Source organism: Mus musculus, chromosome 6 (assembly GCF_000001635.26).
Source record: "Mus musculus strain C57BL/6J chromosome 6, GRCm38.p6 C57BL/6J".
Lineage (NCBI taxonomy): Eukaryota > Metazoa > Chordata > Mammalia > Rodentia > Muridae > Mus > Mus musculus.
In genome coordinates, this window is record NC_000072.6 from 42,542,971 (window position 1) to 42,602,133 (window position 59,163).

The 59,163-nt window shown below is 40.1% G+C and overlaps 1 protein-coding gene and 1 long non-coding RNA gene across 2 annotated transcripts; both read right to left on the reverse strand.

The window, feature by feature from the left end:
• Positions 1–35,308: 35,308 nt before the first annotated feature.
• Positions 35,309–38,757, reverse strand: Gm38798. Its single transcript, XR_869010.3, has 3 exons — positions 38,620–38,757; positions 35,818–35,933; positions 35,309–35,549 (listed from the first exon to the last, which is right to left on the reverse strand). It is a non-coding gene; the product is annotated as a predicted gene, 38798 (long non-coding RNA).
• Positions 38,758–44,242: 5,485 nt separating this feature from the next.
• On the reverse strand, positions 44,243–54,402 carry Tcaf3 (TRPM8 channel-associated factor 3). The gene is made up of 7 exons (NM_203396.1): positions 53,684–54,402; positions 50,259–51,223; positions 49,882–49,979; positions 48,842–49,055; positions 48,311–48,550; positions 46,706–47,043; positions 44,243–44,778 (listed from the first exon to the last, which is right to left on the reverse strand). Exons 1-7 carry the CDS (start codon positions 54,304–54,306, stop codon positions 44,512–44,514), a joined length of 2,745 nt encoding a protein of 914 aa, NP_981933.1. The 5' UTR covers positions 54,307–54,402; the 3' UTR covers positions 44,243–44,511.
• Positions 54,403–59,163: the final 4,761 nt, after the last annotated feature.

The following is a 59,163-nucleotide window of genomic DNA, read 5'->3' on the forward strand; positions in this document are numbered from 1 at the left end:
TCAAAGCACTGCTAAACACAGTTGTACAATGGATAGAAGAGGAGATATGAGAGACAGACAGGTCAGACTTCTGCAGCTTTTGAGAGTTCCATACATGCTAAGCTAGAGATTTAGGGTCAAATGGTCATGGTAGACTCAACACCATAGTAAACCCATGTAAGACTCAGAGAGGGAGCTACCCAGTCTAGAGCTGCAATAATGTCTGTGGGCTGGTGTGTGTGTGTGTTTGTGTGTGTGTGTGTGTTTGTGTGTGTGTGTGTGTGTGTGTGTGTGTGTGTCTAAAATAATTGCCTTACAGTTTAGACTGAAGCTCACTGGCTCACTGGTCTAGCTTTTTTTTTTTTTTTTTTGTAAGCTAGCATCATAATTTACAAAAGTACCAATAAGAAAGGCCACAGCAAAAGTCATTGTCCTAAAACAAATCAAGTTTCAAAAGTTATGAATTAGCCGGGTGTGGTGGCACACGCCTTTAATCCCAGCACTTGGGAGGCAGAGGCAGGCTGATTTCTGAGTTCAAGGCCAGCCTGGTCTACAAAATGAGTTCCAGGACAGCCAGGGCTACACAGAGAAACCCTGTCTCAGAAAAAAAAAGTTATGAGTAAATCTGGATATCCTAACTGGACTGGGCCTCTCATCTATGACTTTCTATAAATGATAGTGGAATGATTTATTTAGTGTTTTTTAAAAGAAGTAACATATACTTAAAATATGATGTTTCATTCCCCCCCTAACTCTTGCTAAAAGAACACTCACAGTTTAAGGATACTTTGCTGTTTTCTGGATGCTTGAATTGGAGAGGAGAAGGCAAATGAACTAACTCTTGCAGGCTTGGTCCCTCACTGTGGAATGCAGACAACAAAAGAAAAATTTGATGAGGACTCCATAGAGAATGTAGAGAAGCTTCTAGAAAAGATCTGGCACAAAGGAACACTGGGTGTAGTCTTACTTTTAGGTGTTTTCACTTGGAAGGCTTAGGTTGATTATCCTCTTAGTATTCATCTTTCTTTCTTGGAAAATTCAGCCCTGACTGGTCCAACCCTTCAAGTTCTTTGGCCTGTGTGCTTGCTATCTTCCTGAGGTCCCAGTGTACATTGTGTGCTGGGTGGGTATGAATAGATATAGCTACAGATTACTTTATTTAGCCATAATTTATATCTATCTATCTATCTATCTATCTATCTATCTATCTATCTATCTATCTACTTACCTACCTACCTACCTACCTACCTACCTACCTACCTACCTACCTACCTACCTACCTACCTACCTATCATCTGTCTGCCTGTCTACATTTTCTGTCTCTATTATCCATGTATCTATAATATCTAACTTCCTCTCCTTTCCTCCATTCCCTCCTACCTACCCTCACTCCTTTCCCTTATCTTTCCACCCCTTCTTTTTCAGCCCTCTCTCCATCTTTCTTCTTTCTTTCTAGTTTGCATCTACCTATCGCAATATCTTTATGTTACTATTTCACCTGGGCTTGCAATTATCTTTATGCCACTGCACTGGCTATATATATTTCTGGGTTGAAATCTCAGCTTAACCACGTACTAATTTTGGGTGAGGCCCTCAATTTCTCTGATGCATTATCTCTTTACATAAATGGAGGTAATGACACTAGATACCTAGTGTCATTCATAATATTAGGAATAGTATAAGGGAAAGCTAAAACACGATGGCAGTCACAAAGAAAGTAACTCATCATATTGAGATGTAACTTTCACATCTATATTGACATGACACCCTTAGGCTCCACCTGCATAGTGACTGTAGTAGCTTCTTTTCCTAGTCATGAAGGCCTTCACCTTGATTTATGTCAGCTATCTTGAAGTGAATTAATTTTATATGTTTGCATTATTATATATTTCAATTAAACATTGTGAAATAAAGTCCCCTGAATTAAAGCTTATCATGTTGGTACTTTTTGCTCTATGAATATTTTTTCTGTGGTGTCTTTCCATCAGTCTGGCAGTCTGTTTACTCAAGGCTGCTGAATCACCTCTGGATTTAGTGATTACATTGTGTACTCTTTTTTTCCAGCTATTTATGATCTCAGCTTTGATTCCTGGGAGACGTGTTATTTGCCTATCCACTGGCTCTGTTTCTTTTACAAGATAAAGTAGCTTGCTAAATCCTTTCTGAGTGTGACATGATATCTTGTCAAAGGCTTTTTGTGAGTCTAAGAACTCTTGTTAGTTTCTTGGTGTCCTGTTTATCCCCTAAGAGCAGCTAAATGAATCAACAGAGACATTTTTGTTTTACACAGACATTCTTGCTTTCTCCCCATTATTGCATTTTGTGAAGTATTTAATGCATTTAATGCAGATGAGGTGATCTTGACAGTTTCTATGACTACTCATGAACTCTTTTTAAAATGGTAGGCACATGGCTGACCTTGTCCAGCTCTGGGTCAACATGCTACCATGATCTTAGGCTAATATTTCCCAGACTTCATGCTTCCTGATGATTCAGGGGAACAGACTCAACATTACTGAGTTTGTCTGTGTAGAGGATATAGTACTGAGTGAGTCTGTTCAGAGGATACAGTACTGAGTCTGTCTCTTTAAAGCACCCTGGATACTTGCCATGCATTGTTCTCCTTTCTCCAAAAATCAATTGTGTGGGATTAGGACTTTCGGAAGAGGATGTTTTCCAGGCATCCTGCTCTCTCTTACCTTCAATTGGATAGGAACTTTGAACTATGAAAATCTAGGAGTCCTACTGACTGTAGAGCTGGCTTTCTGCCTTTGATGTGTTGAAAGAGATTCTCTCCCTGAATGAAACAGCAGCCATTTTAATGAATGTCTTTAACACAGGCTTCCTCCAGAGGCAGATAGATAAGCTTCAAAACCGAGCACTTTAATGTTCCACATAAAAACTGTCTGGTGCAGAGACTGCCCCAGTTCTGACACTCTGAAGGTCAACTCTATCACAGGAAATGAGTGATCACTGTGTTGTTAAATTTTGAAAAGTATCTTAGGTCCAGGGATCATTACTTTAGTTGAAAAGTATCAATATCTTTGCTCTGTAAGAAAACTGGTTCATTTCCAAAATTTATTTTTAAATCAATTACTGTTTTCTATGAAGGTGATTTTAACAGGCTTGAAAATACTCCTGATTTAGAAACTATACCTCATGATACAAGACAGCAAGAGGGCTACCTTGTAAAACTGAAAGACTCTCCTTCTAAAAGATGGTTTCTTGTTCCTTGCTGGCCACAGAGTTAGATGTAAACAGTGGGTAGCATAGATGCATGGAGAGAGGAGCCAACACTATTTCACTATTGCCAGGACATGTTTATGATTCACTGAGATAAAACCAGACAAATGAAAAAGGTCAGCCCTTGTAGGGAAAGAAAAATGCTTATTTCTGTGATGAGCATTTTTCCGAGGGAAGTGTTTTAGTGTCCCCGAGAACCCAGGCTCCCTGGAATCACCTGGCTGTTTTCTGACCACTGATGCAACAGATTGTTCTTCCCTACTTTCCAGTTGCCTACTTCCTTTTAGTCTGAATTTGACCCCAGAATTTATAAGAAGACAGCTAATGATTAGATTAAATGAGATCAATGCAGGATGCTCAGCCTGCTGGAGGCCAGCCTTTGACAAGGACCTACACTCTCTGCAGTGGAAAGGTCTATGGTTGATGTGGTCCAAGGCCTGAGGATTTCATTCCAAAACAGGAGGGATAAATGGAATCTTTCCTGTTTTGCTCTTGTAAGTGGTAAAGTTTTGAATTTCATAAAGCTGATCAATGACCTTAGACCTGGTCATCCTGAATACTCTCTATTCTACCTCTAAAAACTGGAGTGTGCTTCCTTTGTCTTCTTACAAATTATCTTGTGGGACCCATGCATTGCTGGATTCATCTGTTCATGAAAGCCTCTATTCACATAGGAACACAAAATTTCTCCTAATGGTGAATGGGGCAGCAGAGACAAAAGGGCAGCACATAATTAAACTAACTAAATAAAATGGAAGCATATCAGACAGTCCTGGCATCTATAGTTTCCTCATACTGTACCTCAATGTACCCAGAATGGAAGAGCTCTGAAGATGAGAGCACACTGAACTGGTGTGCTGTGTAACATCCTGAGGAGAGAGGCATCAGATCTGATGGAGAGAAGATGGAGTAATGGAATGGATGCCTGCCTTATCAATGCTATCTTCGTACTCTAGCCAGAACATATTTTACTTTGTTATCCCTATGCTCTCTCTCAGTATTTCTTTATCTTTGTTTGCCTATGGAATCCATCACTAGCCTTCTTACCTGAGTTCAGAAAGGGATGGCTTAAGGATGTTGGAGAAGTGACTCAGGTCATGGTCTCTAGAGGTTAGCAAGATCCCAGGTAAAATGGCAAGCGGAGGTTGCAGTGGGTAGGTATGGAAGAGAAAGGGAGAGATACAGGGAGACAAACAAGAGATGGTGATGCTGATGGGCATGAAGAAATGAGAAGTGGGAAACAGCAAACCCAGATGGGGGATTGTCACAGGCGTTTCTGATGAATTGTGTCTGGTTAGAGCTATAATCTTAGCTTGCCTTATGTCCCTGGAGGGGTGAGGAGATGGGGGAAGAAAGGAGTACACTAGTCCATTCCAATGGGAAGGCAAGAGCAAAAATATCCTGTGATTAATTATCTCCACAAAGTCCCTTCTCAAGGTTGGAAACCAGGGTGGAGCTTGGCAAAGGTACAACTCTGTAGTTGTCCAGAGAGAAATGACTTCCTATTTTGAACTGCCCACCTGCCCAGAGCATGGTCCTCCCCTTTGGCATCTCACTTTCCCTAGAGTGTTTTTTCTCTGTCATCATGTCAATTCCCGTCTGTACACACTAGTCCAGGCAGCAGCTCAGACTGCGCTGCAGAACGCCAGGCACTGGGCAGGGCTAAGATGTCTTAATGTTATAGTAGCTTCAGCAATGAGAACTAGGATATCTGAATGGATCCCCTAGCTCCCACACATGTGTGAGGGCCTCCGAAAATAGCCATAAGAATCCTAATCTATGTAATTCTTTTAACCGTATGTTAGTGAGACAATGTATGCAGGACACCCTAAAAAAAGGAGAACTGAATACATGCTCTTGAAGGCTTGGTCGTTATCTTGCATGACCATATGTACACCAGAATCATAGGTCTTAAGAGTGGACTGATTCTAATTAATTTTCTCAATTTATTATTCATTAGGTTAGCAAATGTTTATTGCAGGGTAGTGTGTGCTTCCAGGTATTGACCTAAGAACTTGGTGATGATGATCAGATAGCAAAAGAGTTAAACATTCTTCCCTGTATACAACTTACATTCTAGGGAAAGGAAATAGACTATAATTATGTTAAGGTAATTGTATACTGTATTCAAAACTGATAAATCTAATAGGGAAAAGTAGAAGAGGAAAGAAAATGTGGGGGCTGGTATGGAACTTTAGAGGGGCTGATGTGAAAAGGTTTATTTGGTGCAGAGAAGTCAACCTTGTGGGCATGGGGGAACATGTGAGAATCAGAAGAAAGGCCTCTGTAGAGGCCGTGGAGTGGGAAACAGACATGCCTGGCCTGCTTGTGGCACTGTGATGAAACCAGCATTTCAGAAGAGTGACATAGGGCAAGAGGGTGGTGAGTGGCCAGTAGAGAGTACCTTGTGAGAGACTGGGGACTAGGTTTTTATGTGAAGACTGAGGGCTGGGATAACACTCAAGTTTCCTTCCCATTGCTGTGTTGAGAGTAGAGTAGATCTTAAAGGACTAGGGAAGAACTCAGGGGGAGAGAGGTTGGGAAATTCTATTACAGGTATCTGGGTAGAAAAATGACTTGGATCGGATTAGTTGCAGATTCATGAAAAATGTTGGATTATGATATATTTTAAAGCTATTGCAATTAGAATTTCCTAATGGTCTGGATATGGTGTGGGGGGCGGGGAGGTATGGTTACCTCATAATAGGAAGCTTCATATAGACAAAGGTTTAGAAACTCAATCAGGAATTTTAGTCAGAATATACTAAGTTTCAAATTCCTTCCAGACAGCTAGCACACTAGTCTATGTGCAGTTTGCCATATACTATGCATGTCATGAGAGAGGTATAAGTGTGGTCAGCAATTATTCTCATTATACTGATGAGGATCACTCTGGAAATTTGAGCTCTGGTATACTCAAATGTTAGTTTACCAACTCAAGAGAAGACCAGAATGGAAGACTGAGTGAGAATCTATGGGCTGGGTTTTATCTGAGGCCATTTGTTGGCTTCTACCTCCCAGTTTTCACATTTACATAATTATAAAATATAGATTATTCTATGCTACATAGAATATGTATATTAGTATAGTAATAGTATATTAGTATGACTTTCTCTGTTGGCAATAAACAATGGTGTCAGACCCTACCCAGTTAGTATGGAAAGGTCATGTGTCAGATTGGATGAGAGTGGATGAGTCCATCTCCCCCTTCCACCCAGTGGAAATGAGGGCACACCAAAAGGCCCATGATGGAAAAACATTTGAAAACAAAAATGGTGGCCTCTGAAGTTCTTGGTTCTTATCCCAAAATTTGCCAATGTTTCGGCTACATGTAATCTATGTGCTGCTTCTTTTGCACATGCGTGCATTTGCACATGGTTATGTTTTCATATGGAAGAGGTTGGCATTGAGTATCACCCTTAATTACTCACTTAGTTTCTTGAGATAGGAACTCTCATATAGCCTGGAGTTCACCAACTAGCTAGACAGGCTGTGAACTCTAGCCCTCCAACTTTGGGATTGTAAGCAGTACCTATCTGTTTATGTGGCTGTGGATCTGAACACAGGTCCTCATGTGTGCACAGCAATCATTTTTGTAGCTGAGCCATCACCCCGGCCCTATATGTAATTTTTAGGCCCTGATTCGAATGACTAAAACCAGTGAATAATGATTTGTGTCTAATACTTTTAGATTTGTAAATGAGATCTTGTTTATGTGAACACTTTGTAAAGTCTAAAATGCACACAAATCACACAATTATTGTTGGAGTGCACAGATACCACCAATGTATTTTCTAGTCTTGAGTGTCTTCCATCCACTCTTCCTAGGCATTAAACTTTCATAAGTTGGCATGCCCTTATTGTCATTCTTTCTCCACATAGTTTCCTGTAAGGTGAGAAGTGACTGGGTTGGGACACAGTCTGGACAAGTGTCCCTTGTAGTTAGAAGGCACAGATATAATGATTTCATTCACAAACAGCAACATAATTGCTTCAGAATTTTAGAAACAAAGCCAAATGAATCTTGGACATAATTTTTGAGATGTATTAAGTCTTGAGCTAAAGAAAAGTTTACCGGTGTCAGGAGTTTGGGATTTTATACACAATGTTTTATTTGGCTGCAGGATGACTTCTTTTGAAGACTTTGTGTCAACAAATATAGTTCCCTTCTTGGGCCCTGGCAGTCCTCAGACTGGTGGTGCTGCTATCCTGCTTTATGGGACTGCTCTGAGTTTTCTCAGATAAGTGTTCATGTGAGATCTGTGTTTAAACAGAGGCTGGGGATCCTGACTGACATCATCCCCACATTCAGTAGCCATTTGTCACCAGATAGCTTGATGGGGCCCTGCTTCTGGGGAAGAGGGGAATGCTTTCTGATGAGCCAGATGAGCTAAGATGTTCCTGTATGTATTTATGTATGTATGTATGTATGTATGTATGTATGTATGTATGTATATATGTATATGTTAGGAGAAAAACCTAGGTTATTAAAAATGAATTATGCCGGGCATGGTGGCGCACGCCTTTAATCCCAGCATTCGGGAGGCAGAGGCAGGCGGATTTCTGAGTTCGAGGCCAGCCTGGTCTACAAAGTGAGCTCCAGGACAGCCAGGGATATACAGAGAAACCCTGTCTTGAAACAAACAAACAAACAAACAAACAAAAAACAACAACAACAACAAAAAAGAATTAAATAAGGAAATCAATGACATAGAGACACATCATCATGGTGACTCCTGTTAAAACTTTAAAGGATTGTCATGGTTTGAATGAGAAATATCCTCCATATTTAGTGAACACCCAGTTGGTGGTACCCTTTGGAAATATTTAGGTGGTACAGCCTTGCTGCTGGAGGAAGTACATCACTGGGATGGGCTTTGAGATTAAAGGCATGGCAACACTTCCCTTTCATGTTCTCAGCCTTGTGTTTGTGGTAGAGGATGTGAGCTCTCAGCTCCCTGCTCCTGCCATCATGCCTGCAGCTTGTTGCTGTCTCCTTTACCACGATGAACTCTTATCCCTCTGGAACTGTAAGAGGGAATAAACTCTTTCTTAAGTTGCCCTGGTTTTATCACAGAATAGAAAAGTGACTGTTAGAATTCTCTAAAAATTCTAAAAAAGTCAATACATTTCAATAATTCATAAGCAGGGAAAACTGAATAAACAAATGCAGAATTAAAATAGGCATAGTGGAGATAAAAATAATTTTAAAAACTATTTAAAAGTTAATAGAAGCTGATTTGCCCAAAAAGAAATAGAGGAGTTGAACATTAACATCTAGAAGGCCATCCTTTGTCCTGACTGCATTCAATGTAAATGGAAAAAAATTGCTCAACACACTAATGCATGCATTTTGCATAATTTAGATTTAAGGCATACTTTTAAGTTTATTATAATTGTCCACTTTTTGGAATTTCATTTGTATTATTTGGGGATGATGTGTCCTTTCAAATGAAGATAAAAATCTACTTGTAAAATTCATTTACATTGGAAGCAGGAGGACAAAAGATGACCTTTTCAATGTTGATGTCATTCATGGTCATTATTGTATTCAACTCCTTTATTTCTTTTTGGGAAAATCAACATTTATTTTCAGATGTTTTTTCTGTATCTACAAATACTTTTAAATAATTTCTTACATTTAATAATAAAAATTAATGACATTAAGAAAATTCAGTGCTTTTAACTTTCCATTTTAAAACATTTATTTATTCATTTTAGTATATGAGTATTTTGTCTGCATGTGTGCCTATGCACCACATGTGTGCATGCTGTATGTGAAGGGCAGAAGAGGACATTGGTCCTTTGGAACTGGAGTTAGAGAAGGTTATGATCTGCCATGTGTGGAAAGAACACAAAGGTCCTTGCATTCACAAATAGCACTAGGACAACCAGGAATGTGAAGCACTCAGGGCTGTCTTTTCAAAGAAACAGATGTACCAACTGGAACATGGGGAGGAAGAACTGTAGGGGCTGGAGGGGTTGAGGCCACCACAAGAACACAACCCACACTTTCAACTAAACAGGGCTCAAAAGACTAAAAGGGGGTCACAGAGACTGAAGCAACAATCATGAAGCCTGTATGGTTCCTCCATAGGTTGTCAGCATATAAGTTATGGTTCTTAGCCTGATGTGTTTGTGGGACCTTTAACAGTGGGAGTTGGTTGTCTCTAATCCCTTCATTTGTTTTTGGGACCCTTTTTCTCTTACTGGAATGCTTTGATATGTGGGTTTGTGCCTAGTCTTATTAGAACTTATTATGTAGTGTTCTATTGAAATCATTGGAAGGGCTGCTCCATTCTAAAGGAAGATGGAGGAGAAGGTCCATGGAAGAGGGGAGGTGGGAGGAGTGAATAGAGGTGGGGCATGGGGAGGCTGGGGGGAGTGGGGAGGCTGGGGGGAGTGGGTAGGTGGAAACTGTTCTCATGATGTATTGAAAACAATGACAACAAAAACAACAAAAACAAAAAAGAAAAAGAGAAAGAAAGGAAGAAGGAAAGAAAGGAAGGAAGGAAGGAAGGAAGAAAGAAAGAAAGAAAGAAGGAAATAAAGAAAGAAAGAAGGAAAGAAAGAAAGGAGGAAAGAAAGAAAGAAAGAAAGAAAATGAAAAAAAAATGTAAATCTGGTTTTCAGCCCCAAAGGCTGGGAATGGAAGTGATTAATAACCTGGAGATCTGAACTATCTTCAGGGCCAGGCCATAATAAGCTCTCGCAACCAGGACCAGAGGGAGCTAATAGTGTAGGTAACCTTTGTGCTATCTGTATTGTCAGGAGCGTCCAAGCTCCTACTTCCATGACCGGAGGTGGCTTATAGACCTGATTACTTCTGCCTTATCTGAATGAGCAAGAGCACTCAAGATCCTCCCCAGGCCCCTCAGATACACATGTAGCCTATCTCTAGAGCCCATCTTCATGGAAGAATCGACATGTACTCTGAGGATCGTTTTGATGTAATTTTGCCTTCTTCTTGTTCATGGGAGATTGTGTTAGACAAGAAAACATTTCCTCAAATTACAAGGTACTTAAATATTGCCTAAAATAAACTGACCAGGATACCTCTAGAAATTTGAACCAACACTGGCTAAATCCTGTTGAATTTGATTTTCATCTTGCTTCATGTGGGTTGTTACTCTGCCAGCCAGTGCAGTTTGTAGATACTCCTCCCACAGGGGTGTTGGACATTAAACCTGGGTTCTCTGCAAGTGTAGTGAGTGCTGATGCTGAGTCATCTCTCTATCCTCCAGTGTTTGGTAGACAAAAAGTTTTTAAAATGCTTGTCACTTTCCCAGGAATACAGGCGTGGCTCAACCTCAGAAAATCTAGTTCATGAGAGACATGATGATGTACATGAAAGAAATGATGAGAATGCATAGAAAGATGAACACATGACTTTTAATCTTATAAAACACATGCATAATTCCACAACAAATGTCATATTTAATGGGAAAATCTGTGGCACCCTTGTTAATATATGAGATGAATATGTGAATAAATCTGCATAAATAATGCTTATTGGTAAAGTATGTATGGCCCTAGCCAACATAATACCAAAAGAAAATAATTGACATGGAAAATACATTGAAATTTCTTGATGATGACATAATTTATATTTAAATGCTGTGGGATGAATGACAGATTAGTCTCACAGGGGCTGTAACCCACACTAGGGTTAGGCCCTAGATGATCAACACAGAATGAACTCAATTTGGAATCTCTCACATGCTTCTACCTGTACCCCCATATGGCAGATAAGGGGTGGCCAGCTCTACTCTGTTCTCTTGTGCTATGGTGCTGTACTTCTAAGTACTGCAGCCAGTGAGGGGTAGGGCCAGCTCCCCTATCCTTATGCCCTTGGGGCTAGCTCATCTACCTGCCTCAGATGGCTGGGGTTGGGGGAAAGAGAGGGGAAGACATGGAGTTGGGGCAGCTCAGAACAAGGGTCAGACATTAACTTGGCTTCAGGCAACAGCCCAAATCAGGATATCTGTACAACTTTTGGTGATAACATAGGCCTCAGACATCAGCATAGACCCTGACTGGAATGGGACTATGGGCCCAGACATTGACTCCAGGGGCACCACGGGCTGGGATGTCAACATGGCCTCAGGTGACAGCACAAACAAACCACACACATCTGGCTGGCCTTTGGTTGCAAAAGCACCATAGGCCTTAGCACAGACTCCAACTGTGATAGGGCCATGTACCCAGACCTGGACATCACCATGGCCTCAGGTGGCTGTGCAGGCTCCTCATATCTGCTTGCTTTTCACTGTTGTTGAGTCTCCGGTTCTACCTCTCTCCACAGTGCAGGAACAACGTTGCTCTCCTATCTGCCCACTGTGTTCTCCATCTTTCCCATCTCTCCATCACATACTTGTTCATCGTAGTGGTGCCTGCCATGAGGCTGGGCCAAGCACTTTCTTCGAGCTGCCCAGGGGCTGAGAAAATTTTTTTCTTTAATGAAACTATTTTAGAGATGGAGAAGGGCTGGGGGAAGGAGAGAAGGCGGGGAGGAGTTGGTGGTGGAGAGCAAGGGAATAGCTGGTAAGAACTGCATAAAGGGAAACTGTGATTAGGATATAGTTTATGGAAAAACTTTTATAATAATAATAATAATAATAATAATAATAATAATAAAGCACTCAAAGTGAGTTCCATAGTGGCTGGGCTTGCTTACATCCCTATCAACTGGGTATAAGGTTTCCCTCTGTCTGTAATCTTATCAGATTTTGCAGTTATTTTATCCTGACTTTGGTAAGATGGAATCCTAGTTCAGTTTTGATTTACATTTCTCCAATAGCTTATGAGGCAAACTTTTTTTCATGTTTATCTTCACTTAAAATTAACTTTTGAGAATTGTGTGTTCATTTCATTAGCCAATGTGTTAACTGGGATTTTTGCTTTCTTATTCTTTAGTTGTTTGAGTTCTTTGTATGTTTAGATATTAATCCCATGTCAGATTTATATCTTTTGTTGCAAAGTTTTGAAGGAATTTCCCTAAAGTCTTCTTATTTAACCCACCAAATAATTTAATATATCTGCTTATTTTATATCAAGGTACTGTCCGAGTTGTCTTAGTTGGTGGTCTGTTGCTGTGAAAATACACCATGATCAAAATGACTATTATAAAAGAAAGTATTTAACTGGGGTCTTGCTTACAGTTTCAGAGGCTTAGTTCATCATCATCATGGTAGGGAGTATGGCAGCATGCAGGCAGACACTAGAGAAATACTGAGAGCAGCACCCTGAACCCCAGTCAGCAGGCAGAGCAAAAGCCTATAGTGTGGGCTTTTGAAACTTCAAAGATAAACCTCCCAGTGGAAACAATTCTTCCAACAAGGCCATGCCTCCTAATTCTTCCAGGCCTTCTCAATAATGCCCTTCCCTGGTGACTATATGAACGTATGAGGCCATTCTCATTCACCATCCATAGGTGGGCTTGCCATGAACCTTTGTACTGAATATTCACATAGCACTTTAGGTGTGATCTTTGGGTGCTTGGTAAATTTTAAGAAAAAATGGTAATTAAACACCAGAAGAGTCTATAAAAGGGTAAAATAAAGACTGGTTCCTGAATTTTGGTTCCTGTCTAGCTTTTTTGGTATTGAGATGCCCCTTTAAGCATAGAGCTTATTGCTTAGAAAGAAGTAGAATGTCTACTACTTAGGCAGCAAGTATGATCTTTATATCTAAATTTTAATTTTGATGAATAGAATTTGAGCATTTGAATGTTTCTGAAAGATTGTGAGGTAACTTTGGAATTGTTATATTCAGTGGTAGTTGATAAGACATCGACTCGAAGATAAATAAGTAAAGAGATAAATAGAGACTAGCGTAGCAGAAGAAATGCAGAAGAAGAGACAACATAATAACACATTGCCGCACATAGTGCCTCAAATCATCAGTACAGAAGCTATACACGACTTCTGTACTGTATAGCCAACTAGGCTAGCAAGGAGTCAAGATGCACAATTTAATGTAACTGTACCTTTGGCTATTTTATTGGGTTCTTTTACCTACCACCCTTCTCCTTTTCTACCCCCCCCCCAACACTAGCTAAGAGAAAAACAAGGATAGAGGGAAAGGGGGTGTTGATCTCATTAGAGTACTTCCTGTTGATTAAGGGCATTAAGTTCCTTGGGACAATTTTGATCTTAATAGTTAGGATATATCCAAATAGCAATCCAGCAACCAGCACTAGCAGCAGGGGCAACAGCAGCAGGGAAAGCATCAGTCACCTTTCTCAGAGCTCTGGCTCTCTAAAGAGTCCCCAGAATTCCAAATATACACTATCTTCACTTGGCAAAATCATGCGCCTGCCGGACCATGAGACAAATCATAGTCAGCTGCTGTGAACAATTTGAAGCAGCCCATATACCATAGCTGGGATTAGAATGAAAACATAACACTTCTGTGTTTTTAAAGAAACCAAAATTCTTAGTATGATTTAATAAAGAATTTTCTAAAATGGGAGTTGACTTAAATAAAGGGATAATGTATTTATCAGCTTGATTGTAGTAGTCATTTCACAATGTATAGGTATGGTGAATCTTCATATATTTACCTTGAAAATATGTATGCAATTTGCATTTGTCAAATATTAAAAATTTATCCAACTAAAATGATAAATGTTTCCCACCAAAATATCCACTTTCTGTGACACATTTGAGTCATATTTATTAAGAAGAATGATGCACATAAAGTCAAGACCATGTGGTAGATATAGGACAGGTCCACATCCCGGTGAGCTGAATTCTGGATTCTTCATTAGGCTTCAGGTAGTCAGAGAAGAGTGGGGTCAAATTCAAAGGTAGGACTTGGCTTGATTCCCTTAGGAGTCAGCTGAGACAAGATAGATGTGCATACATGTAGCAACAGAAGGTGAGTTGTAAAAGGTCATGAGTGGAGAGGCAGTGAATGTCTCAAATCTTTAGCCAGATCATTAATTTCAAACAAGTGATTTCTAAATTTTCTTTGACAAGGATATTCTATGATTCAATACCCTTAAAATGATAACAAACGTTTTAAAATCTTGCTCATGTAGTGTATATAAACGCACAGATGTGATTTGTAGTGGTTTGCATATAGTGTGTCCCACCAAAAGGCTCTTGGAGTGAAGATTTAGTTTCCAGCTAATGGTTGTATTTGGGAGGTGGGATGGAGATGGAGAAAGTAAACCACTGAGGGTGGGCTCTTGTCTGAGACCTTGCCTTGAGATAAGAACCTCTTTCACCAAAGACTCTGAGTACTATGATGTTCTGCCAATGTAGTGGTAAGCAAGTGACCCTCTGAAGCTACAAACTAAAATACATTGTAGCCTCCCCCAGCCTGAAGCAGGCTGGTACAGATCTTGTCACCACTGAGGTGGGGCCACCTGCGGTGCAGCTTTCTGAGTTGGCTGGCTTCTTTTGAAGTGTCAACTGCCCTGCTCTTCTCTGAGATCCTGCTGCCTGCTGAGCCACCTTTGAGACAATCCATGTTGCATCTTTGGGCTGGCGACAGGCACCAAGGATGGACTGGCAGGGGTGGGGGGGTTGCGGGGTGGGGGGTGGAATATGGGCCTTCCCCCTTTTAAGCACAGTCTCTTAGTCAACTCGTTGGCCTTGATCAGAGAAAACTTGTCTTGGCCTCATTTTCTCTCACAATCTAGTCTCTTTCAGCCCCAGCCTGCCTTCCAGGAGTACCCAGTTCATGTAGGCCGGCCAAGTTCATAGTTCCCCATTTTAAGTTTTTCTTGACTATTTTTGACATAAGAGCTAGAAAACAGTGATTTTAGATTATATTAGATTATACTTTTAATTTATCTTGCTTGTTTGTTTCTAAATGAAGTATCTACTAGCATCTTAGGAGGGCTAGCATTTCCCAGCACAAAAGAATCATGTGAAGGAATTTAGATCTTATATTAAGACTGTGAAAGAATGTAGAAAGGTTTTCAGCAATGAAAGAAGTGATGTGTTACCCAGATTCACCCAATAAAGTTTTAAGATGAATGAAAGGGAAAAAATAATGAAATCAAGGAGAGTATTGATTGTGATAGTTCAAAGTGATTAGTAGTGTGGACTTAATGGAATGCCAATAACACAAATGAGTAGAAGAACAAAAAAAAAAATCAATTTCAATGGATGACAGAATGTTATGGCAGAAGTTGTGGAAGAGGTCAAGCAGAAATCAGGTTTTGGACCTTGGGAAAAAATCGAGACCAGTAACAGAGTGGAATTATATATAGCAAGGTCAGAGTGACCTAGAAAGAATGCTGATTGCAGATATGAGCCCTGCTTTCCATGGGTTGTTCAGGAGATTATGCACAAGAGTGGCTGTTGGGGGTACAGAGGTGGAGGAAATGTCTGGGCTGAACACAATATCTTTGGCAAATTTCTAGCTAAATACTAGGTAGAAGGATGTTGCGCTCACCTCATCCGGCAAGGGAAAACGCAACACGGCTGGATTCTTCTCAACAGCTTTATTGCAGGAACGCCTCGATACGGGAACCCAGGAACCCAGGGAGGACTGCTTATATACACCCCAGCACTGGGGAGGGCTATGTGTCCTCCTGGGATTGGTCAGTCTGCCGGCACTTTAATTTGCATGCACCAGCTCAGGTTGGCGCCAGATTCGGGCTAGCGCCTGCGCAGTGGTGTTGTTTACGGAGACGGTGTACCGGAGACCTGCGCCATCTTTTAGGCGCTGGCTGCCTACAGAAGGAGGCCCCTATAGCGTCTGTGCAGACCTTATCTGCAGGGTGTTCTAAAGAGTTTGTGGAAACAGAAAACCCAGTTCCTAATTCTTTGCCACTGTTTCTTTAAAACTTTTGTCAAATTAATCATTGATTAAATCTCTATCATTTAGGGGCAGTAAAATGCTAGTCAGAAATACTTTTATACAGGTTAAATGAGATATTATTTGTTGTAAGGTTGCTTTGCAAGTTGTAACAGTTAAGTTCTAGGAGATCTGCCTCTCTTTTCCAGCTTCTGCAGGCTCTAGACATGCATGAGGTACACCCACATACATGTAGGCAAAATATTAATAAACACAAAAAAGTAAATCTTTTAAAATGTTAAAGGACTGATCCAGCTCTGGCTCTGTTGTGAATTGTGATTTGATGGAGATGGAAAGATAAGATGTAAACTCCAGGTTCAGAAGTCAGCCCCATCGAAAGCTGGCAGAGAGTTACAGGTCATTGTTGTTCACATCTATGTACATACCAGGATCTGCAGGATTGACTGCTGTTACAGAAGAAGCAAGGCTTTGTCCTGGGAGTAATAATTAGGGCCCCACTCATTAGGTATTTGAGGCCTGAATGGACACACCACGGGAAATTAGGTAAGATACTCATAAGTAGGTTTGGGGTAGAAGACAAGGGCATCAATTACTAAAGCTTGTAATATCCAGAGCAGAGGCAAAGGTAATCTTGATGATATTGGGCAGGTGACCTAATGAGAAGACTTTGTTTCAGAGTTAGGGTGTCCTTAAATCCTTAAATAATAAAAATACAATAATTATAATCAATGTTACCACTCTATACCAAGAACTATTTGTCATTATTTAATTATACTAAGGAAATAATTTAGTTTCCAAATGATCTCATTGCTATTATTAACCATTCCACTTTTATTTTTTGAGACAAAGTCTAACTCTTATAGCCCAGTGCACTGGCTGGTTTTGTGTGTAAACTGGACACAGGCTAGAATCAACAGAGAGGTGGTAGCCTTGGTGAGAAAATGCCTCTATGAGATCCAGCTGTATGACATTTCCTCAATTAGTAATCAGTGGGGGCAGGCCCAAACCATTGTGGGTAGTGCCAGGCCTTGGCTGGTGGTCCTAGGTTTTATAAGAATGCAGGTGGGGCAAGGCAGTAAGCAGTACCTCTCCATAACTTCTGCATCAGCTTCTGCTTCCAGGACCCTGCCCTGTTTGAGTTCCTATCCTGGCTTCCTTTGGTGATGAACAGCAATGTGGAAGTATACGCTAAACAGTTTTTCTTCCCCTGCTTGCCTTTTGGTCATAGTGTTTTGTTCTAGCAATAGAAACCCTAACTAAGACACCTACCCTTGTTTCAACACCCTAACAATTCTGCCTCGGTCTTCCATGTGCTTGAATTACAGACACGCCTGGATTTTCATTAGCATTTTACACATGGTGAAACCAAGGCCTGATTAGCTCAACTTGCAAGCAGTCGAGCTAGACTCTATAAGCCACGGGAATGGCTTCAGAATCAAGATTCTGCAACTCTGTGCTACTGCTGTGGGTGTCATAGAGGTAGAGGAAAGGGCAGGCACACCCACCACCCTCAGTATCCCAAGTCTTGGAGGTTCATTCTTGCTAACGTCTGTACTCTGCATTCCTGTGCCCCAGGTCCCTTTATACCACGGATCAATGTACTCACTATCATTGGATGGTAACCCCAAGACAAAGGGCATCTTGCTTTTTATTCTACTGGATTTCTGACAAGAAGGTGATGTAATCCAGTGAAAGACAATATTTAGGTTCAGAAAAGATAGGACTTTGGTGCTGGCTCCCTTCACATGTGACTTTGTAGCCTTCTGTATGTTATTTAAGTTCTATTACATTTTAATGTTGTCACTTGCTGTTAGTGTTCTGTGCAATGTCTCCATGAGCAGGTTTTGGAATTAGACCTTTGGGTCCTGGCTTAGCCCATTTATGATAAGTGAGAGTCCTGGCAAATTATAAGCTTTTCTATTTTGAGTTTCCCTTTTTAAAAAAAATAGAAATGATATCAAGTGTGCACCCACCAGAGAGTTTTAAGGAAGATATAATGGAGTGTTGGCATGATGCCTGAGAGTCGATGAGTGCTGGGCAGACGTTCTCTGTATTTACAGAGCCATAACATTTTAACCTGGTTTATGGAGCTATTTATAGTTTATAATGAGAAGGACACAAAGTGAAGACTCTGTGCAGTACATATACTGCGCAAGGCACCAGAGAGGCCCTCACTGTGCTTTAAGTTTTATTACTGCTCACCTTAATGAACTTACACAGAGCCGTTACCAAACAAGCTCATCTTCTCCCCCAGAGGCCTCACACTCTGCAAGTTCTCTGCATACGTCTCTTAAATGCAGAAGACCTCTAGAGGCAGTGAGCCTAAGATACAAATCTTATAAAACACTAATTAATTTTCCCGTGTATGGGTGTTTTGCCTACATGTTTATCTGTGCACTATATACATACTTGGTGCCTGTGGAGTCCAGGAGAGGGCACTGGATGAGATGTTGTGAACCACCAGGTGGGTGTTAGGAATTGAACCCATACACTCTGGAAGAACATCCAGTGCTCTTAACTACTGCACCATCTCTGCAACCCTGAAATTCAATCTTGTTACTGATTCTAGGATAGTGTAAGGAAGCTACATCACAGTGAAACAGGCAGCTGGGCTGTTTTCTCCAGGATTCTTCCAAGAGCTGTATCTGGGAATTCTCCTAGCTCCTTAGCAGGTAGCTTTGTTCCTCTGAGTTATTGGGAATATCACTCCTTGCTTATGCTTGAATGGAAGCCTCTCTTATGGCTGTCCCATCACCTCTTACAAAAGCTTCTGTTAAGAAAATAAAATTAGTTTAGTTGCCTTCTTATCATAATTACAATAAAAACACAGTTATGGAAGGCTGAGTTGTCTTCAGTTGCTGTTCCATTAGTTGTGTCTTCTGACACTTAGAAATATTTTTCCTATTTTATTAATATATTTTTCAGAATTTTCCACACTGTATCATGAACATATTCACCCCTGCCCCCATTTGCAGATAGGGCTAAATAGGGTAGGGGGAAGGAATATGGAGAGGGGTAACTAACATTAAAGACATTTTGAAACATTATATGACAATTTTAGAAATATAATTTTTTGTTTATGTGCTTGTATGTATGTGTGTGCTTATTCATGTGTGAACAGGTGCTGAGTGTGTGTGTGTGTTTGTGTGTGTGTACCTTTGTAGGCCAGACCAACCCCAATTTGTTCCTCAAGTGCCATCTACCTTTTTTCTTTTTTAATGTTTATACTACCATAATGTTATTTATTATTATTCATAATTCTTGAAGGTATCTCATTGTCCTGAAGCTTACCAAATTTGCTGTCTAGCTAGTGAACTCCTGGGATTACAGTGAGCATGTTATACTAGCACCACCCTCTCCCATTCCTTTGTTAAATGTGAATTTTTGTAGAAGAAGATCAAACTCGGGTTCTTATTCTGCCAGGCAAGCATTTATCAACTGCCATGGTAGTTTTAAATCTTCCCTTGCGTGTGTTTTTTATTTTCAATTCTGCTTGCTATTTCCCAGCTGACAGCTGTGGAAATGAGACCTTGGCTTTCCTATACTACCCTTTCCAACATAAACACATACCAGAGAAACACACACACTTCTTTTCCTGGCATAACAATGACATCATGACTTGAGTATTGAACAATACTCACTGTGAATAATTATGTTCATCTTAATTATGACTGAGTTATAGCTATTTTATCACCACTAATTATTATGTCGTTTTTCTTGTAAAATTTTTACTTCCCCTGGTATTAATAATTACCTCATTGACTGTTTGCATAGCACTCTCTGTGGCTATCAATACTTTCCCTGAACACTGAGACAATAGTATAAGTCTTTGAGTTTATTTACCATAATAGGCTGTGTGTTTACTCTATCCAGTCATAGACATTTTTGCCATAGCCCTGACTCTTTTTCTACCCCATGGACCACTTATTCATATGTTGGTATTTCTTGGTTCTTTGTTCTTATTTGTAAGTGGGTCAATATAAAACATGGACTATCATTTGGTAGGCTTTGGAAATTGGTTGGTACTTCAGTGATTTCAGCGGGAGATCTGTAAATGACAGCTCTAGCTGTCTTCCCTGGCCATGCCAGCATACTTAGAAAGGGATCTATTGATTGTCACCTGTCAGGAATAAGCCTAGCTGCTCACAACCTGGAAATCTCTAGGGAAAGAGACAAGCAGGTAGAATGCTGAATCTTTGTCAGGGCTCCTCTTCTGAGCATAGGACCTGCTTTGCCCTGTGTATGGCATCTTTAAATACAGAGTTCACTCACTCAACCTTTTTGCTTTCTGCCGGGAACTACATGGCAGCTATTGTCGGCAGCTTCTGAGAAGACTTTTAAACGTGTCTGTATTTTATGCCTCCCTGTCATTTCGTTCTTGCTGGGTTCTGGACACTGTCTGGTAATCTTCCATATACCTCTGCACTTTCAGACTACTTCCAGCTTAGATCTCTGGTTTCCTTCATCTGCCTCATTGATTTTTCTACCCACCTGTTCTGTCAAGCTTTAAACTTCTTGGCTCTCCCCACTGCTCTCATTTCTTTGATTCTTGAAGATGTGTGTCTTTTTAAAGTTCTTGCTTATGGTTTTAGTGACGTTTGCTAAAAGCAGGTGTAGATGCATATAAGACGCATGCACAAATGCGCTGCTTTAAGAGTGTCTCCACCACGTGCTGCCTGGCAGGATGGAAGCCGAGTCTTCTCTTCCTTACACATGTGTTCCCTCCTGACAGCAGCTAGGTCCCTGCTTTTTGTACCCTTCTCTTTTTCCTTCCCTTCTTTTCCTTTCTCTCCTCTCCTCTTCTCACTCCCACTCTTTCTTTCTACCTACATTTTTACTAGTTGGATGAAATTAAGCAGAGGTATTGCCTTTTCCTTCTCAGTAGCTACCCATGTGGCCCACATTAAACCAGCTATCTTTTCCTTCTTCATGTGATGTGACAGTGTGTCCATATATTCTTCCCATGGCATCTTCATCGGAATCTTTCATATTCCATCATTCTTAATTTTGTAGCCTTCTAGATTCCAGAAAACCCTTTGGTGCCTATTGTTATTAAATATCATTCTTCAGTTTCTAGTCAGTTTTACTCATTTCTTATAAAGTTTATTGACTTCTCTTTTGTTGAAATTGTCATGATTATGTGCAACCAAAGAACTGTAAGTGATACAAGGTATTAGGTAGTTTAAATGATAATCTCTTGGCTTTTGTAGTCTGAAAAACAAACACAGAACTGAGGGATTTTTCCTCTTCAAGATACTGAATTAATTCATGAAATACAATTCATATTCGTATGAAATCTTTTTCAGCGTATAGAGATGAGTTATGGAATAGGGCTTTGTTTCACTCATCTGTAGCTACAAAACAAAACACATGATAGCATGTCAGTGACAAGCAATGAACATTTAGTTTTTGCTTTTGTGTTTGTGGTTGACTTAGGTACCTTCTTTTCACTGTTGTTTCTTAGGTAAGCTGTTGCTCTCCTTCATGTTTCTTGCTCTGGGGACCATGATCTAGGGGCAGAAGCTACCAGTTATATTCTCAGGAGGATGGCAAGAATGCTAAAACATAAGCCAGCCACACAGGCTCATTTCAAACTTCTGCTTATATCACATACTCTCCCAACATGCCACCAGCAAAGTAAGTCACTTATTTCTACAAGTCCACAGCAAGAGTGGGAATGTTTAGTACCATTATAGAAATGTGAATACTTACTGTACTATTTCATTCTATCAGAGTATGCCCCTCTGTTGTGGTTACTTATATTTTCCAAATATATATATATATATATGAATGATTTGGAGAATATGACTAACTGCCACACACTTAACATATATTCACAGAGTAAGAATTCAGTAACAGAAACAAATACTTCCACCAGAAACTGGAAAAAAAATGCAAGATAGAATTTCTGAAGTAAAAAAAAAAAAAAAGAAGAAGAATTTCTGAAGTCCTGCTGGGCAAAAAAATATTTCTAGGTCCCTAGATTTGAACATGGTTATTTCTATAGGAATCACATCCTGCTCTGTTGTTTAAATCTGTTGTGGACCCTGTGGAGACCTTTTCTTGTCAGTCATTACCCAGTTTCTTCCAGAGAGTTGATGACACAGCGTTTATTTCATATACTCTCAGCTTCTTTTAGCTGAAGCTGGTAACAATTTTGACAATATCATCCTCTCAAAAAACATTGTGAGTTTTCTATGGGTTTTATTCCATGTAAATACATGGTAAAACATGACCTGTTCTTTATGCTACATACCTTCTCTCTAGAGTGACTGAGCGATAAGTAATTGAGAGGCACCAAGCTCCTTAGGGCATCCTCAAAAGATTTTTACTCAGCTGCAAAAAGCAAAAAGGATGAAGCCCCAGCCTCCTACAAGGTAATATCGAATGTTACAACTTCACCCCTGATTTGGTATTTATTCTGAGTCTGCTTAATAACCATCATATGCTTTATCTGAGTCCATCTTTCAACCCTGCAACTTCTTACATTTAAATCCCCCTCCTATGAGTTTTTGCAAACTGACCACTCATTTCCTCTGTTCTACCATTTCAGGCAATTTTGTAATACTGCAGCTATTAGAAATTAACTCACCTTTCTAAATTCTTCTTCAAAAGTTCTTTGCATGATGCCATAATTTAGTAAACATATTTTATGTTAGTTATCCCAGGAAATTACTTTATCATCTTTGGCAGTATATGATATCCATTACCATTTTTCAGCTTTTACTATCAGTTTTCTTGTTGCTTACAGCCAACATTACATCTGTAAAGTTTTAGCAGTGTGAGATATGTGGTACCAATGTGTGTTCTAGCCAGGTGTTTGTATAACAAACAACCTTCATAGCAGTCGTAATGATATGTGCGTATTTTTACCACATATACATTTTGCGGTTCAACTAGTTCAAACAGTTCTGCTCCTTGCTGCTTATTCTGGGCTCCCAACTGGAAGGAAGCCATTACCTGGAGTGTGTTCTTTTCAAGCTAATAACCACAGAGTAAGAAAGAAAGTTCATCCACAAAAGTAACATCTTAAATATTTGCTTACGTCAGAGAGACTTTTTTTTTTCTAATATTGCTGATCTGATACCCAGTCAGATGTTGCTGTCTCAATCATGGTGAAGATGAGTGAATTCCATTCACATGACACTATGAGAGCGGATGTACTGTAATACTCTTATGTGGGAGATGAATTGATACCATAATTAAATTCTCCATGAGACAAGCTAGAAATATGGAAAAATTAAATGGATCTGAGATTTTTCTTAACTCTCCTCCACTCCCAGGGTCTGGTTTACATTCCTTGGGAGCTGAGTCAAGAATTTCTGCCCAAATAGAAAATGCAAAGCTGCTGTGAAGACTTCCTGTGTAGAGATGATACCTCCTTTCCTGAGACATTTCCTAGTTCAGATGATTGCAACAGCTGATCAACTTTGGTCAAGGCCAGATCATGCGTCTTACACCTTTATGGCCTTTGACTTTAACCTGTCATCTGTAAAACTGAGCAAATCAACAGCAACCACTTTACAATTTTATCTAAGAAAAGAAATTAAGATAAGATAAATAAGTAGACACATTTTAAATTTGCTTTTAAAAAGCTTTATTTAATCTTTGAAACTGTAAATTACATCTCTTGAAGAATGAGACCTCAAATGTGGTGCCATCATATACATAAATATTCTGATCCTGTCTCTACTGTGTACTTGTGATTTAAAAAAACAAAACAAAACAAAAAAAACCTCCGATTTTCTTTCAAACAGAATGTCTTAAAAGTTTTTCTTTAGGTTAAATCAAAAGCCCCCAAACTGGAGGTCCTTAAGTTATTCAGCTGCTAGGTCAGCCTGCATCTCTCACTACCATGGGTATTATGATCTCTCAGAAGTATATCTTAGTTGATCTAAGAGCCTGCCTTCCTACTGGAAATATTTGTTTCTCCTTTGAAGAAATTGTTCCATTTTTTTTTAAAAAAATGAACTTCTTTCTTCAATTGCTGAATATATCTTTTGTTAAGAGGACCAAAAAAATTCTTTCATGCCCTACTTCTCTGGGGAAGCAAATGCTGAAAGCAAACATTAAATCACACACACTAAAAGAACTAACTTATGTTGGCAGAGATCTTAGGAATGTTTCTGACAATGTGGTGAATGCACAGGGTAATACTTGATGGAAGAGAGCAGCCATAATTCAAACTTTCACTGGATTCATTGGGTTTAGATTCATGGTGCCAATTATAAGGTACCTGAGGGTCGAACATGTGCTGTACTGGTGAATGCAAACAGATCCACAGCCTTCTGGGGACAGTAGATCTTGTGAGACCTACTGGATGATAGAACTCATGACACATATCTATCCAGTTCATGCTAGGTTTTATGTTCTCTAAAACTTAAGGGCTTAGAACAGGGGTTTTTAAACCCTTTCATTACTGGCATTTAATACACAATGCATAAAAATGTTGAGAAATGGTGATAGAAAACAATAAGTCTTAATTTGCATGATTAAACTGGTATAATTATGTAGGGCAAGAAATATTTGTGTGTACAGTACAAACACTGTAGTCCATAATCCAACAATCATGCATCTAGACCGAGGGGCTTTAGGCAGTCTGCACTGATTGGCAGTGGATGGCATGCTGATATGCACAGTGCAAAGTGAACATATCCTGTGTTCAAATATGAACCTACAGTGAAATCCCATGATGCAACATGCCTGAGCACCACCCAAATACCTTGGATCCACTAAGCACTTGAGTTTGAATCAATTTCTGCTCATTTCACGTCAAGAAATCATTTCCTGTTGTCAAGGGTTTCAGAATTCCCACATTCATTACTGCACATAAAATGGCACCTCCAGTGTTAGAGGCTGTGGCTTAGGGGATGGTGCTCTTACCAAATAGTATGGGACATAGTAGTATGTATTGTCTCTATATACTAGAAGTTCTCCCGAACCTGATAGGTGGAGACAACCAGGACATTCTCAATGAACTTCTGATTGATAGGAAGTGAGTCCCTGTTCCTTCACATAGACAATGAGTATAAACATTGAGTTTTGTCTTAAGGTATTCAAAATTTTAAGAACTACACTAGAAGCAAGTTAGATGACACAGCATTCCAATGCCTCATATCCTTACAGAGGCTCTCCTGAGACTGAGTAGTTAAACCAGTCCATTTTTAATGGGTAAGGACTCTACCATGTTGTTAGATAAAATCTCTATTATTATTATTATTATTATTATTATTATTATTATTATTATTATTAACCTGCCACTAGATGAAGGATGAGGCAACATCAGCCCGCAGAGGTCCACAGTTCTAAATCAACCCACTCCTGCCTACCCAACTTCTAAGGTTTATGCCTTCCTCCTGCGTCCATTCCTTGCTTCCTGTAGTTTCTGTGGCATGCCAAGGGCTGGAATTTGTTCAGCTGCCCCACCTCCTTCTAGGAAACAGCAGCTGCCATTGTTTTGTGTGAGCCAGGGAAAGAGTTGTGAGATTCAATAAGTAAATTTCATCTCTTCAAGTTTGCCTCAAAATAGATCAAACAGTTCTCTAAAACCATATGGTGGTGGTTTTCTCAGTTTGCAAATGCATATCTGACAAAGAAATTCTTAACAATAGATAGAATTCCAATTCTCTGATATCCTATGTGAAAAAAAAATCACATTTTATTAAATGCCAACCTCACAAGTAAAATTTTTCTCTATTTTTTGTTTGATGATGGTCCTTTAGATTCCAGGTCACTGTTATCTTTTGATAATTTGCCTTCTTCACCCTGCTCCAAGTGTGCCTGACACATTTATCATTCTTGTTGAGCAGTGGAGAGAGCAGCAAGGCTTGTTGAGCACAGCGTGGGAAAGATGCATTACCAATATGGGTTTGGAAACTAAGTTCAAAAATACGTTACATTGTCTGTTGCAAATTTATTGTCAATTCAAAGTAGAGGGATAGTTTTACCCCATTTATAAACAAGGTATTTTCTCATTCTGTTCCTGTGAAATTTATTTTTTTAAGCTATAGATTTTTCTAGGTTCAAAGGTAATACATGCTCACAGGATAAAGTCTTAAAATTCAAAGAAACTAAAAATCAGAAGGAATGTTATCTATAAAGCATGATGTGTTATTTTAATGATTATTGTTTAACAATGTAGACCTGTTTATAAAGTATGCATACTAATATTAAAATTATTTCTTAGTAATTATTAAACAATATATAGTATTCATAATAGTGGAGAAGAATTAGATCTTGGGGAGTAGGAAGAAGAGCGAAATGGTCCTAATTGTCTTTGCTTGTATTGCTGGAGTTCCAGATGGTTGTGAGTTACCCTAACATGTGTGCTAGGATCTAAACTCTGGTTCTCCATAAAAGCCCTGCATGCTCTTCACCACTGAGCCATTTTTCCAGCTCCCCAAAGCACAAAGATTTTACATTTTGGTAGACTACTACTTTTCAATTTTTTTCCTCATGGATTGGGATCTGCTGTCATGTATAACAAATTTTGGCTCAACTTATGATATTTAATATTTTGTCCTATCTTTTTCTGGAATTATTTTTTTAACATTTGACATATTCTTATATTGTTTATCAAGATTTGCATTTAGTTTTTGTACATGATGAGAAGTATCAATCGAGTTTTTTTTTTTTAACATGGACTTTCAAATCTATAAGAACTGATTTTTTGAAAGGTTATATTTTACTCAATGTTTTGTACTTTTATAAAAAACATATTAATTACATATATGTGAGTGTATCTGTGGACTGGATTTGCTATACTGATGTCTGTGTTCGCTCTTTCAGCAGCATTACACTGACGTGGCTTTGTGTATTAATCTTGATTTTTACATCTTGATTAATTAAAGTCTGAAAATGATGCTTCTACATTCTCCTACTGTAGCTGTTTCACAATTGTCTCAGCTCTTCTAGCTTCTTTGATTTTTCCATATCAAGTCTAGTATTAGCTTGTCAAGTTCTAAAAAAGGAGTCCTTTTAGGAATTTTTTTTATTAAGATAGTGTTAAATCTTTGGGGAAATTTATATAACATTTTAAAGCTCAGTCTTCGTATTCATGAGGTAGGGAAAGGGGAGTCATGCATTTGAGCCAGCCCAAAGATGGTGAATCGTGGCCTGGCCAAGGCTAGGTAGGGAACCACACGGTAGCTGGGCATACATGATCTTACCTCTAAACAACAAGACATTGCCACCTTCAATTTATAGGGAATACTACCAATTTGAGTCAGTAGGTCTTTGGGTCCTCTTTTTTTTTTTTTTTTGAATTTTAGTCAAAATTATAAATAGTCAAAATATATTTGTACAAGTCATAAATTTATTTTAAGTCCTTTTCAAAGTTTCTCAGATTTTAGACACAATTCTCTCCTCTGGTTGAATCTATTAGTGATGCTGTCTTTCGACAGTGTGTCAGGTTGTTTGTTTGGTTTTAGTTCAGCTTTGGGTTTTGGTTATTTATTTTCTGTTTTGTGAGACAGAATCCTACTCCACAGCTCCGAGTAGACTGCACTCACTGTATAGCCCAGGGTGGACTAATGCAGCTAGCTCTCTTCCTGGCTCTACCTTCATGCTGATGACAGGAATGAGCTCTCACGAGGAGATCCAATGTGCTTCCTAAGACATTAGGTGTTTAATTTCCAAAGTTACCATTTTTCAAAATCTAATTTCCTTTCTTATTTTTCTGACTTTTTTTTATCCACACCGAGGAATTTTTCCTATATGTCACTGGCTTTCCTCTCGCGGTTATGAATGGACTTCCTTATCTTATTACTCTTCCTGTTAAGAAAGGAAATTCTGATCATGCTGAAATCAACCTGGACACATTAAATTTACATTCATGATTAAATATGTACAGGATAGTAACAGAAAAAATTCCTCTGTGAGAAATAGTATGTCCACTGTCACAGACCTCCTTCAAGAATTATCCTCATCATTAAAATATCATAAGCGCTTATGTTAAACTCAAGAAAAATAAAACATCCACTCAGTCCTACCTTCAGCAAATTCTTAGACATGCTTAACAATGTATTAAGACAAGGAAAGAAAAAAATGGGAATTAAGGCACAAAACATTCATGCTCTTTAGAAAGTGTAATCTTCTATGCTTGTGAGATGGGACAAATATCCCTGGATGATGAGTGCAATGTAACAGGGAGCAGGAAGCAGAGACCAAGGATGAAATCTGTTTTTTATTTTTATTGGATATTTTAATTATTTACATTTCAAATGTTATCCCCTTTCCCAGTTTCCCCTTCAGAAACCCCCTATCCCATCCTCCACCCCCCTGCTTCTATGATGGTGCTCACCCACCCACCTATTCCTGCCTCCCCACCCTGGCATTCCCCTACACTGGGGCATCAACCCTTTAGAGGACCAACGGCCTCTCCTCTCATTGATATCCAACAAGGCCATTCTCTGTTACATTTACTTCTGGAGCCATGGGTGCCTCCATGTGTACTCATTGGATGATGGTTTAGTCCTTGGGAGCCTTTGGCAGTAGGAGAGGAGAGTGAGGGGAGGGTCTTGTTTGTTGATATTGTTGTTCTTCCTATGAGTTTCAAACCCCTTCAGTTCCTTCAGTCTTTTCTCTAACTCCCATTGGGGACCCCGTGCTGGGTCCAATGCTTGGCTGTGAGCATCTGCCTCTGTATTTGTCAGGCTCTGGCAAAGCCTCTCAGGAGACAGCTATATCAGGCTCCTGTCAGCAAGCACTTCTTGGCATCCACCCATGGTGTCTGGATTTGGTGTCTGTATATGGGATGGATCTTCAGGTGGGGCAGTCTCTGGATGACCTTTCCTTCAGTCTCTGCTCCACACTTTGTTTCCATATTTCCTCCCTTGAGTATTTTGTTTCCCCATTCTAAGAAGGATTGAAGCATACACACTTTAGTTTCCCTTCTTCTTGAGCTTCATATGGTCTGTGAATTGTATCTTGGTTATTCTGCTGTCAACTGGTATGCACATCTTCAAATGAGGTAATGGTAAATGTTAATATAAAAATGAAAAAAGCTGGGCTTGGTGGCACATGCCTTTAATCCCAGAACTCAGGAGGCAGAGGTAGGCAGATTTCTGAGTTCTGAGGTCTACAGAGTGAGTTCCAGGACATCCAGGGCTATACAGAGAAAGCCTGTCTCGAAAAACCACAAAAAATGAAGAAAAATATCAAAGTTTTAATATATGAGTCTAGATTTTTATCTGAGAAAAGGGTCATGAGGATATGTTAGATATCTTAGATAGGCAACATAATAGGTGCGTACCTAGACCTTGGTGAAGAGGTTAGGATTAAAAGTACAAATTTGGGAGTTATCAGAATATATATGGCACTCAAAAATTTGTGTCAAATGGAATTACTTAAGAAGAAAATGCTATAGGCATTTAAGTCAAGCTGATGACATGGGAAGAGACTAGACCACATAGATAAGACAAAAACCTGAACTTACTATAGTGTCACTGAACTGTGGGAAAGAAATACTTTCCCAAAGGTCATCAGGAAATACATCAATAGGCATATGTTCCTGAATGTTAAATAGAAAGTTATAACTAATGAAAGCAGTGGAAGCTATTGATAAGTTGGGAAGACAGTGACCTAGAACCCAGCCAGGTGGGTTCAGGGAGGTAAAGAGTGTGAGACATTAAAGTCAAAAATGTTCTTGAGCAGTGGAATTGAATTGAAGACCCAGAAATGAACCCACACACCTATGGTCACTTGATCTTTGACAAAGGAACTAAAACCATCCAGTGGAAAAAAAGACAGCATTTTCAACAAATGGTGCTGGCACAACTGGCGGTTATCATGTAGAAGAATGTGAATTGATCCATTCCTATCTCCTTGTACTAAGGTCAAATCTAAGTGGATCAAGGAACTCTACATAAACCAGAGTCAGTGAAACTTATAGAGGAGAAAGTGGGGGAAAGCCTCGAAGATATGGGCACAGGGGAAAAATTCCTGAATAGAACAGCAATGGCTTGTGCTGTTAGATCGAGAATCGACAAATGGGACCTCATAAAATTACAAAGCTTCTGTAAGGCAAAAGACACCGTCAATAAGACAAAAAGGCCACAAACAGATTGGGAAAGAATTTTTACCAATCCTAAATCAGATAGGGGACTAATATCCAATATATATAAAGAACTCAAGAAGGTGGACTCCAGAAAAATCAAATAACCCCATTAAAATCGGGGCTCAGAGCTAAACAAGGAATTCTCACCTGAGTAATACCGAATGGCTGAGAAGCACCTGAAAAAATGTTCAGCATCCTTAATCATCAGGGAAATGCAAATCAAAACAACCCTGAGATTCTACCTCACACCAGTCAGAATGGCTAAGATCAAAAATTCAGGTGACAGCAAATGCTGGCAAGGATGTGGAGAAAAAGGAACACTCCTCCATTGTAGGTGGGATTGCAAGCTTGTACAACCACTCTGGAAATCAGTCTGGCAGTTCCTCAGAAAATTGGACATAGTACTACCGGAGGATCCAGCAATACCTCTCCTGGGCATATATCCAGAAGATGTTCCAACCAGTAAGAAGGACACATGCTCCACTATGTTCATAGCAGCCTTATTTATAATAGCCAGAAGCTGGAAAGAACCCAGATGCCCCTCAACAGAGGAATGGATACAGAAAATGTGGTACATTTACACAATGGAGTACTACTCAGCTATTAAAAAGAATGAATTTATGAAATTCCTAGGCAAATGGATGAACCTGGAGGTCATCATCCTGAGTGAGGTAACCCAATCACAAAAGAACTCACATAATTTGTACTCACTGATAAGTGGATATTAGCCCAGAAAGTTAGAATACCCAAGATACAAGATATAATTTGCAAAACACGTGAAACTCAAGAAGAATGAAGACCAAAGTGTGGACACTTTGCCCCTTCTTAGTATTGGGAACAAAACATCCATGGAAGGAGTTACAGAGACAAAGTTTGGAGCTGAGAAGAAAGGATGGACCATCTAGAGACTGCCATACCCAGGATCCACCCCATAATCAGCTTCCAAACGCTGACACCATTGCATACACCAACAAGATTTTGCTGAAAGGACCCTGATATAGCTGTCTCTTGTAAGGTATTCCGGGGCCTGGCAAACACAGAAGTGGATCCTCACAGTCAGCTATTGGATGGAACACAGGCCCCAATGTAGGAGCTAGAGAAAGAACCCAAGCAGTTAAAGGGGTCAGCAACCCTATAGATGGAACAACAATATGAACTAACCAGTACCCCGTGAGCTCATGTCTCTAGCTGCATATGTATCAGAAGTTGGCATAGTTGGCCATCATTGGGAAGAGAGGCCCCTTGGTCTAGCAAACTTTATATGCCTCAGTACGGGTGAATGCCAGGGCCAAGAAGAGGGAGTGGGTGGGTAGGGGAGTGGGGGGGGGCCTGGGGGACTTTTGGGATAGCATTTGGAATGTAAATGAAGAAAATAACTAATTAAAAAATAAATTTAAAAATGTTCTTGATGCACTGAGACGTGGGGAGAAGCAGGAAACTTCTTCAAGGGTAAAGCACCAAGGAAGAGCTTGTTTGCTAAAGCAATAAGATAGTTAGATATCGTTGTAAGGAATTCAGTATGAAGGAGCTGAAGAAATGGCTCGGCAGTCAGAACACATACTCTTCTGACAAAGGATCCAGCATTCATATGGGACAGCTTACAGTTGGCCTTTAACTCCAGCTCCAGGGGAATCTGACTCATACGCACATACCTACACAGGTGAACACACACACATACATACACACATGGACACACGGACACACATATACAAGATAAAAATCTTTAAAACTAATTAACCCAGTGCATCCAGAGAAATTGTGATATGGGTCAAAAAGAGAAAAAATGTCAGTTACATTTGTTTTGTCTGAAATTATAAAGTTTGTCAGGAGGAAGAATGAGTCAGAACATTAATAAGCCAAAGTGATATAACTAGCTCGGAGATCATTTTCATAATATAGACTACCTTTTCCCCCTCTCAGTCCACTCTGTTTAACTTTAACCAGACACAAGAAGAGGAATATCCCCTTTCCTTTTCTACTCCCCGCCCCCCACCTCTCCTCCACCCTCCCAGGCTCTCTCTGTCTCTCTGGCTTTCTATACATCTCTTACGTCAATCTCTCCCACTCATCATTTAGGCCTGATTTAGTTTAAGGTACCCTAAATGAGTGAAAAATAATGTCTTTACCACTCAATAGCTAAAATTCTCAACTACATATCTTTTCCTTTAACTGTTACAGCTAAAGCCCAGCTCGTCAGCCCAGGGGCATCAGGATGTTGAGTTTGTAAGAGATGACACAGAGATAGACAGCTTAAAGAAGGATTCATCCTGTTAGTGGCCTCAAGTGGCCAATGCCTACAGCTCTAGCATCATAACCAGTCTCCTCATAGCATTTTTCCTCTCTGTGGTTTTGAACTTGTACATGAGGATCTTAACATGATCAAACTCAGGCTTCTACATGTTCTATCTTCAATGGGTGCCTTAGTCACATCTGCATCACCATGACCCCTACCCCCCAAAAAAAACCCCACAGAAAAAAGTCAACAAATATTTACCATTACCTTTGGTTTATGATTTGAGGGTTTTAATCCATTTGGTGAGGAAAGCATGAGATCAGCGATTCATGGTAGTAGGGATATGGGGCAAAGCAGAGACAGCTGTTCACATCCTGGTGTGGTACAAAGTGAAGTGTGGCAGAAGCTAGGAGCAGAGCTACAACAGTTATCCCAAGTGACTTACTTCTCTCAGATAGGCACTACCTCCTAAAGGTGTACAATCTCCAAAAATGTAACTACCCCCTGGGAACTAGCATTTAAAAAAAAGAGCCTCTGGGGTGCAGTTCAGATACAGTACAGTTCTCCAAATGTTTTCTAATATTTCCCTTCCCTGTGAAGCATCCCAAGGATTTATTTTCTGTTGCTTACTGACTAAGAAGCTGGAGCATAAGAGTACAATGCATATATTCCCCTCATAACCTCCTTGGCAAAATATCACAGCAGCGTAACAACCTCTTCCTACAAGAACTCTCTCCATTTGTTACAATTTTTGGAAACCTAAAGAGGGGTTAAATCTCCTTTGTGTTAACTTTGTTTGGTTCATGAAGCTCTAAGCTTTGGCCAGCTAATGTTTTTAGAATCAGACACAGAAGCAAACACATACTAATACCCAGGACATACATATTACAAAAGTAGAAATCATTCTTATTTCACCTTGGGTATAGCCTTTTCCAATGGCCAACCTGTGTGTTCCATAAAGAGAATTCAGTGTATATTGGTTAAATAAATGAAGTCACTAGTGGTCTAGGTGTAGTTGAGATGGGGCCATTAGGTAAAACATCCTACCGTTTTGTCACTCAGAGGCATTTTCTGTGTGTCTTCATATACAAATGAAGACACAAAATAGGTTTAAGCAACTTTTAGCTCAGGAATTCTTAGATTACGGAACGCATATACTTAAGATTGAGTACTGAAATTCTGAATAAACCCGAACAAAGTAAGAATGATAGTTCTGTCTTAGGAGAGCAAAAGGTGGAGTTAAAGCTCTTGTTTCCCCCAGCACACAGGGCAATAGATGTAGACCTTGTAAATTGGTCAAATCGTTGGTTGCAATGAGCTCATGTTGGCACACTCAAGCAGGAGTCTCCATTGGAAGGTGCTGATGTCTGCTGTGATCTGTACTTCAATGTCTATAGTAAATACCAACTCAGAGGGAGGAGCAAGCCTGCTCCAGGCAGCCCTTCCTAAGGCTACTCTTTTCCTTCACAGGGTGAAACTCACTGATGCAAATTGCTCAGCTGGGTTTTAATTAAACATCTGCTCCCTGGGGTTTCCTGACTACCTACTTCTCATCCTTCTCTTCCCTTTAGTCACTTCTCTTTTCCCACAACACCATGCATATAGGCCCATGGTGGAGAACGCTGACAATAATGAGGCCCCAGGAACAGTTCAAAGGCTGCTGTAAAACTTTGAAAATTAAGCCCTGGAGGTTTCAAGAGCTGTAATTAGAATCCATGGTTAGAAGTGACCTAAGATAACCCTGCCATCAAGCTGGAAATTTCCTATGTCCACAGGTCAGCTGGAGCCTGGGTGGGAGTCAGTGGCCTTCAAGACCCAAGAGTGAACAGAGTCCTCCCGGAGCCATGCCCCAGATTTCCTCTAACAGAACAGTTAGGGTGCATAGCTCTTCACTATTAAAATAGATTGTTTTAATGGATCACTACAGTGACAAATGTTTGCAGTTGTTCAGTTTTTCTCAAAATAAACTTCCAAAAGTGGAAGTATAGTTTGGAAAAGCAGGAGTACTTTAAAGATTCATTAGAAATATCAACTCCCTTCCTTTCACTCATTTACGCAAACATTTATTTAACATTCAATGTATACACACACAAAGTACTCATTAGGTTCTGGATTCCAGCAGTGAACAAGACTGACATTTTCTAGCGACCTAGTGGCCAAGGAACACAATAAAAAATTAAAGAAAAACCAGGCCTAAATTGGACATCTTTATTACACTTTCAAGATTCAAGGAACATCTTGAAAGAGGGAGTGGGAAGACTTTCAAAAGCCAGAAGATGGGGAGGAATACCAGGAAACTGTTATCTGGATGTGGCAGGGTGGTTACACTCACAAGTTCCAGATACCTATGGTTATCTGCACAAGACCTGCACAAGGTTGAGCCTCTCAACATTTAGCAAACACGGAGATGGGGCGCCTCCTGAGGCTCTACCCTGTCCTGTTCAGCTACTGGAAGGCAAATGTTCCTGGGGGATTAAAAAATTCTTTTTCAGTGATAAATTTCTCATTAATCAGTTAATAACTCTACAACCTGGATAATGCCAACAACTCTAATTAAACTCAGTCACTAAAATAATAATAATAAAAAGACATGAATGTAGGAGGGAGCATCTTGAAAAGAAGGGTCTAGAAAGAGCTGGGGGGTAGGAGAGGCTAATGAGGGAATGAGTATGATCAAATTATATTATATACTTATTAGAATTGTCAAAGAATAAATTAAAATGTAACTTCATCTTCATAAAAGGCACTGACTTTTGATGTTGTAAAATATAATACTTACAGACTTCCTACCACACAGATTCAAAAAATAGTTACTCTGGAATTGTATAAAATTTTTTTTAAAAATTAAACTCAACAGCTATTAAATTACATATTATTTCTTATAAAAATTAAATAGTATATATATAATAAAACATAGTCACATAAATACTTGAAATTCAGAAAATACAGAGTCAAGATGGCTTTATTATTTTTCTCATGCTAAATAACATGGTTTGCAAAACTCATTCTTTTCTGCCGTCTCTCTAATGAAGAACATCACTAGGTTTGGTTTGGACTTTGAAACAGCTCCTTATTGGTCTCATTTCATTCCTCTACTTCCCCAAAAGGGAGAATTCTCTACTCGTCCTGCAGCATTTGAGAGATTCTCTTGAAGTTAAAGTAAGATCTCATAATTCAACTCTTAGTAGGCCAATAGTTCCTTCTTCCTCTCAGAATAAACTCCAGCCATTCCCATGGTGTTCAAAGTCTGGATGTTTAATTCTGAAAATTAAAGACATGATGATGACGTCAATTCTTACTGCTCTGGTAACGTTGGAATTCTACTGAGTACAATAAAAAAAGAAATGAAAGAATATAACAGGGACACAAAGGAAAAATGAAAGAATTTTTAACTTTGAAGATGACATGATTATACATTTAGAAAACATGAAAGATTCTACAAGAATGGCACAATACTAAAAAGTAATATTAGTAAGGTGAATGAAAAGGAAGTTATTACATCTAATATAGAAAACCAATTATACTATACCTGTGTTCTGTATGCCGAGAAACACTGCATACCCGTGAGTCATCTTCACAAAACTTTCACAAGATCAGGCCTCTCAACATTTCAGCAATCATGGAGTTGGGGTGCCCCCTGAGGTCCTGCTTTGTAGTAGAAATAGAAATGGAAGTTTTAGACACTGCAGCGTCCTACCAATCTTTTAAAGAATAACTAACACTGGCATTCCTCAAACCGTTCCATAAAACAGTAAGTGAAGCAGCACTAGTAAACAGATTCTACAGAGCTAGAGTCACCCTCATGTCTAAATCACATAAGGACAGAAGAAAACAAGAAGTCTACGGACTGGTGGTGTCCTCGTTGACACAGAGATTCTCAATAATATACTTGTAAACTGAATTCAAGAACACCATCACCCAAGTTAGTTTCATTCCAAGGAAGGTCAATAGAATAGAATAAAGTATTCACACACACACAAATCAGTAAACGTAGAACATATAAATACATTTAGGGGCAAAAATCATATGTTCATCTCAGTAGCTGCAAAAGAGACCTTTGACAAAGTTCAACTTCCCTTAAGAATAAAAACCTTGAGAAACCAGAAAAGAAAGAACATACATGAACACAATAAAACTATGTAGGGAAACATACAACAAACAGCACAATAAATGAAAAAAAAAAACTGGGAACATTTGCTGTAAAGTCAGGAATGAGTCAAACATGCTCACTTTCTCTATTCCTCCTCAATATACTGTCTGATATATAACCTTCAGTAACAAGACTGGAGAAGTAAGTAAAAAGCATATAAATAAGAAAAGATGGAGTTGAAAGCGCCTATCTGAAGATGAGATGGTCCTGTAAATGACTGTTCCCGAGGACTCCAACAGAAAACTCTTAGAATTGATAAACTTAGCAAAGTGGCAGCACACAAAATCAACATATAAATTATGTAACTTTTCTATAAGTCAACAATGATCCTACTGAGAAAGAAATCAGAAACAACAAGAACAACAACAAAACAAACAAAAAACGAAGACACTCCTACTCACTCTTTTTTAAAAAGTCTAAGAATCATCCCAGTTGAGGAGATGAAAGATTTCTATAAGGAAGAAAAAATTTTAAAACACTAAAAAACCACATGCTCATGAACTGACAGAAATCGTATTGTGAAAAGTCTCTATGCTCCAGATGTGGTCCACAGATTCAAAGCAGTCTCCATCGAAATCCCAATTAAATTCTCCACAGAAGTTGAAATCAATAGGGAGAGTACTGCTGGGGGCATCAAATACCTCACTTTAAATTACACTACACAGCCTAGTGACAAAGACAGCGTGCCACAGACATGTAGATCAATGGAATAGAATAAAGTATCCTGAAATAACCCTCCACAGCGACAGCTTTGACAGTGGTGTTGGAACATTTATTAGAAGAAATCCTGTGTAACAAATTTTGCTGAGAATGCTGTGTGTGTGTGCGCGCGCACACACACACACACACACACACACACACACACACACACACACGAATGAAATTAGATCCATGCCTTTCTTCTGCAGAAAAATTAATTCAAAGTGCAACAAATATATTAACATAAAATCTGAAAAGGTGAAATTGTTAGTGGAAATCCCAGGTAAAAATTACAATAGACATAAAGGCGACGTAGTGTGCATAATACAGAAAATATAGTCAAGTTCAAATGAGATTGCATGACATTGAGAAACTTCTGCATGCCAAAGAAAACAATCACCATACTGGAGAGACAGTCTTCAGAATGGGAGAAAATCTTTTCCAACAATGTATCTGACTGAGGATTAAAATCTAGAATTTATAAAGAGCACCAAAAATTACATACTACTCCAAATCAGCCAATCAGTAAGTGGGCTAATGAATTCAGGGAACAGTTCTTGAAGGAAGAAAGACAAATGGCCAATAACTATTTGAACAAATGTTTGACATCCCTAGACAGCAGTGTAACACAAATTAAAATGACTCCGAGCTCCGTCTCATCTCAGTCTCGACGGCTATTGCTAAGAAAATCAATGTCAACCAATGCAGATAAAGAGACAGGGCAAAGGAAGCCTTAATGTGCCACTGGGGAAAATAGAATTTGGTTCCTCCCCTGAAGAAATCATTATGTATGTTTCTCAAAAAGCTAAAAATAGAATTAGGATATGGTCAGCTATGTTATTCTTTGGGTCCATACCTATGAAGGTTATTGTTAACTGCTAACCTGACAGGATATAGAATCATCTGGGAGATGGGGCTCTCAACATACTTGTGAGGATTATCTTTATTTTTATTTACATTTCAAGTGTTATCCCCTTACCTGGTTTTACCCCACCCTGAAAACCTCCATCCCACCCCTCCCCCTGCTTCTATGAGGGCGTTCCTTCACCCACCCACCCACTCCCACCTCCCTACCCTTGAATTTCCCTACACTGGGGCATCTATGGAGCCTTCATAGGACCAAGAACCTGTCCTCTCATTGATGCTGGACAAGGCCATCCTCCCTCCATGTGTACTCTTTGGTTGGTGATTTAGTCCCTGGGACCTCTGGGGGAGTGGGGGTCTGGTTGGTTGATACTTTTGTTCTTCCTATGGGGTGGTAAACCCCTTCAGTTCCTACAGTCCTTTAACTCCTGTACTGGAGACCCCTTGCTCAGTCCAATGGTTGGCTGCCAGCATCTGCCTCTGTATTTGTAAGGCTCTGGCAGGGCCTCTCAGGAGACAGCTATCTTAAATATATTAAGTGATGTGGAAAGACCCTCTGTGGGTGGCACCCATTCCCTAACACTGGGATTCTGGATTGTATAAAGTGAAGAAGGCTACCTGAGCTCCGGCATGCTCTCTGCTCTTGACGACAGATGTGATGTGGCCAGCTTCTCCAAGCACCTCCCGCTGCAATTGCTCATGATGATGACTATAACCTGGAAATGCCTGCCCAAATAAACCCTTTCTACCCTATGTTGCTTTTATCTCTGTGATTTCATTATAGCAACAAGAAAAGAAACCATGACAACACTCTAAGGATTCCACAGTTACTTGCACATTAATGCTGTACTGTTTGTTTAGAATAGGCAAGATTAGGAACCAGCCTAGATGTTCATCAACAGACTGACGGATAAGGAAAATGTGATATGTATACATAAGGGAATTTTATTCCACTGTAAAGAAAAACAAACTTATCACAACCACACAGGAAAAAATATTCAACTGAAAGATCATTATACGAAGCTAAAAAAGTCAGTCTTTAAAAGAAAAATACTGTGTGTTTTCTCTAAGAATGTATGTGTGTGTATGTGTGTGTGGGGGGGGGGGGCGGGGGGTAGGGAGAGCAGTCAGGCCATGAAAGGAGGAAGGGAACTATTAAAGGGTATGAAGAAGGAAAGGTGATGGGGGTAAAAGAGGTAATGAAATGTGCAGGTCAAGAAACAGAAGCCAGTACCACTTAGGAGGAGGAAGGGGGGGGGTGGTCAGTAAAAGTGTGAGAGAAAAGATAAAGACTATTGGCAAGGGAGTAAATAAATACAAAATGTCAGATAATTTTGTAGGAAAATGTCACTATGGAACCCAAAATTTAACAAAAAAAATGAATAGAATGTCTTCTTGTAATCTGTAAATTCTGTGACTCTAGAGGTAGGAAAATGGTATCATACTTACATTCCTAGGACCTCTCCTGCTTCTCCAACCCAGTTTCTCTGTATTTTTTAATATTAAATTTTATTTTTAATCACATACATACATACATGCACACACACACACACACACACACACACACACACACTGTATCTTGAGTATATTAATTTCTCCCTCTCTCCAATTTCTCCCAGGTTACACATCTTCCTCCCTGTTTTCTGTCCTTCTTTTATAGTTTTTAATCTGTTAATGGATGTTTTTAACACACTGAGTTCCACTGGTCTTTCTCTTATGTGCATGGGCACAGAGTCATCTATTGTAAAGAGAGAACTCACCAGTGACCACACCTCTCCCTCAGAAAAGTGATTCTCCTTCCCTCAGGAGCTGATCCAACTCCCTTCCTCCCTCAACTTCCAATAGTTTTTCAGCTAGTAACTTTTAGCTGGGTTTGATCCTGTGTGAGCCCTGTGTAGGTCTCCACAGCTGCTTTGAGTTTATGTGAGCAACAGGCATGTCATGTCCAGAGGACAGCATTTCCCAACACTCCTGCTCACCCCCTGGCCCTTACATTCTTTCAACACCACATTCCATGATGTTTCCCGAGCCTTGGCATGGAAGGATTGATTCAAGCGTCCTATTTACAGCTAAACATGAACAATCACTTACTCTCAGCACTCGGAACAACAGTAATGCATCTCTGCCTTAGTCACTACCCACTAAAATAAGAAATTCCTCTGAGCAAGATTCGGAGCAGCACAAATCTATGGATAAAACCATAAGTATCTGGAAGGCAGCTTGACAACATGACCATTTAGAAAAGCGTCATTGGGTTCTCCCTTAGGGCCTATGACTTCCATAGCCATTGGTTTTGATGGACCGTGTTCAAAACACCAGGCATAAGCACTCCTATGCTGCTGGCCCCGGATCCAATCAAAAGAGTGTTTATTTACTGCTACTACTAGATAAGTAGGCGCAACTTGTCTCCCAGGACAGAGTTGTAGCAGGCAGTGTCCAGGTCTTGATTTGATCACTGATATCTTTTTTTCCTCAACACCCTGAAACTTTCTTTTTTTCCTGTACTTCACCGACCTTTCATGGCTATTCCTGTTCTTTGTAACTTATTTGGAGCAGGCTTTTGGCTTCTTGGCTCCTTTCCTTCTGTTTTTGAAACACTATGATAGAATTTTGCAAAAGAACTCATTTTATTTCTTCAATCTGAGGGTGGGGCGGCGGGGCGGGGATGGGGGTGGGGTGGAGGTACAGACGCTGCTGAAATTTCAGCCTGGACTTAGGGCGCCACCTGGAGGCGAGACAAGAAAGAGCCCAAGTTATTTAGCTGACAGAAATTTGGGGACTCCTCCTAACCTATAGGAATGTTCTTGGACTATATATAGTAAAAAGGGGTTGGTCATAATATCTAGATGAAAACGGAGTTTCTTTAAAGTTAATGTTTGGTGGGATTCAAATGACATGGAGAAGGAAAGGGGCTGGCAAGAAGGAAACCAGAGACCCAGAAATGGAAGCTTGGGGAATGTATTTAAAAGTCAATCATTTTCCTTGAAAGTTTCTGACTTCATCTCCCACAAAATGTTGCTGTAGCTATTCTCATAAGAACTAAATCTTGCATGTGGAAAGTGGGAAATGGCAGATCACTTTTTGGTCATCCAATCTGACCGTCAATGTGGTTATGTTAGCTATTATTAGTCAGAAGAGAATAGGAGAAATATTAGTTTTGCTGTGAGTACCCTGTAAAGACTGTTTTGAATTTCAGCAAATAGGGTAGTTTTCTGTAAGGACACGAGTTAGGGATCCTTAATCATTCTTCTACAATCTAACACAACCACGTGTACCTGTGGAAAGCTTTTTTATGTGTTAGGCACTGTGTTATGTTGGAGATAGAACTTTGAGAAATACAGGTGTCACCCTTGTCTTAATGAAATGGACAGTCGAGTGGAGTAAGAAAACACTAAATAGACAATTTTAAGAGTGATAAGATTTTACAGTTGCACGATGTGACTGTAGATAGACCATATACTGACTTATATATATGTGACTATAGACCATAAGACCATATACTTACTTAGTCGTGACACGTGGCTGGACATGTATTCTCTTCTAAGAGAGATACTTGGGATGTAGCTCAGTGGTGTCCAGTTGTTTAACACGCTGAAGACTCTTGATTTGATCCCAAGCATCCCTTGATCCTTGCATGTTAAGCAAGTGAGTATCATTGGGCTACATCCCTGGCTCTAGAGATATGGATAGACAGATGCTCTTGCCATAGGCTGATGGTCCTTTTTCTGGGAGGATGTAGAACTTTTGGACCTACCTTAAAGTCATAGACTCCTGGTGGTTGGGTGGGCCTTGAGAGCTATGGTCTATTTCTACTTTCTGTTCTCTCTGTTTCAGATTTGCTAAGATAAGAACAAAGGTGAGAGCAAGCTCCTGCAACTCCAAGCATCCCCTTTCCTGACATGATGCACTTTATTTTCTGAAATCATGAACAGAAATAGACTTCTCCTCCTTCGAGTCACTTCTGTTAGATACTTGGTCACAACAATGAGAGGAATAAATGGTACTCTTTGAATCATTTATCATCCTGGCCAACATTTCCATCAGACGTAAGCTATTTTATGTTTAACTGTCCTCACACGCTGGAACCCAGGTCATAGGAGCAAAAGAAAGACATGGACACAGGAGCACATATTCAGGAGAAGGTTCTCTGTGAGAGAGGACGGGTGCCACACTTCTCAAGCAGCAGGCAGGGGAGTTCTTGAAGAAAGGGACAATATTTTACTTGTCAGTAAAAGAAACACAAATCAACAGAAGCAAAAGCAATACTTTATTGATTTAGTAAATAAGACAATCTGAGTCTAGTCATGGAGCTTGAGTCACTACCACATCAAGATTCTTGAAAAATGTCCTAGGAGACACCGTTCTTCTTTTTTTTTTTTTAATAGCTTGTCAACTTTTATTTACAGAGTCCCATATGTGTGAAGATAATGCTAATACAAGACAATTTTACACTCATATGATTCATAGATGCCATGATTTTAAAAAGAAACTCTTTCCCAACTCTGTTTTTTGTTTTGTTTTTTTTTTTGTTTTTTTTTGTTTTTTTTTTTTGTTGTTGTTGTTTCTGTTTTTTTTTTTTTTTTTTTTTTCAAGACAGGGTTTCTCTGTGTAGCCCTGACTGTCCTGGAACTCACTCTGTAGACCAGGCTGGCCTTGAACTCAGAAATTTGCCTGCCTCTGCCTCCCAAGTGCTGGGATTAAAGGCGTGCACCACCACACCCAGCCCCAACTCTGTTTTTGTCATGCATTAGAAAAGTGCAGTGATTGGCAGGTTTAATTAAATCTTTAAGCATATGTAGTAAAGTCACTGGATTCAGCAAGTCAAGGGCTGTGGTTGACCATTTGTGTATTCATGCTTAAATTTGTGCTGGGGTATCAGGATCTCTTGGCTGACAGCCCATTTCAGCCATGTAGAGATGAAAGTCAGTTCTCAGTAGAAAATTTTACAAAACATAAAAACATAAAGGATTAGTATATTCATTCAGATAAGGACAGTGGAGACAGCACCCAATGATCTATGTTATTGATTTAGTATTTTTTCATTTTATGTGTATGTACATAAGGTACACACACATAAATATATATACATGCATATATTTGTCGTGTGTGTGTGTGTGTGTGTGTGTGTGTGTGTGTGTGTGTGTGTGTGTGTGTATGCACATGGATGTGGAAGGTAGAGTTTGATGTCAGGAACATTCCTCATTTCTCTTCCACTTTCATTCTTTAAGGAAAAGTCCCCCAATCAAAGCCAAAGCTTGCTCGATATGGCTAGTTTGCTGTCTAACTTGCTCTGAGGATTCCTTCCCTCTGCCTGCTACAGCTGAGTTTATAGATAGGCTATTATACCCACTCTACACTTCTGTAGACTCTGGGCATCCTACTCTGGTTCTCTTGCTTGTGTAGTAAGTGCTTTAACTGCTGAACCATCTTCTTAGCCCGTAGCTAATGATCTATTTTAAAAATTCTTGCTCTATTCCTGCTTGGTCACTTTGAAATTTAGGTTTCCTCACCTGGAGGCTCTATTTGTATACATACTTTAGCAATGTTTACACATCCTGGAGTTGCAGACATTTATCTTCCAACACAGAAATCTAGCATAAGTTCTGACCTCAAACTGCAGCATATCTTACATAGATTTCATAATTAGTATGGCACAGGCCAATCCAGCGTTTGGTATTTTAGCCGTAATCTATCTGACATTAATAATTTTTTTAAGGACAACAGATATAACTTTCAGCGAATCATTCAGTTATTTCGCAAAGGAAAAATGTCTGATATTTGGTAGGCTGTGTGGCCACTGTGTGGCAGAGGTGAGGTGTCTATTTGTGGTAAAAGCTACATGCTAAGGGAAAATTTCATGCTAAGAGAATAATTCTCAGTAATATTATAAAGACATATATACATATATATTTGTGTATACGAATCCATATCAGCCACTGCCTTCTTGGGAGTTCAGCCTGTTGTATAAATCCTTTAACTTCCAGTAACATAATAGCTTGAGACAGGACCTGCCTGTGATAGTTCATAAGTGGTAGTTTTGCTCTTGCACAAAGGTTAACCTGAGCTAAGCAAGCGAGTTCTCGATCACAATATTACTCATATTGACAAAGTATTTGTTGATCACCTACTCTATTTAAACCACTCAGACAGGTGATATTTGCACATTAATTTTAGGAATAGCAAAACAATATATGTGGAGCCAATCGAAGATAGTTCTTCATTTAAGACCCTGGATTTGGGGAGCTTTTGTAAACAAACAGAACATGAAAGATGCTAAACAAGAAGGTCAAGATACAAATCTCACAGTTTAAGATTAATCTAGAGGCAATATATTGAGTCATCTATATTGCAAAATTTGAAAGCTGCTGTGTAATTTAATCTCTACCTTACAAAAGAATTAAGATGATTCTAATAACGGGGGTGGTCCCTAAAATTGAATCTTGAATCATTAGGGCTTTTCGGTTGCATCACATAAATATTCTTCTCCCAGAGAGAAGAGATAGTGTGTGTTCACTCTCTGCCTTCTGTACCTTCAGCTGTATACCTTTTCATGGGGTTTTCCTGCCACTCTGGCAAAGAGGCTAGGCTTTTAGCCACAGCATATTTGACAGGCCAGCCCCAGGCTTCAAAGAAAGGTGCCAGATTCTTATGCACAGCCTCAGAGAACTTCTTCACCCACAGATTCATCTTGTCTTCATTGTTTTGAGGAAGGCCAGAGAGGGTTCGGTAGTCAGCAAAGACCTGGATGAATGGCTCCCACCCAAAGCCCTCCTGGAGCTGGAAAGAGAAGGACATGAGAGAGTGACATATACAACCTGCAAGTCAACTCCTGAACACACACATAAAACCACATGGCGGGTTTTAGTTATAAACCATCCTGTTATGTTGATTTAATTTGTCAGTGGCTCTCTCCTTTCTTTCCCTGAAGAAGCCTATCCCTGTGATAGGTGCCCTATCTCAAGCTTCCTCAGTCCAATCTCAGGGAGATTTTGTGTTGTAACTCATTTGATTCATATCAAGGTCTTAGTAAGTGGCAATTAATTTCAGCACTGTTATTACCGTTGCTGCTTAACGATGAAGACCTGAATCTTACTGAGGAGAGCCATATCTGTTCATCTTGTGCAGCTAAACACTGGAAATGGATGACTGGGATTATTCTACTTTAGATGTGCTGGCTCATCATTTGAGAATCTGTGACTTTTGGGACTAAGAGCCTTGAGCAATCGCGCTCCACCTGGTTCTTTCATTCTTGCTCAACTGTAACCACAGCCTGGACCATTAGAAGATGCTTTACATTAGCTAGATCCAATTGTCATTGGAGGTCTGTATGGATTTGGAAGCCGTGCTAAGCACCAGAGTCAGAGGCACATGCTTAGACAATCGACGAATGCTCATGCAAGCTATATTAGAATGTGGGGTAGGGAATAAATATTTCGAAGAAAAATAATATGGGAAAGGTTCCTGGAGGCTTTAGAAAAACTGATGTTAAAAGCTAAATGGGTGATTTTGGATATTTATAAGACACAAAACTGTTTTAGGTAGAAAAGGCATCATTGGTAAATGTCAGCGACATGAGCCATGGTGAGCCATTCTGAAGGTGTGTAGCTGTAGCAGACTGTGTAACAGGTGAGAACTGGAACTGGATGCAGGCAGTGTGGTGTTCTACACGAAGGAGCAGGGAACTACTGGTGGGTTTCAGGTTTATAGCATTTGCTGGCAGTACTCTGCAAGACTAGTCCAGTTGAGAAATAGGGAGACTATGAAAAGGGTAATGGACAACTAGATTGAAAGTTGAACTGGACTTTACTTGCGACATTGGAATACAGAACACCAGTAATGGGGGGGGGGGTGTTGGCTACATGGCCAGAAATTCAGTCTCAGACCTCAGAGCAGCAGTTTGTCACCAAAGGCTTTGAATTGATCATGAATGTCAAGGTTTTAACTGATACCACGACTGGGTCCTATAGATTTTAAGGCCATTTCCCTATTAATAAGGACACTGATGTGATCCAGAAGTTATCTCAGACTCACTGAAATTACAATGGTGGTAAAAACCCAGAGATAGAGTACTATAGTGACTAAAGGGTTAAAACTAGCCTCTAGGTTTGTCTTTACTAATTAATTAGGTCAACAGCAGGGTTCATCTCTGCTGCCCTGGAAATTTGAGCATGTAGTATGGATATTTTCTTTCAATGTATTTCCCACAGTTAGTAAGGAAGTAGAAGGGAAGGGTTTAGAAATGCTGTAAAATACTGCATATCACTTATTTTACAATGATACCTGACTTCATTCATATTTCAAGTTTGCTGGAGATGATCACATTTTGAATAATTTGTTACCATGTTACTGTCCCTATGATCTATCTTCCATAATAGGGTAGAGTAGGGTGACACTAATTTCTCCGAAGCTCCCAAGGTTGGTCAGGAGAAACTATTTGCATCTGGCTAAGCTGGGTTTCTCCATAGAGTGTCTGGGCACAGCTATGTAATTCTGCTGTGATTTCCATAATGATTCCATACATTTTATTTTTTCCACAGAGTTATGTGGTAGAGAAGAGGAAACACATTTAATTAGCCACATCATATGTGTCATGCCTGATCTACAAGAAGATGACACCATTTGCCCATCTCTCTACACTGTGTAGGGATCTTGAGATTACCAGGAAGTCTGCTGGTTCCAGTCTCCCTGAATATATACACGGTACCTGGAGATAAGTTTCTAGAGCTGTCCACATAATCCAGTTGCTCAGAGGTGCTCCCTTGTTCAGGTGGTATTTGATCCTCTGCCTCCTAAGCTCAGGATTCAGAGAAGGATGGGCTTGCTCCCTGGGGATGTTTAAAACTGTCTCATGCACATAAATAGTCCAGAGATTGCACAAAGCTTCGGTGGTGTGAGGTGGAAAAGTCCATCCAGACTTCTGATGGTTGTGGCCCAGTTCATGTATCACACCCCAAATGCCATGTGATCTTATTTTGAACTCGCTGATGATGCCTTCTACTATACTAATTAGGCCCATGATGGGGTATCCAGAATGAAGGAAACCTGAGGAAAATACCAGGACGTAAGAGGTGAAGTGACACATAGTCTGCATCTCCACTACCATCCCAGAAGACTTAGAATATGAGTAAGTTCACATGGGCTCTACTCACTACCTAAGCTTATTTGCAGCCCATGAGGGCTTTCTTCTCTTTTCCTTGGACAGAATTTGATGCCTATCTGCGTTTCACTGTGAATAGTAGATATATGTGGAACGCAATGCTGATTGGCATCACTCATTATTTCCTGCTTTCAGATGGGTGATATATGCACATCATGAGGTCTTGTGTCTAGATGAGGGAAAACAGCAAGAGTCTTCTCCAGATTAGTATTCATCTTAAGGAATCATTTTTGAATGTCTGCAGATGGCAATTAGTTTTTCTCATTGTTCCTTCCACACCTATTATTTGTTCTGTTTTATTCAGCATTAACAAGTCCTCTTGGCTCTGCTGAAAACTAAGTATACATCTCTTGTCTTTTCTCTTTCCAGTAGGTTTACTGTTTTGTACACTGTGTAAAGATTATCCTTGTATCATTCAAATGCTGATTTCTCTGTCCCCATATCTGCCTGCAATCCAGACATGGCACTGTAACGCTTGTTCTATGTATCTCCTGCATCAATGTTGTGCAAACATTGCTTCTAATTTATCCTCTTATTTGTCAATAAAAGCTGGTCAGCCAATGGCTGGGCAGAAGAGAGAAAAGAGAAAATAGGGCTAGACTTCTGATTCCAGCCAGAGGAGGGTGGGAGAGAGAGAGAGAGAGAGAGAGAGAGAGAGAGAGAGAGAGAGAGAGAGAGAGAGAGAGAGAGAGAGAGAGAAATTCACCATGAGGAGAGGGTTCCAAAAAAAAAAAAAAAACCAGCTGGGTTAGAAACAAAATACTAAAATGCAAGTATCTCAGGGATTTGGCTGGGAGGTAATCAAATTATCTTTGAGGTTTAGAATCGATTAATAACTGCCCAGTTATTGTGCTAGAAAACTTATCAAATAAATCCTACAGTTTCTGTCTCATTTATTTGGAAACTAGCTGGGATAGAGAAAAGATTATCACTTTTAGAAATGCACTTTTACTTCCCCAGCTTTGGCTCCATTTAATTATCTTTCTTGATGGGACATATAAATTATTGGCAGACTTTGCTTTTCAGTCTTACTATCCTGTAACTCTTTGTATATTTGAGATTTAAAAGATGTGGCTTCCCCAGCTGATCTCCATCAAATTATGTCAGGTGGATGGAAAGTCAACTCTCAGAACATTCCCACGAAGTACCTACCGAATGAAATCTGCTTGTCAAGTACGACCCTCTCAGCTCTCTGAAAAGGGAAGGGCCGGGCTGCCAGCTTGGCTACAGCCCTTACCATCTTGTCCCAGAGTTGGAGCAGTGGATAGGGGTCCTGAAGCTCCTTGAGGTTTACCGTTGGAATTGTCAGGATGATATTGTCTGTGGCTAGTTCTCCCCACGGAGCTTTGCTGTGTGTGATAAGATTCTTCCATTCCTCCTGGGTCGTCTTACCTGGAAATAAAAGTTACCTAGCTTGGCCCACAACATTTTTTTTTTCTAGATTTCAATTGTAGACCTTCAACTGTAGACCACATGAAAAGATAGCTTGGTAATAAATCTCCGTTGTCTTTCCCTGTCTCCTTTCAGACCTCCCAGAAGAGTATTCATATTTCTTAGTCCATTTTCTGTCTTGAGACTCACCTTTTCCCCAATCACTCCATTGCTTTCTCTCAAGCCAGATCCCTTCTCTCACTCTAGTTTCCCCCAGCTTTGTTTCCCACTGAAACTGGGTTTCCTACTTACCCAGCCTGAAGTATGGAGCAGATACAGCCCCACGGATGGTGACAGACACATTATCCTGATTATATTTGTTGGGGACCATGATGTAGAGAAGGCCCCCATAGAGCCAGGAGATGGATGTCTGGGATGAAGTTAAGTGGTACACATAGGTCATCACAGGGGGACGGAAGTAAGTTCTTGCTTGGCTTATGTTGTCCCTGTGGCAGCCAATGAGGACCTATAATAGTAAGCATAAGTCTTCATGAGAATGACAAAACCATTTTATATAATTAAATGGGGTCAAAGTTGGGGAAGTAAAAATGCATTTCTAAAAGTGATAATCTTTTCACTATCCCAGGTAGTTTCCAAATAAATGAGACAAAAAGTATAGGATTTAGTGTGTGTGTGTGTGTGTGTGTGTGTGTGTGTGTGTGTGTGTAAAAGACCTGGTAGAGGTAAAAAGAAGATAATCTCAGAATGATAAGTGTCTCATTTCGTACATAAATAAAATATAGTACCATTTATCCATTTTCTTTTTTGCTTTCTTATCTGTTCATAAGTACTTGGGGCTTAAAAAAAAAACGTTAAACCAGTTCCAAGGTAAATATTGATTCAGAAAACACAATGCCTATGTCTATGCCATTTTCCTTGGGTCTCCTCATTTTTCTTGAGGACTATGGAAATGGTTTATGGAGTTAAGCTTGGAAAATATTTGTATAGTATTTCAGATACCCCAGGAAAGAAAAACTGAGAGAAGCGTTGATAGTAAGTACAAGATGGAGAGGGGATAAAGAAGATACATTTCTTAATGTGCCACAATTTAGCTTTTTAGTGACTATTGCCTTTGTCTATAAAATAAGTGTGTTTCTGATTTATACTAGTGAGGCTGTTGGGAAAATCTAAACTATAACTGAAGTGTGGCAGGAGGATCTACATAACAAGTTTTATGACAGCCAGAGCTACATAGAGAAACCCTGTCTCAAATAAGAGAATAAAGTGACTAGAAGAGGATGTGAAGCTGCTATGGACAGGTCAGAAATTCAATAGGGATACAAATGCTTTACCTTCAGCTTGGCATGAGTAGCTTCACTGGGAAGTAATACTTGTGCAACCTGCCCTTCAGGTAAGTACAGTCCAGTGCTCACCCAGGAGTTGTCATTGTCTGATGAGAGTCATAAGAAAGGTTGTAGTTGTCCCTTCCACGATTCCACCCTCTTCCAGAATTCCCCAAGTTCCCCCAATCTCAGAGCTACAGGGTCCCCCAGAACATCCTCAAACCACTTCAGCTGCCTGTGTTCCTAGACTTACCTTCACAAAAGATTATAGAGAAGAAAGAAGATGGAATTTGGGGGGAAAGCCACCCCCCCCCAAGTGAAGCTGAATTTAGCCAGCTTTCTTTCTCTACTCCTGCATGTCCAGGGCCTGCTCTCCATTTTTTTACCTGTGCTTATTTTAATGGTTATTGGAGATTCTGTAGGAGGTAGTAAGGCGGGAGGGGGAAGTAGCTGAGATCTGTCAACTCCGGATTTGAATAATTCATAAGCCAGGGATAGAAGAAAAGCCTGTGAGCTGCCCCTTGCGATCGGGTATTGTTCAGTCACACTTGGAAAGTCCTTGCTTTGGATCATTTTCAGAGCATGTTTCTTCACAGAGTCGTAGATGGAAATCCTCTGATGGGTCATTTGAAACATGTAGAAACAATCTTGTGAGAGCTTATTCAGCCAGCTCTCGTGTAAGCTACTCCCCCGGCTGTAGATCACGGACTCAAATTGAGACAGGGCTCTCCGAAAGTGATAGTTTGTCCCTTCAGGATTGGGGAATGGGAAACTGCCTCGCTGGGCCACATGGCTAGTGATACCAAGGCCAAAGCGCTTAAGGACGATGTTATCTGGGTATTGAGTCATACAGCTAGAGTATGGATTCCTGCGGCCCCACGACCAGGCCTCTGCACCAATTAGCAAGCCTCCACCTTCTGCAACAAATTCCTCTACCTCCTCGGAATCTATATTGGCGAGTGAGCAGCAGCAAAACACGCTCAAGTCACTGGTTAGAAGTTCTGATTCACTCCACTGGAAACTGCTGTTTGGTAACATAGACTTCAGTACTTTCATATCTGAAGCTAACCCAATTCTGCCTGTCTGGTTCCCCATCAGCCAGTGTAAAGCATTAAGCACAAATGGCAGCATAGTTTGATTAAGTATGAGACTCTCATTTCCCCCCAGCACCACCCGACCACGGCCATAGCGGGCAGCTGCAAGAAAGCAATTGAGTGAATTGTCTACTCCCAAGGGAAATGCCCGCTGTCCATGCACAAGCAGCTGGGAGGGGATTACACCCGCCTCGATGTATATCTCAGACATCCCTTTCAGGAGCTGCTGCTGGTCGTCCTCGAGCTCATCCTCACACCTGGAAAGAGACAGTTCTCACATCAGACTCTGCAAAAGAAGTGAGTGTGATATTGGTGGGTCAGCGGAGACCGCCCTGGTTGGTCCTCAGTTCTTTTAATCCAAAACCTTTAAGAGTAAACAGAGTAGAGTGATCCTTTTACCTCGCCATGATGTACCTTCAAATTCTAACTGGGAGGAAATGGAAAGTAAGATGAGAGGAAGGGAAGAAAGGAAAGAACATTGATAAAGTTGATCAGAGCCAGTATGTGGGCTTATGAATACCAAAACAAAAGACTGAAAAACCATAACCAAACAGACAAAACCAAAATACTGAGCAAAAGGTGAGAGGATATATTTACAACACGTCAAAAGGTAGTATCTATAATACAGGAAGAACATTTAATAATCAAAGGAAAAGATGAAAGAAAAAATGAAGAGCAAGTACTTCAAGAAAGAAGTGAGAATTGCTATAAATTGGTAATCAGAAAACATAAATGAATAGCGACAACAATACCAAAAAATTTCATAATTCAAAAGTTCATTCATAGTACTAATATAAGCTATATTTTGTCATGAGTATAAGTTATTATGGTCTTTTAAAATGGCAATTTTTCATTTCAATAAACATTTCATAAACAAATATCTTTGAATCCAGAATTCACCTTTTTAGACTAGGTGTGAAAACTTGCATTTGATATGATGCAGATAGATACTCATGTGAAAACTTTAACAACAAATATTGATAATAACTTATACCTCTGCTGTCCTCCATCATGCGACAGTTACTCATTTTTGTTTGGTTTGTGTTTTATTTTTCAATATAGGGTTTCTCTGTGTATCTCTGTCTGTTTTGAAACCTGCTCTGTAGACCAGGCTGGTCTCAGAGATCTGCCTGTCTCTGCTTTCAAGTGCTGGGATTTGGCCACCACCACTCAACACTATAGTTACTCTTTTTGTAGTCAAATGTGTTGGGCAGTTGATCCAATCCTTCAGTCAAGGGAAACCCACTATTTTCCCAATTTTTACCTCATCTTTATGAAGAATCCCCATCTATTATGAAAAAGACGCTTCAGGACTGGCACTAGCTATCTCACCACACTTTCCCACTCAGACATTACCTTTTCCTGATGGTTCTACTCTGCTCCAGGAGAGAGAGGTTTTGGAATGTAAAGATACGTAGTTTATTCATGATACATTTTCTTTGCTATCTTTGGGATAGTTGGCATTGTACTTGATTGACTTACTGACTGATTGATTGACTGACTGATTGACTGATTGATTGATTGATTGATTGATTGATTGATTCATTCATTCATTCATTCATTCATTCATTCATGTATAGTCCCTATTTACAATGCCAGGTCCTGCATGATGATCAAATAATACAACGGTAAGCAAAATAGACAAAATTCCTTTTTTAAAATCTCTCTGTGTGAGAGAGGGTATATGTATATGTGCCTGTTTGCTACTGTGTGTGTACTAACATCTGTGTGTAGAACACAGGTTTAAGAGTGTGCATGCACATACATGGTAGACTGAAAGTGATGTTTGAAGTCTTCCTTGATCATTCTCCATCTTATCTATTAAGGTTGTATCTCTCAGTTGAACCCAGAGCTTACCTGTTCATGTAGTGTAGTAGAAAACGTCCTCCCTTATCTCTGCCTCCTCCTCCATGCTAGGATTATTGATTGGATGGGCAACTTGCTAACCTAGCATTTATGTGGTTGCTTGGGATTTAATTTTGGTCCTCACACTTGCTTGGCAAGCATTTTTTTTTCTTTTGAGCCATCTCCCCAGATATAAACAAACACAATTTGTATTTTATATATTTTGTAGACCTTTTTATAACTTACCTTTCAAGTTGTAACCACTCCTCTCTAAAGACTTATGATGAGGATATTCAATTGTAAATGCAACAAAATACCCTGACCTCAAGGTAGTTAATAACCAGTCTATACTAGAGAAAATAAGATATTGTTGCTTAACTACTGTGGTAGTTTATATAAATATGGCCCCTATAGATTCAAGTATGGAATGGCACTAGGGAATGGCACTCCTTGTTGGAGAAAGTATGTCACTGGGGTAAGCATTGAGGTTTCAGAGGCTCAATCCAGGCCCAGAGTCTTTCCCTTCCTGCTGCCTATCAGTCTAGATGTAGAACTCTCAGCTTGTTCTCCAGCTTGTCTGCCTGTGTGCTATCATATCCATTGTGACAATAATGGATTAAAACTCTGAATGTGTTAACCGGTCCTCAGTTAAATGATTTCCTTTGTAAGAGTTTCTGTGGTCATGGAGTCTCTTCATGCAATGAAACATTTACTAAGAAGACTACCATACATGATAATTGCATTAGTAGTTATAATTATTTCACTATGTGATAACCAGGTTATCCATGTTAGGCTGAAATCTCCTTTTAGAATAGGATAATTTGGCTGTTATTTAACAAGAGTGAGAGTCCAATGAGGAAAGCTTTACTTACTGGACATAGAGTCTGAGATTGGGTATCTCCTTAGAAACCTTGAACCAGTCTCTATTCGCAGAGATATCAGTGAAATATACTCCAGCCACACTTGTCACCTGGTTTCCAGGAAAAATGGATAGCACTTTATCATGGCCATGGTGAGCAGCCCAATTCAAAGCCTGGCCTCCAATTAGCAAACCTCCTCCATTCTTCAGGAATTGGATCAGCTTCTCAGTCAAGGCATCATTGTAGGCATCAATGCAATAAACTCCCAGAGCCTCTCCAGGCTCAGGCTGAACCAAGGCATTTATCCCAGAATCACCTAGGATGTTAACTAATGATGCTAAGGAAGAATGCACCGCTATGGGAGCCCCTGGGCAGGGGCAGAGCCATTTCACCACATTGAGAAGAAATGGAACCAAGCCATCGTGCAGCAGGTAGCTCTCATGGGATACGACCACCAGGCGGCCTTGTCCATAGGAAGAGGCAGCAATGAGCACCTGGCCCTTGTCATTCACCATCACTGGGAAGGCTGACTCCCCAGTAAGGAGAAGTTCACTGGGAATGGGTTCTTTGGGAAGATCCCAGCTGGTCACTCCATTCATGAGGGTCTCAAAAGCAGCATCAGGGGTTGTTGCCATGGTTCTGCCAGCTGCTGCAGAGGAAGCAGAGACTCAGGATGAGTGAACAGATGCTAAATAAATGAAATCAAGAAGTGTTTTCACAGAGTCTTACACGACGAATCCTGTACTCAAGCCTGAGAAGTTAGAATACTTACCTCTCCTTTGATTTCATCTGAGGCGCTTCATTCTCAGGATGTATGTTCACAACTCAGTTCTTTCTTGCTATTTCTTTCCTACTTCCACCCAGATGCTCACTATGACGTTCTTTCATTGTGTTAGCTCTCCTCTCTTCTGGCCCCCTGCTGCCCACCAGACACTGCAGTTAAAGCTACTGTTCATGTATAAGAGCTGTATTGATCCCCGTGGCTGACCCCAGACCAGACTTCTCTGGTGCACACAAATCCTTTTGTTTTCATACGCGTATCAGTTCCAACTGTTATTTGTGAGGAACTGAGCTCATCTTTATCTTCTCAAAGGAACAAACATTTGAACTCATTTCTTTCTGTGTAAAGAAGATGCTATCAACCTTGAGAGGTTTGATGTATAGGCTGATTTGTTTATAGATTGGCATAGGTATCTGTCTAAAGCTGACTCCTGCACATTTATCAGTCTTCCCTGTTGCTCAGAATGATGGGGAGCAGCAGAGTTTCAGAATCACATTTGCCCCCGTCCTCTCTCCACTTCAAACACCCCATCATCAAATTCTGCAAAATATCAATTACATCTCTTTGCACTACTGGTGCCTCTAGCCTGTTCCAGGATCTTCAGATTTCAGGCGCCAATTGTAATCAGTGATCACACAAACTCCTCCTCTGGTAAGAAACTTTCTGTGCTAGTTAGTTTTCACTGTCCAGTTGACACAACCTGGATCCACCTGGGCAAAGAATCTCAACCAGGAATTATATGGATCAAGTTGGCCTGTGAACGTGTCTTGGGAGTGGTTGTCTTGATTGTTAATTGGAGTGGAAAGACCCGATTTGACTTCAAGAGGCACCATTTCTCATGTTGGGTCCTGGACTATGTAAGAGTAGAGAAATCTAGCTAGTTCTACAGCAAGCCAGTAGTAGGCACAATGCATGCATCTTCTTGTGTTCATGACTGTGGATATGGTGTGATATCCTCAAGCCCCTTACCTTGCAACACCCCTGACATGATGAATAGAGAACCTGGAATTGTGAACCCTAATAAATTTCCCTAGGTTACTTTTTGTCAGGGTATTTGTTAGTCCAAGAGACATGTAACTAAAGATGGTGCCTCACTCCTGGGAAATAGGAACACTACTTTCGGCCCAGGAATGGAAGTCTGGGATTCTCTTTGCATGAGATTCTCTTTGCATGACTTTACAACTTTGTATTCCATTCTATTCTCAATAAAGACTCTACTTAAAAATGAGAATTTGACTTGTGATTTTTAGTCTACAAGAGGTCATTTCCTGTAAAATGCCATTCCACCCTGTCCCTCTTTTGCTGTTTTACAATACTCATTTACCACCAGAAGCCAGATAACAAAATTTCTGAGAACAGAGACTTGTTCTTAGAAAGTACAAGGTACAGGATCTTTAGACTCAAAACATGGCTTTGATTCATTTTGAAGTTGGATTGTGAATAGGCATTGCCTTCCCAGTGAGAGATAACTCTGCACACTTAGATATGAAGAAAAAGCTTTTTGCTAAAGTGCCAAGCTGGCTGGGGCTAATGTCTAAATAAGAATCAGGATTGAGCAAAAGATTTTAACTTATATACACCTAGGCTTATGCATTCCGTAAACACTGTCATCTTTAAATCTCCTTTGTCCGGGCCCCAGGTCTCACTCTGAACAATTTAAACAGAGACAGGAGACTGCAAGTCTGGCTGCTTAGGTAGTTAGGAGATTTACACGGCAAAGCTGTTGCCAAAATTATTTCTTAGGATCATCTTGTCCATCTGGTAGAATTATATTTTTCCTGATAAGAGCACACAGGACTTAATGGCAGACTAGGACTTAATGATGATTGTGTCCCAGTGCTGTCTCCCCTGAGCTGCCCTTATAGGTATGGCATTAGGGATGGGCATAATGGTTAGTTATAAGTTAGGGCAATCTTCTTTGTTATGGGAATGGAGCCTAGCAGTAGGTGAATAAACATGTAAATTCTAGCACCCTAAATTCGGCTTATCTCTCACAGGACTGGTTAGCATACTTTGGGGGTATTTGGAAGCAGTGCTCCTTAAGCTAAATTCTACTTGTGTGACCTAAAGTCTACTAAGCAAATTTATTGGTAAATCCTTTATAATAGTGGTTATCAACCTGTGGGTTGTGACCCCTTTGTCAAACTTCTCTCTCTAAAAAATATTTACATTATACTTCTTAATAGTAGCAAAATTATAGCTTTTAGGTAGCAGCACCAAAAGGAATTTTATGGCTGGGGGGGGGTCATCACAACATGTTTAAAAGGTCACAGCATTAGGAAGGCTGAGAACCACTGCTTTGTAACATCAGTTTTATTTCTTTGAGTTTCTTCTACATCAGTGTAGCACTGAGAGGCTTCCCAACCGAGTGAGTGAGGGAGAGCTTTGTTCATTTTGAGTAGCAAGAAGGCCAGGCAAGACACTTCAGTTTCAGCACTAGCTTAATCTGTCAGCTATAGTTGATGAATGGTTTACAGATAGTTAAAAGACCTGCGTACCCCATGCAAGTTTTAGAAAGAACGGGTATAAGTATACTACTCCCTGCATACTCTTTCCATAGCTGTAGATTTGCCAATATTCTGCCTAGCACTTGGGTTCTTTGGACTGTTATTGAGGTAACCAGAGATATATGCTTGAACAAAGAAATGGGTAATGTCAGTCCTCAGGAGGAATACTGCTCACACTCCTTGTCATTTCAGAATGAAGTCTAAGTACTAGAGAAGATTTTAAAGATTCATCTACTGTCTTTGTTTGAAGACGGAAGGGTGTTTGGTTCCTCACACCTTAGGAGATCTTATCATAAATTCTAGGTGTGGTAGAACCAGTCAAGAACTGGGAGACAGAAACACCAGTCACCCACCTAATGATAGGAAATGGGGTAAGTGCATAAGGTAGATGTTCTATAAAATCTGCTGGCTTCAGCATCTGTGAGGGATGAGGAGAAGGCACCTTGGGTGAAAGGGCATGGGTGGAGATTTGTGTTAAGGACATGGTACACAGTCCTATTCAAAATCATTTAATAGGGTGGATAAGATGGCTCAGTGAATTAAGGTGCTTGCTGTTAAGCCTGACAACCTGAGTGTGGTATCTAGAATCTACATGGTGGAAGGAGAGGACTGACTCTCAAGAGCTGTCCTCTGACTTGCCTATGGGCACTGCATCTCTCTCTCTCTCTCTCTCTCTCTCTCTCCATCTCTCTTTGTCTGTCTGTCTGTCTCTCTCTGTGTCTCTCTCTGTCTCTGTCTCTCTCTCCCTCTCTCTCCCTCTCTCTGTCTCTCCCTCCCTCCCTCCCTCCTCTTTTCTCTCCTTCCTTTTGTCCTTTGTTTTGTAAAAGCACAACCTCTAACACAGGCTGACCTCAGTTCTCTAACTGATGATGGCCTTGAACTTCTGATCTTCTTGCCTTTACTTCCTGAAACAGGAGATTACAAACGTGTACCACTGCACCCATTTTTTGCAGTGCTGAAGATCAAACCCAGGGATTCATGCATGCTAGCCACACACATTTTACTAACTGAACCAAGCCCAAGACTTATGCCTTTTCTAATATATGGGCCCAAGTCCACACCTACATTTCTGTATGCTATGGTTTAAGTATATATTTCTCCCTCAGAAGAAATTGTAGAAATTGATTGCTAATGTAATATTATTGAGAAGTAGTGGGGCCTTAATAGGTGATTGGGTCTTCAAGAGGGATTCATGCCTTCTTCCAGGAATGTTGTTCACTAATGCAGAAATGAAGCCATTCTTCCTATGATCTGGATAAGCCCCAAGAAGATGGGTTTGCATAAAGTGAGGCTTCTCCTCATACTCTTTCTCCCACAAGGAATAGTTTGTCCTGCCCCTTTTCTAGTATGAACACAAGACTAACTCTGACCAATGTAGCTGCTAGTTTTTGGACTCTGCAGCCTTCAGTTCTATGAGCCAAACTTAGCATATTTTCTTTATAAACCACTCCTTTTACAGCAATAGAGAACATAGTAAGCAGTAGTGTTAGCAGAGCCCAAGGCATAGCTCTTAACTCTAAAATCCAAAGCAAGGATGCTTTTACACCTTCTGTCTGTGCCTACACAGCAAAGACCTAATATTTCAACAAGAGTCACACTACTTACCTGGATGTCTTATATGTATAGCTCGTGTCTCCTGAGAAGAAGAGATGTCTCTGTGGACTTAGGGTGGACAAACTGGAGATTCTGTACATAAGAAGAGAAGTGTGATCACTTTTTAGTATTGTCCTTCTTCCTGCTTCCCCTGGGAAGGGTGGTGTTTGGGCTGGAGACTTCATTGAATAATAGAGGGACACTCAAGCTGTACTTCTTGTGAGTCTTGCGTTGTGTCTTGACCCCTCATAACCTTTGCATCCATAACCCTTGCAGATGTGACTTAAGCTCTGAGATTTTTTAGCTCCTTCAGTTGCAGCAGTAGCTCTATCTGAGTGACCAGCTTCCTCCTCTTTAAACTAGTCTTTTTCTGTGGTAAGCAATGGGATCTCTCAAAGCTTCCATCCTAGGAAACAGCAAACAATAAAAGTGTTAGCTTTAATTATCAACTTGATACAGCACAACACTGAATGATACAGAGAGAGAGAGAGTCTCAATAAAGAATTGCCTCCATTGGGGGTTGGTCTCTGGAGGATTGTATTCTTCCTAAGAATGACTTTTAGAAACTTTTTATTGATTCATTCTAAATTTTACACCACACACTCCAGTCC

What these genes read in the sequence shown, in the direction of transcription:
- Tcaf3 (NM_203396.1), bottom strand. Translation starts at nt 54,306, where the DNA reads ATGGCAACAACCCCTGATGCTGCTTTTGAGACCCTCATGAATGGAGTG. An exon ending in TGCTCCATACTTCAGGCTGG is followed by an intron (nt 48,551 to 48,841) that starts GTAAGTAGGAAA and finishes TTTTATTTCCAG; the next exon opens with GTAAGACGACCCAGGAGGAA. An exon ending in TGACAAGCAGATTTCATTCG is followed by an intron (nt 47,044 to 48,310) that starts GTAGGTACTTCG and finishes TATTTTCCTCAG; the next exon opens with GTTTCCTTCATTCTGGATAC.